Here is a 58,403-nt window from a genome sequence, read left to right as displayed (position 1 = left end):
TCCAGTCAGGTCGGCTAGCTCCGAAAAATCCATCTTCATCTGCCATTCTTCTATCATTGGGTTTTCCACTTTTTAAGGTCCTTAAGGTATTGCGGTCCTGAGCCATTTAAGGCTTTATAGGTCAAAACCAGCACCTTGAATTGAGCCCAGAAACTAATCGGTAGCCAGTGTGGTTGGACCAGGATTGGCGTGTTATGCTCAGACCGTCTTGGTGCTTGTTGATACTTCTGCATCAGCAGAAGTATAGCATTCAAATCAAGGGAAGTAATTGTACCATTCTATTCTGCCTTGGAAAGAACACACCTGCACTCCTGTGTCCAGTTCTGGGCGCCAGAATATCATTTTTCCTATTTCTACCTTCTCTGTATGGAAGGAGTATTTTCAGGAGAGTAGCAATAAAGGCATGGACCACAGGAACTGGCCGTTTACCTTTCTCTCTCACACACCCACCCATTTATTTAATTGATGTATACATTCCCATCGATTCATCTATCTACCTACCTGTATTTAATGTATACACCTTGAAACAATATGAAGCAATACAGATTAAAGGTGCTATTCCAGAAATGAAGGGAACTGTACAGGCAACACGTGATGACGAATGTGAGCAGATGTTGCAATCACACTGTGTTTCTTTCTTCTCTCTATCCAGGCAACTTTTCAAGACGAATGTAAATTCAAAGAAACTCTTCTTCCCAACAACTACAATGCCTACGAATCAGCCATGTACAAAAGCTTTTACATAGCACTCAGCAAACATGGGAGAGCCAAAAGAGGAAGCAAAGTCTCGCTTGTTCAGACTGTCACACACTTTTTACCCAGATTATGAAGACCAGCGTAAAATGCATTTAAACTGTCCTATTTCAATTTGCACATGAGAATCATCTCCCAGGTAAAGAATATATATTCCCTCATTTGTTACTATATATATATGCATATATAGGTGAAATCATTTGTACAGGATCCATTACACTATTTTTTCTACACTGATTTTAAAACAACTCCTTTCGAGATAGGAATTATTTATCCAAAAGTTACTACTTTGTCTAACTTTGTCAATGGTGAAATTTTTGCATTTACATAAAGCAAAAAAAGCAAATCAGTGGTGTAGCTGCAGAACTGGGGTCTAGCTGAGTTTGGATACTTGCCACAACTACTCCTCTTTCAGTGTAACTTCAGCAGAAAACAAACATATATCTGAGATTTTTAGTAGTGTGATGAATCATTTTTCAGTTACTTCCCACTTCCATCATTCACATACAATCTTCTCATAGATCAAGCTCATTATATTAGGTTTCCAAATTGTGTTATCAGGAGCCCTGGAGTTTATTGGACCTTTATGAGGGATTTCGTAAAGGGAAGACTTGCTATGTTTGCAACCCTAGAGGTTTGCTGGGTGTAGGGCACAGGCAGTTCACACAAGGCAGTGGTGAGGATCAGTGTGGTGCTCAGAGACCCGGGACTCTTAGAAATAAGAACTTGACTTAGGCTGAACTTTGCAGAAGAACTGATTTATTGTTAGGGTTGCCATATTTCAAAAAGTAAAAAACAAGGACACCTCGAAAGTTGTTGAGCTTATTTTAGGAAAACCCAAATGCTGTTGAGCTTTTTTCAGACAAGATCTTGACTTGCCTAAGATCCAGGGCAAAGCACCACCTTTCAGAAATCCACCCACACCCCACACCCCACCCCAGACGTCAATTCCACCTTTGAAATCCCGGACGTATGGCAGCCCTGTTTATTATAGAGTTCAGCTGCCTGCAGGCTGGTGTTCTTCCTTGTAAAATTCCCCTTGCTGTGTCCATCTATTGTATACCATATTTTTCGCCCTATAGGATGCACCGTCCCATAAGGCGCACCTAGTTTTTTTGGGGGGGAAATAAAGGGGAAAAAATTATTTCCCCCCCAGGCGCGGGGCTGGGGCGGGGGAGGCCCGAGCTTCCCCCGACCCCAGCCCCCAAACAGGCAGCTCCCTGCAAGCCGTGGGAGCCCAGCGCTGGCTCCCGCTGCTTGCGGAGAGGTCCGCGAAGCCTGGACATGGTGATCTCAGTGCGCGCAGGCTTCGGGATGCCGGCAACTCTCCGCAAGCAGCAGGAGCGCTCCCGCTGCTTGCGGAGAGGTCCGTGAAGCCTGGAGAGGGAGAGGGGTCGGTGCGCACCGACCCCTCTCGCTCTCCAGGCTTCAGCGAAAGCCTGCATTCGTCCCATAGGACGCACACACATTTCCCCTTCATTTTTGGAAAAATACGGTATACATCAAGGCTGTGTTCGTACTCAGTTTTCTTTCACTCAGTGTTTCCAGTGTCAAGTTTTTAATCTGTGCTTAGCGTAAGCCTTCTGAAATCGTGGTGTGGGTCTACCATAATGGCCCTTCTGTGGTGCAATGGGTGAGTGTGCCTGGCTGTTAACCAGAAGGTTGGTGGTTCGAGCCCCCAGGGATGGCTGTAGGCAGGATTGCAGACTGGATGACGGTTGGACTCCCCTTGAACTCTACAGTTTTAGGATTCTATAAACATAACATTAAATAACTTAGTTTTCTGCAGGGCTGCCAACTTGAATGAACTATTGTGGGGGCCCAGGTAAGCCCCACCCTGCTCAACGGATCACATGACGCAATGCACAAACACCATTTGAATGGAAACACCCAGTGTGGTGTAGTGGTTAAGAGCGGTAGTCTCGTAATCTGGGGAACCGGGTTTGCTTCCCCGCTCCTCTACATGCAGCTGCTGGGTGACCTTGGGCCAGTCACACTTCTTTGAAGTCTCTCAGCCCCACTCACCTCACAGAGTATTTGTTGTGGGGGAGGAAGGGAAAGGAGAATGTTAGCCGCTTTGAGACTCCTTCGGGTAGTGATAAAGTGGGATATCAAATCCAAACTCTTCTTCTTCTTCAACTTTGTGCTCAAATATTTTATTGTGGAGGCCGAAGCCCCCACAACCCCTAGGAATTGCTTCTATGATTCTCCGTAATAACTGAGTTGGACACGCCCTGTCCTATGGCTTAATGGTGGATTTCAGGAATCGCTTGTAATGTGGATCCATTTGGATCTGTGCCTTGGATCTATGCTTTTGCACCATGGCAGTGCCAAAAAACATTGAACCTGTCCGGGGTTGTTGTTTTTTACAATCTGTCCATGGAGACAGAGGAGAGATGTGATTTGATGGTGGGCGAACATGTGAAAATATTGAGCGGTATCAAGAGGATTTATTCTACGAGATCGGATATGTGTGCATGAGTGCACATGCAGTAATACATGCCCCTTTTCCTCCTGACTCTTCCCCCCTGCCCCAGTCTCCCAGATCCCTCCCGGTCCTCCCTTCCCTCTTGGTCACTCCAGGTTAAATCCAGCTTCTGTGGTCCCAATCGGAGTCTTGAAAGGCACTTTGATGGGGTAGCCTTCAATCGTGCCATCAAACAAGCATTTCCACATGCTCGGCGATAAAGTCTCCCCTCTCCTCCATCCATCTGTTGTTCTGGGGGGGGGTGTGTCTCTAGACCCCTGGAGCCAGCTGGGGGGGGGAGCAAGGGAGGAAGAGGGCGATCCTGTTTGGACTTGTGGGGCACTGGCTCCCACCTGCTTAGTTGAATCCAGCCCACGGAGCTGAAACACAAAGTTGGGAAGAACCTAAGTCTTCCAGCTTCCTCCTTCTCAAGTGGTGGTAAGCTACTCTCATCACCTCTTAACAAAGGGGACATTGAGCAGGGAGTGGGGACTCTCAGAGGCTTCACGGGCACCAGAGGAGGTCGTCAAGGGCAGCAATGCACCCACATGTGCCACCTGGCTGCCCCGGATCTAGTCCTTGGTCCGGGGGACAATTTTGGGAGGCCGGCTGACATACTCTAGTTATGCATGCCGCCATACATGCTTACGAGTGAGTAAGTCCCACGGAAGCCAGTGAAGCTTATTTCTAATTAGATATACATATGATTGCACTGCTAGAACATTGTTTGTGCTATGATACCGTGCTGTGACACATTATTGACAAAATTTGCCAACTTTTGGATATTTGTTGGAACACATACTGACAGAAGCAGATAAATGATGTATCGTGCCACTCGCACTGTTCATTCCTTTAAGCATCAGAATATTAGCCTGCAGTATATAATTGATGACATGTATAAAATTAATATACACAGACAAGTGTTTTTCAGACTTCCTACTTAGCATACATTATTAGCCACTGCCTTTCCTGCTGTGGAATCAGTGCATCTTGCAGAAGATTCTGGGGGCATATTCTAGCTTGTTAAAAATCCCAGAGGCAGTCATCTTATTTTAAGTCATTGAGTGAAATACGTTTTACTTTGAAGACCTGTAGAGGCCACTCAACTTTACTCATCTGTTTATATAACCTTTCTCCAGAATGCCAGTCATGCCACATCCTTTAAAAAAGTATTTTAAGATACCCTAAGTCAATAGACACTATAAATATCTATGACCAGAAGCCTTGAGATACCTGAGTAGAGGGGGGCATTCCTAAATTTGAAACATCATTTACAGTCCACTCCTAACTGTGTCCACTCAGAAGTAAGTCCTACTGAATTCAAGGGGTCTTACTCTCAGATATACAGAATGTGAAGTTATAATCTGTTATCAGAACACGAGGAACTGAATCATATGCCCAAGGGAGAGGTTTGTTCCGTCTCATCTGCAACCAAGAGCAAAACTAGACTTTTCTTTTTAAACTGTTTTTATTGTCATTTTAAAAAACCATAATGAAGAAGCGACAAGAAGAGTCACTCTATAAAATTCAGAAAGAGAAACTGATAAAAGACTCACTATAGAAACACCAGAAGTTACAGACTATCAAGAAATATCAAAATGAGAAGGAAGCTGAGGGTGGTCTCCTGTCAAAATCCGTCTTTATTAACAAAGCAGAGAAACAGGTGCCAGATCACCACTGAGTTGACAGAGTTGGTCCCCCACCACTAGTGGAAGTTTCCCTGCATTCTTGTGCCAATTTCTTGCCAAAGGCCAATTGCCATCGCCCATTATACCAGTGTTTCAGCAAAAGGTATCCAGTTATTCCCACATTTATGGCGTTGGCACAGTTTTGCCACTGGGGGGTTGTAACATCTGGGATTCGCCAGCCCTGCTCAGAAAATGGAAAGGAGTGCCAATGTCAGTTCTGGGATAATCACTTGCTTAGTTACTTACCCAAATATCTTATGCCAGATCACCTACTCTTTTTTGCAATCTCACCATAGGTTTCACATCCAGCAAAGTGAGCAAGGTGAACGCTTAGCTCTATGAATCACGCGTACAAAAGAGGCGACCTGAGCTACATGGAAGCAGCTGAAGCATAGGATGGATTAGCGCTATCTCACTTTAGTAGTCGCTTGTATGTGTAGCCTTCTATCAGTCTCCAAGGTGTCCATGCAGAAGCTGCAAGCTTGCCAAGTATACATAGATTTTCTTATTTTTTAAAAAACCCCTTTGTTACATTTGTATATCCTGAAAGGAATTCAGACATTTACGGTCGTATCTTGGCTTTCGAACAGCTTAGTTCTTGAACGTTTTGGCTCCTGAACGTCACAAACCTGGAAGTGATTGTTCCGGTTTGTGAACTATTTTTGGAAGCCGAACGTCGGTCGGGGCTTCCATGGCTTCTGATTGGCTGCAGGACCTTCAGAAGCCGCGCTTTGGTTTTCGAACATTTTGGAAGTTGAACTTCCAGAATGGATTCTGTTTGACTTCCAAGGTCTGACTGTATTTATTTTAACCCAGGCATGTCCAAAGTCCGGCCCAGGGGCCTAATCCGGCCCACAGGTTGGGTTAATCTAGGGTTACCTGATGTCCCCGGTTCCCTGGGACAGTCCCTGGATTTGCAAATCTGTCCCCGGACAAATTCTGTCCCCGGAATGTCCCCAGATTTGCAAATCTGTCCCGGGAAACGTGGCAACGGCAGCCTCAGCAGCCTGTTAGTGCAGTTGGTTCTGGCTTCTTTCAGGAACTGCTCGCTGCCGTGGTGTCTGCCATTTTTCCTGCGCCACGGCAGTGAGCAGCTCCTGAAGCCAGCCAGAGCCAACTGCGCTACCAGACTGGCCCCTGGGCAATGGCCACCCGCCTGTGACTCCAGAGCCTCCCCTGCTCTGTCAAAACAAAGGGAGAAGGGGCAAGGAGATCAGGGAAGGCTTGGGAGTCTTCACAGGGTACGAAATAAGGGCTGTGCACCTTTATACAATGTGCATGTGTGCTTGGGCCCAGGGTCTTTTGCCTTACCATCCCCACTACTGACTCCCTGTTGCTACTCAGCTTCAAAAGAACAAAAAAAGTGTCCCTGGATTCATTGAAAATAATCTGGTAACCTTAGTTAATCTGGCCCCTGTGACAATTTATTTCAATCCTTAGCTCAACAACTTTGGGGGGAAATCCAAAAAGAAGCTCAACAACCTCAATCCCCCCAAAAAGCTCAAGAAATTCAACCCTAAAAAAAGGTCAACACGCAAGTTCACTTCATCAAATCTGACCCTCTTTGAAAAAAATTTGGACACCCCTGTTTTAACCTCCTATCCCTGTAAAGCTGTCAACACTGGGATAAAGTGACTTGAATTATAGCTACCTATCACACACCAACTGGGCTGGGTACAGTGGTACCTCCGGATAAGTACTTAATTTGTTCTGGAGGTCCGTACTTACCCTGAAACTGTTCTTAACCTGAAGCACCACTTTAGCTAATGGGGCCTCCTGCTGCCGCCGCGCTGCCGGAGCCCGATTTCTGTTCTTATCCTGAAGCAAGGTTCTTAACCTGAAGCACTATTTCTGGGTTAGCGGAGTCTGTAACCTGAAGTGTATTTAACCTGAAGCGTATGTAACCTGAGGTACCACTGTATACTCTTCATAAAATCATTGAGGGGGCACTTCCTGCTTAGTGCAGGAAATCCAGAGCTGGAATATCTCCAACAGGTGGCTGTCTTGAAGACTTCTAGGGAGCGAAAAATCCTTCTTTTTTTGGATGGTTCTTACCGTTAAGAAGTTTCCTCTAAGGCTCAACCAAAACTATCCTCTAGCTTAAGCCAGCTCAGCACAGTCATGCCTTTGCCCTCTGCAAGAGTCCTCCTCAGCCTTCTCTTCTCCAGACATCCCAAGCTCCTTCCATCTTTCTTCACAGGACTTGTTTTCCACACCACTGACCATCTTTGTTTGCCTTCTCCGATCCCATTCCAATCTCACCTTCTTAAAACGTGGTGCTCAGAACTGAATACAGCGCCCCAGATGAGTTTTTACTGCTACAGAATAAAGCGGAACTGCCAAATATACCTCATATCCTGATTCAACATGAACTTAACAATGGAAACTGTACATTTGTCGGAAACAAACATTTGTTCAACCACACGTCTGTCAAGTATATGCTTTTATTTCTCATATGTATGTGCTGTGCACAAGTGTCATTTTAATGTGTTGTTAAATAAGTTACATTTTATGTTCCTTGTCGCATTTGGAGTCCAGCTTCCTATAAAGTTTGCTTCTTCCTTACTCCAGAGATGCTGTATTGAGTAAGGCAAATGTCTGTGTTGACTTTATTACCACACTGTGGTCATTTTTTTGGTTTTGGGAAACTGCATTGCCAGTAGGTCAAAGCAACAGTCCCATCTTGCTAAGCACATGCAAGTGTCTTGTCTGGTCAATACATGCACCCATATCTTCACACATTCAAGCACAAACAGGCATCTCCATTACTCAATCTGCTATCCTTGAACAATGGTTTAACAGGCATGGCTGTCTACATTTGAAGATCATTAAGGGAAAGTTTTGTTAAAATAGATACATGGAAAAGAGTTAAATTGGCTTTTGGTGGGGGGGCGGATAACCTACTTCTAGGGCTGCTGGAGATAGTGGTGGCATGATGTTAGCAAGCCTTCTTTGTAAATACTCCTTTCCCATACATGTATTCCCATACATAGGTGCTCGGAATCTTGTGAAACTGGATTTTTAAGCAGTGACGGTAGTGCATATTGGTAGATTTACGCAGTACAGTGGTGCCTCGCAAGACGAAATTAATCCATTCTGCAAGCCTCTTCGTCTAGCGGTTTTTTCGTCTTGCGAAGCAACCCTATTAGCGGCTTAGCGGATTAGCGCTATTAGCGGTTTAGCGGCTATTAAAGGCTTAGCGGCTATTAAAGGCTTAGTGGATTAGCGGCTAAAAGGCTATTAGCAGCTTAGCGGCTTAGAAAAAGGGGGGGAGCAAAAAAAAATCGGAACACTTGCAAGACGTTTACGTCTTGCAAAGCAAGCCCATAGGGAAAATCGTCTTGCGAAGCAGCTCAAAAATGGAAAACCCTTTCGTCTAGCGGGTTTTCCGTCTTGTGAGGCATTCGTATTGCGGGGCACCACTGTAGTATATATTTGCACAAGGGATGCAGGTGGCGCTGTGGGTTAAACCACAGAGCCTAGAACATGCCAATCAGAAGGTTGGTGGTTCGAATCCCCGCAACGGGGTGAGCTCCCGTTGCTCGGTCCCTGCTCCTGCCAACCTAGCAGTTCGAAAGCACGTCAAAGTGCAAGTAGATAAATAGGTACTGCTGCAGCGGGAAGGTAAACGATGTTTTCGTGCGCTGCTCTGGTTCACCAGAAGTGGCTTAGTCATGCTGGCCACATGACCCAGAAGCTGTACGCCGGCTCCCTCGGCCAGTAAAGCGAGATGAGCGTCGCAACCCCAGAATTGGCCACAACTGAACCTAATGGTCAGGGGTCCCTTTACCTTTACCTATATATTTGCACATGTCTTAAATTGGGGTTTTTTTTATCGCAGAGAGAGAAAAAAAAATACACATTTTCAATGGGGAAGAGCTCAGCAACAATACATAGATATTTACTTATTTTCAAAGAGGGAATTTGATAATTAATTTTAACCATGAGTAAGCTAACACACACACACACACACACACACACACACACGAATGGATTGTTTTGTTTATCTGGAAAAGAAGCCCAAAGGAGAATCAGAAGACTTAGATGGGTGTGTGGAACCTGTAGGTGTGGAGGCAACAATTTGTAGGGAAAGCACCAGACAAGACAGAGAACAATGAGCAAGATTCTCAGCACTCTGGGCAATAAAAATGGAAAAAGGAGAGCTAGGACACATTGAAAGTCCCAAGTCAGGCAAGAAAACAGTCCGCAAGAGGGAGCCCTTAGAAGGACTTCTTGGCAGCTGCGGCCAGGATATCTGCTTCAGCAAGCAGGGGTCCAGAGAAGTGGGGTTAGGGAGCAGAGCTCTGGAAGGGACCTTTGTAGCAGCTGCAGGAAGTGGGGTGGTCCAGAGGAACAGGAAGCCATGAAGGAAAAGCAGGTGAGGAGGACTGAGTCAGTCCACAGGTTTTACCTGGTGTAAGAGATGTGGGTGGCGCTTTGGTCTAAACCACTGAGCCTCTTGGGCTTGCTGATCAGAAGGTTGGTGGTTTGAATCCGCACAACAGGGTGAGTTCCCACTGTTCTGTCCCAGCTCCTGCCTACCTAGCAGTTTGAAAGCAAACCAGTGAAAGTAGATAAATAGGTACCGCTGTGGCGGGAAGGTAAACTGCGTTTCCGTGCACTGTTCTGGTTTTGGTGTTCCGTTGCACCAGAAGGGGCTTAGTCATGCTGGCCACATGACCCGGAAAGCTGTCTGTGGACAAATGCCGGCTCCCTCGGCCTGAAAGCGAGATGAGCACCGCAACCTCAGTCGCCTTTGACTGGACTTAACCGTCCTGGGGTCCTTTACCTTTACCTTTTTACCTCTATCTGGTGTGATGGGATCCAGCAGGAGTGATTTCAGGCAGCAAGTGAAATGGTGCAATAAAACTATTCCATACCCACCAACATTTTTCTGACGAAAATAGGGATGTCCTAAGGAAAAGTGAGGGACGCAGGTGGCGCTGTGGGTTAAACCACAGAGTCTAGGACTTGATCAGAAGGTTGACAGTTCGAATCCCCGTGACGGGGTGAGCTCCCGTTGCTCGGTCCCTGCTCCTGCCAACCTAGCAGTTCAAAAGCACGTCAAAGTGCAAGTAGATAAATAGGTACCGCTCTGGCGGGAAGGTAAATGGCGTTTCCATGCGCTGCTCTGGTTTGCCAGAAGCAGCTCAGTCATGCTGGCCACATGACCCGGAAGCTGTACGTTGGCTCCCTCGGCCAATAAAGTGAGATGAGCGCCGCAACCCCAGAGTTGGCCACGACTGGACCTAACGGTCAGGGGTCCCTTTACCTAAAGAAAAGTGAGACATATTGCAGGATCTAACCAGAAACCAGAACAGTTTCTGAAAATCTGGGACTCTCCTTGGAAAATAGGGACACTAGAAGGGTCTGCGTATTTTTGCTGTGAAGCCTGGGGTTTATATAGCCTCTAACAAATGCTTCAAAGCAAATTCCAAATATGATTGGACAAAAGAAGGCATCATTTCCAATGTCTTGTATGGTTCTGTGGTTCATGGCAGGGATGGAGCAGGTCTCCACCCTGAGAGTATTCCCTTTTATTTCTTCCTTCCCTGGTTAGCACAACTGGATTTGGATTCAAACACTGGCTGCATCTCCTATTGTCATGGCAGCTAATTGGATGGCATCAAAAAGGTCAGGTTGTAGGCATATGACTTGCAACACCATCTCTGTCCGAGACCAGGGAGGGTGGGAGGCTGCTGCCTGGAAGACACCCATGGAGAAGGGAGGAGGCTGAGGGAATATTCCCCAAGGGAGGGCGTTCGAAAAGGGGCAATGGGCTGCCAGCTCTGCAGGAAGAGGTGACATAACTAGGCTCCTGAGCCCCACAGGGGACTTGCAGAAAGTATGTACTAGGTCAAGGGAGCCGTGGACTCAACAAGGATGAAAACCTCTGCATTAAGTATTGGTAATGTAGCTCACAAAATGCATTGTGTTGTCTTACACACACACACACACACACACACACACACACACACCGATTCAGCTAAGCAGTCTTCCCCAACGATTTGTTGGACTTTCTGTCTTACTAGAGTATCCCCTCTTCTTATTTTTCAAAGCCGCAAATAGCATTCCATTAATTTTTCTAAGGTAACAATTCCACAGATGGAGGAAAACATGCAAAAAGACCGCAGATTATGCATTTGGCATTGCATATATTGTGGATTTAAGCCTCAGTGGATTGTGTTGACTTGATTTGTTTCATGTAGTTAAGCCGAACCAGGATGTTTTCGGTGTGTGGGTTGCATGACAAAGACAGGCTGTCCCAAATACAGCCACTGCAGGATGTGCGATTTAACAACTTTTGGACTAAGATCTGTGGTGAGAAATGCACGCGTAATCCACAGTACATGTTGTTGACTTGGTCTGTAATTATTCCTGGAATATAACTGCTATAGAATAAACAGCCCACCTTCGTATTTCCACTCACACACTCATGTACTTCCTAGATCCCATGATTATAATGATGCTAAAAAGGAACAGTGGTGACTTTTGTTTTCTGTTAAAAATGCTCACCCTTCAAAATCTTTCTGAGCATCCAGAAACATTTCTTCATCTTGGAAATTATACAAACCAATTTCTTAGCTTTGTTAATAATCCAGGATGTGTGCTTGGCATGAAGTCTCTTTGCTCTCCCCTATATGAGCAGAGAAACAAACAAGGAAGCCCATTATCTCCAAACCAGAAAACTATTGTGAATGGCTTCCAAAGGAGCGGAAATATGAAGGGATCATTTAAAGTTGGCTTTTGAATCCTGGCTTTGGAATGCTGTTAACTGGTTTGAAAGTAAGAGGAGGCTTCCTGGTTTTCCTTGAGGAAGGAAATGAGGCATGATGTGAGAGCCACAGGGCCTGTGGGTTGATGCACAAACCTCATGCGTATCTGGGCTTTTTAAGCCAGGATTTGATCGTCCTAATGCAGACATCCCAAGTGTAAAACTGCCCTGCTTATCCTTAGAATACTTATGTAAATTTATGTTCAGTAACCTTAATTTTATTCTATGAAAATGTCCCTTTTTGACTGTTTCTTCATCAGTTCCTTCCCGTTTTAAAGAACAGTATTCCTGACTGATGAGAACCTGTTGTCCAATTAGTTGTTACTGCATCGGTGACTGAAGACAGTAGATACTAGCTTATGCATTAATAGGGAGAATAGCACTTCTTCTTCATCTTCTTCATCATCTTCTTTGGCAAACCCTCACCACGATCAACTCCTGCCCAGAAACCTATGTCCCCACTGTGGAAGGACGTCTGGATCCAGAATTGGCCTCCACAGTCACTTATGGACTCAATGTTAAGACCGTGTTCATGGAAGACAATCTTACTAGGCTACAAGTGATTGCCAAGGAAGATTAGGGTCAATGGCACAAACTCTTTATGTAGAAAATTACAACATCAATCCCTCGTTTCTCCATTTAAAAAGTATGAAGGCGCAGAAGATGTCAAAGACCTCGGTCAGACATGCTGAAGAGCTGTTGCTGCTGCTTAAGCAGACAACACAGGGTCAACTGGGTGAGCAGTTTGACCTGCTGTAACCCTGCTGCTGCCGGGTTTCGGCAGGTGGTGTTTCCTTCGCAAGGAAGGACGCGGGTGGCGCTGTGGGTTAAACCACACAGCCTAGGACTTGCTGATCAGAAGGTCAGCGGTTCGAATCCCCGCGATGGGGTGAGCTCTCGTTGTGCGGTCCCTGCTCCTGCCAACCTAGCAGTTCGAAAGCACGTCAAAGTGCAAGTAGGTACTGCTCAGGTGGGAAGGTAAATGGCTTTTCCGTGCGCTGCTCTGGTTCGCCAGAAGCGGCTTAGTCATGCTGGCCACATGACCCGGAAGCTGTACGCCGGCTCCCTTGGCCAATAAAGCGAGATGAGCACCGCAACCCCAGAGTCGGCCACAACTGGACCTAATGGTCAGGGGTCCCTTTACCTTTACCTTTAAGGCAGGTAAGGTTCCTACACTGCCTACAACAGGAGTTAGAAACCCTTTTAGGCTCTTTGAGAGAATGCCAAGGGCACGGCTGCCATGGGTCCCTTCTGCTGCTCCCTTAAGACCTGAGACATTAAGTGAATCTCTACACACTTCACTTTTCCAAGGGATCTGTGCAAATTCTAGAAGAATTGGATCTGTGCTTTGAAAAGCATATAGAGCTGCAAAGGAAAGTGGAAGACAGTATCATTCTTCCAATGTCTCCTTCAGCTCCATGTAAGACTTCCCATAGTCTTAGAAGCGCAAAGGTTACGTGGTTGTCAAGGAAAGACCACCCCAGGGCAGCACTGATCCTCGCTAGCACATCAGATTCAGCTGAATTGTGTTGCTTTTCCTCTGTCTCACCCATGTATTTTACATCAAAAGGAATAACTTGTTTCCCCGCCTCTTCTTTTGACAAGAATTTAAATACTAATAAATATAATTTTATTCCCAACACGTAATTTAGGCTGTGATCCTGCCTCTTACGTGGTTTGTAAGCACCATTGGGATTCACTGTTGAGAAAACATGCATAGGATTATACTGTTAGTCACCTTATTCTTTTAGAGATTATATACGGAGGCAGGATTCTCCTGTGTGGATTGTGAAAAGATCAATTGCGAGAGGGCAATATATTCTGCTTCATCCTGGATATTATATATATATATATATATATATATATATATATATATATATATATATATATGCAATTTGTGCTTTTATGAGAGACCTCCGTTGAACCCAGCGAGTCCTCAGAAATAAATGCCTGAGAAGTAATGGACTCGAGTCAAGGGAGTTCTTGTGTTTTTATGCCAGTGTAAATAAATCCAAATTTGTATGGATGTTTTGCGTCGTACCAATTGTTTACATCCGCCCCACTGTGCCAGTTTACGCTCCCAGATAAGCACATACACCTGTGTACAAGTCTGTTGCGTTCCAACACCCATGGTTCAGTTCCAAAAAGGACACCTGTGTAAATGACAGCACCTCTCTTTGCCCTCAAAGGTGAGAACATGGGGTACAAACCCAGACTGCAATCTTACGTAAGCCTACTGGGAAGGTTTTCCAACTTTTCCCCTTCAGGGAGCGGTTCTTCAACAGAGGCAGAAATTCCACAGGTCCAGCCTTCGCTATGGCATGGAGAAGCAATGTAACAACTGAATTTCTGCCCAGCGCACAGCTTTTAAAAGCACTGAATTACAGCAAGAAAAAAAAGGTAGCCAGAGGATACACAAAAAACAGAGAGATTGGTGGCTGAGTCTAACTTCTCCATGCTATGAAGATCAAGCTTACAGACTTTAGATAAGATTAAGGAGATGGGACGCAGGTGGCACTGTGGGTTAAACCACAGAGCCTAGGACTTGCCGATCAGAAAGTCGGCGGTTCGAATCCCCACGACGGTGTGAGCTCCCGTTTCTCGGTCCCTGCTCCTGCCAACCTAGCAGTTTGAAATCACGTCAGTGCAAGCAGATAAATAGGTACCGCTCCGGCGGGAAGGTAAACGGTGTTTCCGTAAGCTGCTCTGGTTCGCCAGAAGCAGCTTAGTCATGCTGGCCACATGACCCAGAAGCTGTACGCCGGCTCCCTCGGCCAATAAAGCGAGATGAGCACCACAACCCCAGAGTCAGCCACGACTGGACCTAATGGTCAGGGGTCCCTTTACCTTTACCTTTAAGGAGATTTCAGGATAGTAGGAGAAGGTCAGCCTCTACTGTACGTTGTTACAACTAAACAACAGGTGAAATCTTAAATGTTTCTGTATATCAGTAAGAAGCAAAGTTCTAATTCATAAAGGACTGGAATTTGTCTGCAAGTACAACTCCTAACCAGTCCCCCAAGATTCCTCCTGGCACAGAAGCCAAGTATTTTCTCCCCCATCCAAACAGGGATCTTTCATGGCAGGGGTCAGCAAACTTTTTCAGCAGGGGGCCGGTCCACTATCCCTCAGACCTTGTGGTGGGACGGACTATATTTTGAAAAAAATAAAAATGAACGAATTCCTATGCCCCACAAACAACCCAGAGATGCATTTTACATAAAAGGACACATTCTACTCATGTAAAAATACGCTGATTCCCAGACCATCTGCGGGTCGGATTTAGAAGGCGATTGGGCCGGATCCGGCCCCCGGGCCTTCGTTTGCCTACCCATGTTTCACGACATGCATTTTGGGAAATGTTCCTAGGGTCAGTGCTGCCTGTCCTAACTTTGCTAAGCTGTGTTTGCTTAAGTTACAAGGCCAAAGTAAATTTGTTTAAAGACTCCACTGCCATATGGTGACTTTGAAGGTCTTACTCGCTATCAAACTTTCCCCCTTTTAAAATCAGAGTGTGTGTTGTCTGGGATTGTTAACACTTTCCCACCAATTCTGTGAGAAAGTGATTTCTTGCTTTAGCGATTTGAAAACTTTACTACATGCAAAGCTTTACAGAATAAAACCAGCTTTTTCCGTTAAGGTGGACTCATCCATCCGCAGGTTGGAATCAGACCTGGTCCAACTCCTGGCATCACCAGTCTGTGGCCGGGCAACCCTAAACTGAGCTTTCTTTCTGCCAATACTACCAGGAATTCTGGTGTACACTCCCTGCCTTTCCAGAAGCGAGCTACATGGTAGGGCTCTTCCTGGATCCAATCTCTGCTTTTAATGTTTTATTTTTAGTGAGAGAGCATGTGGCTCATTTGGAGAGTGCAATATCCTCACCCCTTTAGCTCCTGTTACAACCTTGATTACTGGTGCGGGTGGCGCTGTGGTCTAAGCCACTGAGCCTCTTGGGCTTGCCGATCAGAAGGTCGGCGGTTTGAATCCCCATGACGGCGTGAGTTGCCGTTGCTCTGTCCCAGCTCCTGCCAACCAAGCAGTTCGAAAGCACACCAGTGCAAGTAGATAAATAGGTACCGCTGCGGCAGGAAGGTAAACGGTGTTTCCGTGCACTCTGTCACGGTGTCCCATTGCGCCAGAAGCAGTTTAGTCCTGCTGGCCACATGACCCGGAAAGCTGTCTTTGGACAAATGCCGGCTCCCTCGGCCTGAAAGTGAGATGAGCGCCGCAACCCCATAGTCACCTTTGACTGGATTTAACCGCCCAGGGGTCCTTTACCGTTTTACCTTTCCTGGTGTTCTGCAGCCCTGTAGAATCAGGATCTATCACTGGTGTGTGTTTGGTGTGTTAAACTTCACTGGTTTGCAGTGCAAAACTCTTCAGCCATCAGATAGCCAGGAAATGTATCAGAACTTTACGTCAAACACGCCAATTCTGCCTGGAAAAGCATGTTTGGGGGGAAATGACCTTCTTCCATGGTCTGCCATGTTTTCTGTTACAATATTAACAATTTACAACATTCCATTTTTCTATTTCATGGGTGGGTATAATGGGAAGCAATGGCAGAACTCATACAATTTGCAGCACATCAGTAAGAGTTTCTGATTCACAATGGTTTAACAAAAACAACATGAGAATCTGAAAATCTGAATTAGGTTGCTGAAATGAAAGAAAGCCAGGTAGAGCAGACCAGGAGGGGTTTTGTGGGGGAAGGGATTGTGAGCTCTGCTGTTTTCAGTTAATAATTATATTAAATTTCATCAAACTGGTAAATTAAAACTGGTCAAGTTCACCATCTAAAAATTTAAGAATATACAGACACAGCCAGAAAAATGAAAATGACATCTCAGAAAGTAAAGTAAATAAATCCCACTCAAGAAAAGAAGAAAGTAATATTTCTAGCTAAACATCATGTAAATAAATTTCCCATAATATGGAAATAAAAGGTGCAACAGTTCTTCAAACAATCATTAACCAAAGAAAATCTATATCACTGAAAAAGATGTAGAGGGAACTAGATGGGAGAAAGTAACACTTTTGAAGTGAAAAATGCCAGAAAATGAGAGAAAATGAGAGGACCATAAGGCATGATTTCTTACCTTCTCTGCTGTTGAAGATTTCCAGAGCCTGTTACTTTCTCTAAACTTATGTGTTTCTCATGTACAAAACTGAGCATTGCTGCTGTGCATGTTTGCTTACCTGAGGATCGTTTGCTTTCCAAACATTCAGGTGTAAATGTTTAGTAATAGTGACATGTGATAGGCAGCTTCCTGTAGCTTTGCTAGAGCCCATGCAGCTGAAACCTATCTAGTTATTACAGTTACAAAATTCAGCAAACAAACAGGAGTCTGAGGGAATGTTCCCAGTCGCCTCAACCCCAAAACATCTAAAAGTGCTTTTATTTGTTTAAATTCCCATCCTGCCCTTTCCTCCCAATGGAGACCACGGCAGAAAGCGACACAGTAATAAAACAATACAATTAAAAACCAAACCAAAACACATTTAAAAACAATTGAGGGTGTCTAGGAACTTTTGAAAACAACCACACACAGAGAAAGCTATAATTTCAAGGTTACAGGTGCCAACTAGGCAGCACTCAGCTTAGGTCATCAAATTGCACCCCTATTTTCCCTGTGCTATTCTTAAAATAAATTTAAAAAGCAAATCTGAATGGAACAGAAGTGTGGTCTCCACAAGTCTGGATCTAATTGGCACCGTTCTTGTGTCTTTTCAAGAAGTGTAGTTTTGATGTGTGCAGTAGCATATCGGGCATGCACCTTTAACTTTCCACACCTTCACTATTCTCTTTCCACCTCACTATTGACGTTTAGCTTTTTTAATGGCCTCCTTGAGCGCTGTCCTTCAACTGTGATACTGTCTCTTACTTGCCTTGTTAGAGAACGGAGAGGTGTGTGAGTGGAAAGCAGCCAAGTGTACCAAGGTAAAAACAGCATCGTTTGCCACACTCCTTTTTGCTTCTTGCCCTGCCTGCTTTTGCCTCTAACCTTAGTCACCTGCAGGCAGTTCCTAGACATTTGCCTGTGCAGGGATGCAATCCTCAGCTGAACAGAAGATTCCTTATTCCTGCAAGAGAGGACCAAAGAATGGGCAAGAGGGTTTTCTCTTCATCCATCTAAAGTCCTCTTCAGGTGAGGGCCAACAGATGATCAGAAGTGGGATGGCAGGCCTAGTGCGCATGGGGACATTTCAGGCAGGGCTGATGAGAGCATCTCGCCACACTTTTGTCCTCTTGTGTCCAGAACAGCTGAAGAGGACAAGTTGCAGGCGAAGCAAGGTCTTAGGGTGTTGAAAACTCCAATGTACACGTTCCAATTGCTCATCCGGATTCTTCGCCTCATTTCCATCTCATCAGAGTCTAGACACCCACAGGGGTAGGAGTGGGAAATCTTGTTGGCACCAAGGGCCCTACTTGGTAGTGGATGGTGAGTGAGAAGTTGCACATGCTTAGATACACACACATCTCAAAGATAGGAAAGCAGTAGGATCTCAGCAATCACACTGTGTAATACCCCCTTCTCAGCTGCCCAACTGATTGGCTCTGGGAATTGCTGAGAAGCATGATTATCTGGTGCCTGCTTCTGCTCCAGAGGAAGGGGGAGACTGAGGGGACCACAGTGAATCCACCAGCAGTGGGGAGGTGGGATGGGTAGCTCACTCATCTCTGATTTAGAGGATATAGAGAGGCCAATACCCATATGTCTAGCCCCTTTGAGGACATCAGCTTCCTAGCTCATAAATGGTTCAAATGATGGTTTGCTGGAAGTGCCTTGGGCCATAAAGGTAAAGGGACCCCTGACCATTAGGTCCAGTCGTGGCTGATTCTGGGGTTGCGGTGCTCATCTCGCTTTACTGGCCGAGGGAGCTGGCATACAACTTCCAGGTCATGTGGCCAGCATGACTAAGCCGCTTCTGGCGAACCAGAACAGCTCACGGAAATGCCATTTACCTTCCCGCTGGAGCGGTACCTATTTATCTACTTGCACTTTGACGTGCTTTCAAACTGCTAGGTTGGCAGGAGCTAGGACTGAGCAACGGGAGCTCACCCCGTCATGGGGATTTGAACCGCCAACCTTCTGATCGGCAAGTCCTAGGCTCTGTGGTTTAACCCACAGTGCCACCTGCGTCCTGCCTTGGGCCATAGTGGGGAGTCAAAAAGGGTCCAACAAGATATTCAGATTTTGTGTCTGACACCACATATTTACAGAATCAGCTGCACAGAAAGGTGGGGAGAAATGAAAATATCCTTCCCTTACAAAGGAATGGGTTGATCCCACCAGTGGGAAGCGTTGTGATGTCAGAGGCTTTTTCCAGATAACATTTGAACATGTCATTAGTGCCCAAAAGCTTACTTTGGAAGCGGCGTAACCTCCCCTAAGAAACCTACATGCATTCCTTTTTTTGCCCCCGCCTGGATTTGTTGAGGTCTCAGGACACTCCCAAAATATTGCTATTACAAAACAAAAGGGATCCCATGTCACTCCGCTGCCCTTTATAAAGCTGCTGCAAAAATTGTAGGGAGCCTATCTGAGGATTCACTCTAAAGGAGAGGGAGACACAGGCGAAGGGAGGAACAGATTAACGGATCGAGTTTCAGGTTTCAGCCACTCAGAAAGAAGAGCCATGTGCCCGGTCACTCGCTGCAGCTTCCTGAGGTTCATCCTGCTGGCTGCCTGTGGCTGCAAGGCAGCTACTGCTTTTCCCAACGCCTCGCCGCTACTCAACCAGAACTGGGGAAACACAGACAGACTCCTGCACTTGTACACGTCCACAGCAAGAAACAGCTTCCACCTGCAAATCAACTCCAATGGCCATGTGGATGGAAGTCTTCACCAAACCGTTTACAGTAAGTACCACTGAAAGGTTGAGGGGAGGGGGAGATGTTTCTCTCGGTTTCTCATTTTTCCAGTAATAAATCCAGTTCACCACATCACAACGTTGCTTGCTTTTTTTTAAAAAAAAGTCCTCGTGAAAATTTGTCAGCATTTCTCCCCATCAACATATTTTCCCAAGCAATTATGCCAAACATGATTCATTTCTGTATGTTGTTTTCATTTCATCTATGCATTCTTACGGAAACTAAGCCCCTAACCTTTTGTGAACTGCTTTGGGGTTTTGTTCTTTGTTTCTTTTACAATCAAAAGGCGTATAAACTTTACGAAATAAATCGATGGCAACATAAGCATTTCCGTGCACGTTATTTGCTTGGAGAACTGTGTGGCAAAGTTTGGAGAAGTGCGGATTGTGAAGGGCAGATTTCTTTGAGTTTGCATATAGTTTGGTAAGGTGTGAACTGCGGAGGTTTGCAATAAAAATGTGACCTAAAACGACATTCCCTCCATCCTGCCCCTCCAGAGGAAGAATGCTGGGAATTAACAAGGGAAAATGGGCTGCCTTCATTTGCTGTTAGTGGCTTCCTAGAAGTATTATTATAACAGCTGCATTACCCAGTCCACTATTAATCCCATTTTAGGTGGAGAAACATGAAGCCCAGAGCTGCTCTCTAGTCCTAATGTTTAATATGGAGATTTAATATTTCAAAATCTGTAAAAGTGGCAGACTTATTAGAAAGAGAGCGTGCCCATGGTTTGTTTCCATTAAGAAAAACCAGAAACTGAGCTCTAATTAAAAGCACGATTCAGTCAAAAAATAAACGTCAGCTGCATCGTGCCTTAAATTTCAAATATATACAGAAATGGATTTATTCATTCCTTTCACTGCAGATAAACTGAAGCACAGCTTTGCATAGAGGACAGGGAGCGTTTCCTGGACACGTCTGCATTTTCCAAATTTTAGGGGGAATTAGAACCTATATTTTGTAAGTGGAAATATTCATTCCACAAGCGGGGACCCACTATAGAAAAGGGCTGTTCTCGTGTTGTCTCTGGACCAGGAGCCTTGGAGGAAATTGGTTTTCTAGATCCATTTCAATCAGGGTTTAGGCCTGGTTTGTCAGGAGGAGGCACACAAAGAAAGTCCCCAAGGGATGAGTGCAGGGTCATATCACGAGAGGTTTGGGTATTATGGTCCTGAGCTATTTATGGCTTTATAGCTCAAAACCAGCACTTTGAATTGGGCCCGGAAACTATCGGTCGCCAGTGCAATCGGGCCAGGATTGGTGTAATAAGCTCAAACAATCGGTCCGGAAAGATATCATGGTCGATGGTATCAAAAGCCGCTGAGAGGCTGAGGAGAATTAACAAGGAGACGTTTCCCATGTCTCTCCAGACAGAGGTTCTCATACAGGTGACCAAAGCAGTTTCTGTGCCAAAGCCAGACCTAAACCCCAATTGATATCGATCTAAAAGACCAGTTTCCTGCAAGACATCTGGATCGGGTCCACAACCACCTGCTCAGAAACCTTGCCCAAGAAGGGGATATTGGCAACTGGCCAGTAGTTACTTAGATTTTCCAAATCTAGGGAGGGCTTCTTGAAGAATGGTTTTACCATTTCAAGCAGGCAGGGGCAGCCAAATCTTGCAAGGAAGCATGCATACAAACAAACAAACATACACAGATTGCAGCAGAGGTATTGTTTAGGGGTCTTTGTTGGGGGTGGGAGTTGTTAATTATTATATCTTTCTTTTGGATCTTATGATTTATGTGAAAAATTTTCAATTTGGTTGTGTACTCAATATTTTGTTCATGACTACTTCTGTTACATTTATAGTTACATAATTTTGCATGTGTTGTATGCCGTCTTGAGCATGGTTTGAACTTTGGAAAGGAGGCATACAAATAAATGATTGATTCTTTGCTTTTCCACGGGGTCTAGCAAAAAGGGAGGTGTGGTGTGATGCCTCAAGATCAATGAATTGCTTGCCAGAGCAGGTGAAAAGTTTTTAATCAGCCAATCACTTTTTGCCTTAGCACTCCTTCGCTCGATATGTACGTTCATACTTAACTTTGGATAAGTGAATAATAATAATAATAATAACAACAACAACAATAATAATAATTTATTATTTATACCCCGCCCATCTGGCTGAGTTTCCCCAGCCACTCTGGGCGGCTCCCAATCAAGTGCTAAAAACAGTACAGCGTTAAATATTAAAAACTTCCCTAAACAGGGCTGCCCTCAGATGTCTTTTAAAGAGAAGATAGCTGCTTATTTCCTTCACATCTGAAGGGAGTGTGTTCCACAGGGTGGGTGCCACTACCGAGAAGGCCCTCTGCCTGGTTCCCTGTAACCTCACTTCTCGCAGGGAGGGAACCGCCAGAAGGCCCTTGGCGCTGGATCTCAATGTCCGGGCTAAACGATGGGGGTGGAGACGCTCCTTCAGGTATACAGGACCGAGGCCATTTAGGGCTTTAAAGGTCAGCACCAACACTTTGAATTGTGCTCGGAAATGTACTGGGAGCCAATGCAGATCTCTCAGGACCAGTGTTATGTGGTCTTGGCGGCCACTCCCAGTCACCAGTCTAGCTGCCACATTCTGGATTAATTGCAGTTTCCAGGTCCCCTTCAAAGGTAGCCTCACGTAGAGCGCGTTGCAGTAGTCCAAGCGGGAGATAACTAGAGCATGCGCCACTCTGGTGAGACAGTCCATGGGCAGGTAGGGTCTCAGCCTGCGTACCAGGTGGAGTTGGTAGGCAGCCGCCCTGGACACAGAATTGACCTGCGCCTCCATGGACAGCTGTGAGTCCAAAATGACTCCCAGGCTGCGCACCTGGTCCTTCAGGGGCACAGTTACCCCATTCAAGACCGACATCCATCCTCCAACTGCACTTATATGCTATATGCACTTATATGCTATATGGGAGGCTTAAAATCCATAGAATTGTAGAGTTGGGAGGGACCATCAGGGTCATCTAGTACAACCCCCTGCAATGCAAGAATCTTCTTGCGCAACGTGGGGCTCAAACCCACAACCCTGAGATTACAAATCTCCTGCTCTACCGACTGAGCTATCTGCAGAGCATCAGTCAGGACCAGACATTGCAATGCTTGCCCTGCACCTGCAACACGTATAGCTTCCCAGTCATCAAAATACAACAGTTACAACCAAGCTGGTACACCGGTGGCTACATGAATCTATCCACCCAATTTATTCAAGCTATCCAAGTGTGTAACCAGGAACAGCTCATCCAGGGGCGTCTTACCCATAGAGGCTAGTGGCGCGGGGTGCCAGGGAAGAGGCGGAGGCTGGATGCGGTGCCTCCTGGCATCAGCTCGCCATGCCGCGCCGATGCAGCGCCATGTCTGGAGCCTCCATCTGCCGTGGCCACCGCTGCACAAAGTGGCTAGCTGAGCCGGGAGGTGCCGCGTCCAGTCCTCGCCGGTTTCCCGCTGGTGGAGCCACCCTCCAGCCGCTGCCCGCCTCCTCCAGCCCCATCCTCCCTAAAAAAAGGTGGACAACTCTGGGAAACGTGTGTGTGTGGGTGGGTGGGTGGGTGTGCACGCGCGCCGGAGGGAGCTTTGCACCACAGTGCCGGATATGCTTAAGACGGCCTTGAGCTTACCTAAGCTCCCACAAGAGTGGCTGCTCTCCTCAGCACTCCCTTCTCACCAGGCAGCTAACACACTGCCTTAGACTTTGTCGTCAGTGGAGACCCATCGTCTCCAGAAGAGCAGGAGGTGGTGCTGGGGCCCTCATTGCTCCCTGCAGGGAATGACACCAAAGGAAGTTGGCTGGATCATACCCATTTCAAAAAAAAATTACTGTATTTTTCGCTCTATAGGACACACTTTTTCCCCTTCAAAAATGAAGGGGAAATGTGTGTGCGTCCTATGGAGCGAAGACACCATAGCCCCGCAACCCTCTCCCGGCTGGAGAGGTGACGCGCGGCTATGACAGGAGCCTCTCCGCTGCGCCTTTCCGCTGCTCCCTGACCTGCTCTTTGGGGCTGGTGGTGGGCTTCCCCTGCCCCAAAGAGCAGGTCGAAAGGAACCTAAAGCCTGGAGAGCAAGAGGGGTCGGTGCACACCGACCCCTCTCGCTCTCCAGGCTTCCAAGGTAGTTCTCCCCCTCTCTGTGCAGCGCCTCCTGCCGCTTCACTGAAGGGGCACTGGGCAGAGAGGGGGAGAATTTTTTTTTCTTGTTCTCCCCCCTCTAAAACAAAGTGCGTCCTATTGTCCGGTGCGTCCTGTGGTGCGAAAAATATGGTATATTGGAGGCTTATAAAAGGAGAAAGCTTGCAAAACATGTAGCCAATGCAGACAACACTGCCTGTTTATTCCAACACAAAGAGTATTTAAGGGCATAACTAGACAAGGCAACAGAGATCTGTGACTGGAGGGGGGCGATGTTGGGGCATTTCTCATACTGCAGGGGACCTGCATGAAATGAGTGGATGTTCAATCAGCTATCTGATCTGAACCTTCCATGTTCTTCCTTATTTATTTACTTTAGTCAAAATATTTCTAGAACACACTTTCTTATAAATATTGCAAGAAGACACACAACCCAAGAATGCAATACGGTGGTACTTTGCGTGTTGAACGGCTTGGCTCCCGAACAAATCGGCTCCTGAACGTTGCAAACTTGGAAGTGTTCCAGTTTTCAAACGTTTTTTGGAAGCTGAACGTCCAACGCGCCTTCTGCTTGAGTGCAGGAAGCTCCTGCAGCCAACTGGAAGTCGCGCCTTGGCTTTCAGACAGACTCCCAGAACAGATTAAGTTCGACAACCAAGGTACCACTGTACTAAAAGCAACATAAACGCCAAACAGACCCTTAAAAGCAGGCTGAGTGTTTTATTTATTTCTTCTCAGGTGGAAGAAGCCGCCCTTTGTGGGCCATTTTTTTCATTCATTCATTCATTCATTCATTCATACATTCAATTTGTATACCGCTTTTCATCTGAAGAACACAGGGCAGTTCATAACATATACCATCAACCCTATTATGGGGAATGTTTTGTTGAGATGTCATTGGTGTGAATTGCTAAGGCTTTTTTTTGACAGTTAGGTGAGACCCTCCTCTCCGATCTTAGCACTTAAGAGACCTAGACTGACAATAGGTTTGGTTTGCTCAAAATGTCCTTATGGGCCAAATTCAGAGGCCTGCCAGGACTAATTAGGGTGGAGGTACAGAAGCTCCACTGGGACGCGGGTGGCACTGTGGGTTAAACCACAGAGCCTAGGACTTGCTGATCAGAAGGTTGGCAGTTGAATCCCTGCGATGGGGTGACCTCCAGTGGTTTGGTCCCTGCTCCTGCCAACCTAGCAGTTCGAAAGCACGTCAATGTGCAAATAGATAAATAGGTACTGCTCCAGCGGGAAGTTAAACGGCGTTTTCGTGCGCTGCTCTGGTTCGCCAGAAGCGGCTTAGTCATGCAGGCCACATGACCCGGAAGCTGTATGCCGGCTCCCTCGGCCAATAAAGCGAGGTGAGCGCCGCAACCCCAGAGTCGGTCACAACTGGACCTAATGGGCAGGGGTCCCTTTACCCTTTACCTTTACAGAAGCTCCACATTGCTGTCCTATAGCCTTGGGGGCTGTTCTGTTCTTCAGACAGTCTAGAGCTGGTTGCTGGTTAGGGGGTACATACTGAGTGCTCCGACTCCATAACCAAGTTGACTGGTTGGCATCCAACTGTCTCAGGAGACAATGAAGGAGTGTGCCTTTGGGAATGAGGTCAAACTGTTGGCGGGTTACGGTGCCTGCTGTGGCTGTAGAGATGGGATGTAGGCGAGACATGTTTTGTTGCAGCCGGTGCAGAGGAAGGTGCCTGGCAGATGCACCATGGCGCTTATTCTCTCTGCGCTCTTCCCAGTGGTCATTTCTCTGCTGGTCACTGCTGTGGATGCACTGCCCGTCGCCAGGCACTGTGGCCATCTGCAAGGGATTCCCACATGGCAGGGTTAATGCTGCCAGCCTTAATCTCACATTTGCAGTCAATTGGCCAGCTCCTCACACGGCACATTTCAGCATGTACAGAAGTATAGCATTACATATAAATATTAGAATACATATTGTAAACCAAATTCGAAATGAAGTGATAGCATAACAGAATACACTATCTTTTCTTAGAACTTTCGTGTTCCGATTAAAATTGTGGGCAAGCTTTTTTGCCATACCTCAACTAAAAAATGGAAGGGTTAGCTAGATAACTCTTAATACTTTGGGACTGGGTCTTGCCCTATGGCCACCAGATGGTCATCTTTGGTTTACGGCATTAAATTATCTCCTAATGTTTAACCATTTAAATTTCAGGTGCCCTGATGATCAAATCTGAAGGTGCAGGCTATGTGGTGATAAATGGCGTAAAAACTGGGCGCTTCCTCTGTATGGATATTAATGGCAATATCTTTGGATCGGTGAGTTCTCATATGAATTTTTCTGGCATCTTTCAAGTGGTGCCACGTGCCACAACAGCCAAAGTGTGATTCTTTAACTTGGAAATGCAATAAGCCAGTTCGGCTGCACTTCTAAGGAAACCATTGTCTTTTACCCTTTCACTTATGCCTGGGATATCGTTTTCCTTCAGGCCCCTGCAGTTCTTATGAGACACAATGATTTATGAAGGATGTCCCACATTTCTTTCTACCTGCACAACACCACCGGCATGCCACACCTGTGCTACAGACAACACAGAGGGCTGCACAATTTGCCCTCTTCAGTTTGATATTGTGAAACCCAGGGCTTTACATAACTGTGAGGCTGTTAACCTAAGAATAGGTAAAGGTAACGGGACCCCTGACCATTAGGTCCAGTCGTGACCGACTCTGGGGCTGCGGCACTCATCTCGCTTTATTGGCCGAGGAAGCCGGCGTACAGCTTCTGGATCATGTGGCCAGCATGACTAATGCTGGCGAACTAGAGCAGCGCACGGAAACGCCGTGAAACGCACGGAAACGCCGTTTACCTTCCTGCTGGAGTGGTACCCATTTATCTACTTGCACTTTGAGGTGCTTTCGAACTGCTAGGTTGGCAGGAGCAGGGACCAAGCAACAGGAGCTCACCCCGTCGTGGGGATTCGAACCGCTGACCTTCTGATCGGCAAGCCCTAGGCTCTGTGGTTTAACCCACAGGACCACCCGAGTCTCTTTTTAACTAAGAATACAGGTGGCCAAACCTGGAAGATGTGAACTCTCCTTCCACCCACAAATATGCACACAATCTTGGCAATCACTCAAACAACTGCCAGTCTGCATGTTCCTCAACAAGTATTTCAGATCAAAGTATGCTGCTTTATATCAGGGATGGAGAAGCTTTGGGGCAGGCATCTTTGTCTCTTCCCCTGCAGACCAACAGCTTAGTCATGACCCGGAAGCTGTACGCCGGCTCCCTTGGCCAACAAAGCAAGATGAGCACCGCAACCCCAGAGTCGGTCACGACTGGACCGAAGGGTCAGGGGTCCCTTTACCTTTACCTAAGACAACCCATCTGCCCATCACCTTAGGACATAATGACATCAGATAATTGTCCAGTGGGTGGTCTAGTCCACTGGTCGATGTTTTATTAAAACTGCTGCTAAAAAGGAGCTTTTCCTTTCCATTTTAGCAGTGGTTTAAATGCAAACCACTCTGTGCTCCTGGAACAAAGCCCACTCCCACTACACCAGCAAGAAGATGCCAGGGCAGCTGGGCACTGTTTGGAAGGAATAGTTCTATGGGCCAAAGTGGTACCCCTGCCAAGCCACATTTGGCTCATGAGATGGAGGTTCTCACCCCTGCTTTATATCTTTATTCACTGCAAAAAAAGTTCAGGTGTCCATTTATTAAATGGTAGCTTATCACGGGACATATAACCATTTGATAAAGCTTAGTTATCACACTTTTAAAAAAGGATTTCATCACTTTTCTGCTTCTGTGGATTTCTGATCCCCTCCCCCCAGCATTATTTGTTTTGAATGTGGTATTTTTCTGCGCAGAATCTGGATCTATTTTTTATTTTGTGTTATTTTTGGTAAAGGTAGAAGGGTTATCACTTGGAGAAAGAAAATAAGTAAAAACAAAGAACCATTGACAATGCAATGGGAAAGACTAATAACTCATGAGCTCAAATGTTTTAGATGTGAATGGTTTGGAAGGTACCAAACATCTCACAAGCTGTAATCTGTCAAACCGTAACACTGTTATCTATAAAATACTGCCAATGCTAATTCCATTGCACATGCAATTAAAAATACTAAAATATAAAAAGTTGAAATCAAATATCGTAAAGACATTTAGACATACCAAATATGTGGTAAGAACCAGGACACCATCTGTAGCAGAGAATTTTGATGAGCATTTTCCACTCGAATTTTAATGCTGTTCTGATTGTGGTTCTTGTTTCTTCCTTCAGCACTTCTTCAGTTATGAAGACTGCACTTTCAGACATTGGACCCTGGAAAATGGCTATGATGTCTACCAGTCTCCCAAGTACAACTATCTCGTCAGCCTAGGAAAAGCTAAGCAACCTTTATTCCCCGGTATGAATCCACCACCGTACTCCCAATTCTTGGCCAGAAGGAACGAAATTCCTTTAGTCCAATTCAACACACCAAAACCTAGCAGACATACGAGAAATGCGAGTGCCGATCCCTGTGGCAGTATCCTATCAGCCGGAAACCTCTCTGACAACCCAAAGGCGCAATCATCCACATATCATGATGTAGATGATTCACATGCCGAAAATGGAGACCCCAACGGTGCAACGTTCAGCAGGTGGTTTTCAAGCCCTAGGACTGATATCAAAACCTGAACCAATCTGTAACAGTAACCTGTTTTCTGTCCTGACGAGGACATAATCTGAACAATTATTTTAAAGTATTTGAAAAAATGCTTTAGGACTCTGATACAGTTCACAGTATCAGTTTAGAATAAGGGTTTAAGAAATAATTTTTATATATTTTTAAAATTCTGGAATGTTTAGGCATTTTTGTCTATATAAAAAAAAGAAAACTCAGCAACTTTTGGGGTGCCCTGGTTTTTACATTTTGAAATATGGCAACTTGAGGCTAAACAGTACTGAATCAGAATAACCCATGGTCTGACAATATAAGGCAGCTTCATGTTGAGAACTTGTCTTGGAAGCAGCCATAACTCACAGAAGGGATAATTTTGTAATGTCCAGTATCCCCAAGAGTTTTTGCCTGACAGGTAGATAGATATAGCATGGGGTAAGATGGACCAATGGTCTGATCCTGTGTAAAATACATCACTGTTTTCCTCCCTTCTCTCCTTCGCTGCAACTTTTACTACCAATTGTCCACTGTGTTTAACCATCACTTATTAAGAGCAGAATAGGTAAAGGTAAAGGGACCCCTGACCATTAGGTCCAGTTGCGGCCGACTCTGGGGTTGCGGTGCTCATCTCGCTTTATTGGCCGAGGGAGCCGGCGTACAGCTTCCGGGTCATGTGGCCAGCATGACTAAGCCGCTTCTGGTGAACCAGAGCAGCGCACGGAAACACCATTTACCTTCCTGCTGGAGCGGTACCTATTTATCTACTTAACGTGCTTTTGAACTGCTAGGTTGGCAGGAGCAGGGACCGAGCAACAGGAGCTCACCCTGTCACGGGGATTCGAACTGCCGACCTTCAGATCGGCAAGTCCTAGGCTCTGTGGTTTAACCCACAGCGCCACCCGCGTCCCTTGATTAAGCGCAGAATTCAGTATAACAAATATGAATATGCTTCTCTCCTGCGCAAATCATTGCCATAATGTAAGGGATTATTTGAATATTCTCACATGAAATGAAGCAGTGTAAGCGTGACAGATTGGCTACTAAACCATTATAGTCTGAAACAGAGCAAAACTTGGAACAACTTCAGCTACAGCTGAATTGGAACCAGGAAACGTAGCAAATAGACTGCCTGGTTCTGTTTGCAAGGACCAAATTTTTCTTGACTGAAGCTGTGGGTGAATATATAAGCCATATAAGCCATGGATGAGGAAAATAGAAATAAACATCTGTCTGGGGTTTTAATAATACTTGGCATGTGTATGGGAGGGTGGAGGGGCAAAGATACTAAGCAAATACATTTGTTTCAGCCCTAATGTTTTCGTAGCCTTTCAAGCTCTGAATTTTTGGTGTAGCGTGAAGAGATGGCAAGTTATTCATACTACCACAATGGAACATATTTCCTTCAACTTACATAATCCTGCTGAGCTCTAAGAAACAAGCCAAACTACATGATCAGCAGAATTATATGCCAGAGCTCTTAGTGGAGACAGTATCACTTCAGACTGCCAGTTAAAAATTACATGTTTGAATGCTTTTAAAATCTGTTAACATATCCCTTGCTCTTTGACTTATAGCCAACTGTCATACTCAAAGCAGAAACACTGAAATCTGTAGACTTTAGTTAAGTCCACACATTTCTGTGGGCAGACTCCTGAGTATGACTTAAATGGATGCCACCCTTTATGTAAGTGAAACAAACCTAGATCCTCCACATTTGATGTACACATTTTGTTCATCTCTGCAAAAGCCGGTCCAGGAGCTCCCATGGGGTGCTTCAAGACTTCAAGCTGGTATACTTCCTTTCTTCAAATCTCTTGAAAGTCCAAGTAGGAAAATAAACCTACAACGCGCTGGAGAGATTTCACACTTTTCCTTAGCACACTATAATAACCTATAGTGCTTTTCAGAACGGCTTTTTGTTTGCACTGAACTATGAACTCTTCAAGATAGAATCATAGAATCATAGAATTGGAAGAGACCACAAGGGCCATCGAGTCCAACCCAAGATACTAGACCTTATTAATAACGAGACAATTTTGCTGACCTGTTCTTAGGATAAGGGTGCCAGACAATCATGGTCATATTTACTCAGAAGTAGGTCCCACCGTAGTCACTGGAATTTACTCCCACAGAAGTATGCGCGATTGTGGCCCCAATGCTCAGTTCTAAGGAAACATTGATATTATACTGTCAATTAACCAAGCCGCAGGACTGGCTCCCTGCCTAGAACTATTAAGATGGTATACAGAAGAGGTTTCAATGTATGCTTTCCCTGTTATGAATGATTATTTCCCACACTATTAAAACTACAGGACTCTTACATCACTGGAAAATGTAAAATGGCTTTCTCCATTGTTGGATATTCCTAATCTCAAACAACAAGGGAATTGTTGAAAAAAGAGCCCCTGGATGTTTCCTAGCTAATAGGGAAAATGTGGTTTAATGCATTTTATGTTGTTCTATTTATTTATTTATTTATTTGAATTCTTTACCGCATTTAAGAGTATTTATTAATATTTATAATGATTATGTATACCCACCATTTCCAATTTGTAATGAAAATACAAATAAACTTTCTGAGAAATAAATCATGCCTTGTTTTCTTCCTCCTGTGTTTTAAAAATGCCCCTTTCCAAGCCTATCCAATGTAATGATTCCTAAGCTGTGAGCCAGGACATCCAACTGGACCACGAGAATTAAGTAACTGAAAGGTCCTGGGGTCACGGTCACACCACACGTTTAAAGCATTGAAAGTACATCATGGGTACGTAAAGTGGTATCTTAGTGGTGCACTGGCTCCCGGTGGAGTACAACTCTGTCTTGCAGGCCCTGCAGAAAGATGTCAAGTCCCGCAGGGCCCATGTCTCTTGTGCCAGAGCGTTCCACCAGATCGGAGCCACAGCCGAAAAAGCTCTGGCTCTGGTTGAGACCAGCCTAACCTCTCTGTGGCCCGGGACCTCCAAGATGTTTTTGTTTGAAGACCGTAGGTTCCTCTGTGGGGCATACCAGGAGAGGCGGTCCCGTAGGTACGAGGGTCCTAGGCCGTATAGGGCGTTAAAGGTTAAAACCAGCACCTTAAACCTGATCCTGTACTCCACCGGGAGCCAGTTCAGCTGGTGTAGCTCTGGGTGAATGTGATCCCGCAGCGAGGACCCCGTAAGGAGTCTCGCCGCGGCATTCTGCACCCGCTGGAGTTTCTGGGTCAGTCTCAAGAGCAGCCCCACGTAGAGCGAGTTACAATAATCCAGTCTGGAGGTGACCGTCGCGTGGATCACAGTGGCTAGGTCAGGACGAGAGAGGTAAGGAGCCAACTGCTTAGCTTGGCGGAGATGAAAAAATGCCGCCTTTGTCATAGCTGCAATCTGCGCCTCCATGGAAAGGGAGGTGTCGAAGATTACACCCAAACTCTTAACGGACGGTGCTGGCACTAATTGCACCCCCGCAAGAGACGGGAGGTTAGTACTAGAGATGAGAAGGCCAGGGGGGGAACCCAGAAAAATTGGGAAAACCCAAGCTTTTCCCCAGTTTTTCCCAAAGCCTTTTTTTTCTGGGGAAAAAAAGTTTGATATAGTTGGAATATTTTACACCCTTTTTTTCAAATTTTCCGGGGGGAAATGGCTTTGGGGGGAAAACGGGGACGGGACGGGTCCCCCCCCATTCCCCCCCCAGGCCTTCCCATCTCTAGTTAGTATTGATCCTACAACAGCAGCCTATAACTAGTCCTAATGATTTTCCATCCTATATACATAAAAAATGTAATGCTGTCATCAGGCAGCCCCCATTGGAGGATTTGTGGCACTGCATCACAATCCCGGATTTGCACGAAGTCAGGGTGACATAAGGGAGTAAAAGAGAACGCAACCTGTGAGCATGGCATGGGAATGAGAAGGGAGAGACAGTGATGTGGGGGGGGGGATAGCGGTTTTAAATAACAGCAGAGGTTTGAATAAGTGGGAACCGAGAAAACTGGGAGGGAAAAAGTGATAATCTTAAACAGTGGCAGAGGTCTGAGTAGAGTGAGCAAGGGGTGATGGCAGTTTAAAGCAAGGTTTGAGGACCCTGAGAAGAGAGCTGGGTTCTGTTGTATTAACTTTCTGTGTTGTGCCCATCTCAGCTATTTCTCCTTTTTAAAACTGGTTGATCTCTTTACTCAAACGTCTGTTGCTGGGTGAACAGTGAAAAATGAGAAACACTGAAGGGGGGGAGCAGACCAATGAGGAATTTATCAGCAAATGGCAGAAAACCATGGCTAAAAAAGCCACCTCTATTGGTCTGTCACCCCCCCCCAACTGTATTACCTGGGTTATGAAGGCACCCAAAAGATGTTAAAGCAAAGATTATGGGATAATACACACAGTGACTTGCGATCTCAATCACACGCAGTCTGTAGTCCGCTGGCAGTAGGGCATGTCTTTAAGTTAACATCTTACATTAAAAACCTGACAGTACCAAACTATTGAAGGCTTTTCACCAACGTCTTTCCTTCTGCAGTGTTGGATGGCAGGTTGAGAAGAGTTCCCTACCAGGACAGACTTTGCTCGTGTGCTCAAGACATCGATTCTATAAAACATATTTTGTTGCACTGTGCAAAATACGAGCAAGCCAGGGCTGAACTGATACTACCCTTGCTGGTACCTTTCCCGGGAAAATCAGAGGCTCACTATGTCAGGTTCCTATTGGAAGACCGGACAAATGCTAGAACATTAGCAGTGGCAAAGTTTTTATCGGTGGTTGTAAGAACCAATGATCCCTATATTCTGAACAAAATGCTTGTTTAACCTGGAGGTAGGCTGTATGAATTGTGTATTGCTTTGTAACAATTTTTTGGGTCTCTGGACCGTAATAAAGATTGTTGTTGTTGTTTAAACTTCTCCCTCCTCCATGGCTCAGCGGCATCATGTGAGAGAGATAAAGAATGCACAGCTCTCAAATATTCCATAATACCTTCCCACAACCATGGATTTCACTCTTGGTACCGTGTGTCGCCTACAACAGGAAGTTCCAGATTCAATGTAGAACAGATACTTTATTAACAAGCAAACATCCAAACATGTACAATATTCATCAGTTGAACTTAACATTCTCTGCTTGAGCTGACAGCCTTAAGAGTCTATTCAACTTAAAGATACAGTAACACACATCAGCTTGGAGTGCATGCGCCAAGGGGACTGCAGAACAGAGGAGAGGGGGAGGCACAGAACTGGAGGTGGTCTGTGTGCAAGGGAGAGCAAGGAGGAGGGAGGGGAAAGGGAGTGCAGGTGCCAATGGTGTGTGAAAAGGAGGCTGCACACTAGAGGAGTGGATGTGTGTAAAAGAGTTGAGAAATGCAAGGAAAAAGGCAGTGCAAAGGGGGTTACAAAAAAGGGGAAAGTGGGGCTGAAGGGAGGGATGTAGGCTTCATATTTGGGTGGAAGGTGAAAAAGGCGCTTAGCATTGTTTGTGTGCAGGGGGGCTGCACAAAAGGGGCAGGGAAGGTGCAAAGTAGGATTGTAGAAGAGAAGAATTGGCTTCAGAAGGCGAATGGCTGGGTGAATAATGAGCTTCCTAGTTGCATGGGGTGGGAAGGGTAATCTCTAGGGAGTTGATATGGGGGGGTGGCAGGGGGTGGTTGACGAGCAATGTGTGTGTGCATGTAAAGTTCCTTAGACTTGATTACTATTTCTGTGGGTCTCATCCATGGAGATATTGAAATTATGGTATTTCCATGTGAGTGGGAGCACTGAAATTTGGTACACATGTAGTCCAAAAGCGGAACACTTTTCGGACCTCTCCCGAAAAGCGGACCTGCTGTGTAAACCAGGATGTGCAGCCCTCACGGCAATAGGAAATTTAACACACACATCTCCTGAAACACACTGGTTATATCAAAAAAGACTGAAAGAGGACATTTCTACATCTCCCTTAAAATGAGAAGCATGATTTTTATCTCCCAGTATGGGGCAAAATGCATGCTCCTTTACTAGGAAGGGGATATCTGAGACATGCCAATTTTAAGTCAGATAAATCTAATTCAGATTTTCATTTGCTCTTTGAGGTGGGGGCATGCCATGCAGTTGGAACGATGCCCTCTCAATGAGGCATTACTGACTGCTGTCAATCAATGGGACAGCGCTATTTTGATTTAATTAACAAAAATCTTTGGGTTGAACATGTTGTGTTAAATGCTTCCCATGTCAACTGAGCACTTAACAGGTGAATCATTTAGACAACACTGATATGTTTTGGTATTGTATAATGCGCTGTGGTTAGTTGCAACCCTAATTCATAACTTCTTCCATCTTTTTTCAAAAACGCATTCGTTGCTACAGCTAGAAAAGCAGTGGTAGCCAGCAGAAGTTGGTAAACCCCTAAAGGATGGAGAAACCTGCTTCGGGAAAGGAGGTGGCAACTCTTATTTCAAACCTTATTTCGCTTAATAAATGAGCTGTTTGTATCTGGGCCACTGGAAGAGCAATGAAATGCTTCACTAAACTTCTCCCGCCCACCTCCCCCTCACTCATAGGAGGTAGTCATGTAAATACCTTTACTATCATCTGAAAAAGCAGAAATACAGAAAAGGGGCCTAAAGGATATAACATTATGTGTCAGGTGCTCTACGCTAAGATGCAACATTGGGGAAAATTTGCTGGGTCCACTGGTGTGAACTATCCAGGACAACTGCTTGGAGAGGAAAGAGGATGTGTGCTCTCCACTGTGTGGAGGCCCAGGTGGCTGGTGTCGATTGGGGCGGGTGGGGTAGACAGGAGGTGGCATAGGGGGCACTGTGGCAGAGCACACTTGAGCTTCTCTGTGCTGTGCTGAGAGAAAGGATGTCCTTTTCGCCCAGCCCAGCCTCCAAAAGGTCTTCTCATGGCTCCCTGCCCCTGCTTTAAACCAAAGCAAGCAACAAACCTGCTTTCTGCTCACCTACTCCTTCCACTGTTTACCACCTTGGATCTGAGTTAGCCTAAATTTCTCCCAGCTTCTCTGTCTCAGAACAGAACTTCGGAGGCCTAAACTTCTCCCAGCTTCTCTGTCTCAGAACAGAACTTCGGAGGCCTAAACTTCTCCCAGCTTCTCTGTCTCAGAACAGAACTTCGGAGGCAGCAGTGACTGGTTGGAAGCACCCAGAATGAACCACGACTGGTCCTGGGACACTAAATTGGGGGGGGGGGGGATTGAAGCGCTTGCAGCGGATTGGGTGTGGCACTGGTCTGTTTTCAAAAAGTGCACTAATGCTCTTTTGCTCTTGGGTTGGCAACTGACGCTAGAGGTCTCCAGTTAATCCTTTGTATATAATACACCCACCTAATCTCTGCAGCCTGCAACTTCACCTAATGTTAGTTGTGACAAGCAACATGTCAAGATTACATTACATAACCATCAGATTCCAAAAACACATGAGGACACTATGCATTGTCAGCAACTCTGTTCCTGGATCTGCTCCTGGAAGAAAGCAATTTGGGGCGGGGGAGCAGCTCTTTATCAAAGGCAAGGCAACCAGAACGTCTCCGACGCTGGGCAGGAGTTGCTGTTCTTCTGCCAACACGGGGCAGGAGTTGCTGTTCTGCCAACACTGGGCAGGAGTTGTTGTTCTTCCAGACAAGAGGAACTTGTGCTGGAGCTTTCTTTTCCCTCTTCCCTCCCCTTACTTTTTCCTCGTGTATCATGTCTTTTTAGATTCTGAGCCTGATTCTGAGACTGTCTCAATACTGATTTTTGCCATTGTGAGAGCCTTTTTGACAAAAGGCCAGGGCGTGAACATCTTAAAGTGAGTTAGTACAAAATAAAATGAAATCCAATCATGTACTTATTAATTTATACAAATTAAATGTTCACACAGCAGAGGAAAAATGCATGCTCAAGGGCATCAGAATGGCAGGGCTCTCTGTAGAACTGGGCTACGCACCTGAGTGCTACAGTGAACAAGTTGCTGTAAACCACACGCATCCAGGTTTAGCCATTTTAAGTCTTCATGCAGCAGAAATAAGCGCAGGGCGGTGGGAGGAAATACGAGGCCCCCGCTCCATGTTTGCTCATGCTCCTTCATGCATATCGAAACAAGCAGCCAGGTTTAGAATGGGGTGGTCAAAATGGCTCCAGAGGGTGAAATCTTGCTTTGGAGAAGAGCCACCACTGAAAAATAATCCTCCGGTAAATACATGGGGTAACCGTATAGAGTTCTCTGTGCACAAATAGAACGTTTTCAGTTAATACTGCAGCGCTTGCTAAAACGTTAAGGTAATTTCAGCCGTGTATATGAGTAAACAAGTGCTGCTTTCCATTTATGCAATACTGGGCTGCATGGCATGCTACCAATAAGCAGTTGCTACAAACTTTCCAAACTGAATCAACTCCATTTTTTTCCTCCTGAGTAAGAAGACCTTTGCCTTCCAACAGGCTAGTCCACTAAAATACTTCCAAAGAAAATATGCTTTTACAGACTGCATACATAAGCTTTGTGATTTTGATGTTTCAGAGCTCCATGTTCCCAGCCATCATCTTCTCACCTAAATGATCATCTCTATTAAGAAAGACGCAGTGGATTTTAGGTTTACTGTCCTCTCTCATCTCTAGTGTTATATTGAACCGACTAATTCCAGTATTGGGACTCACAGAAGACAGCTCAGTCTTTGACAAAGCGCTTGGTAAAGTGCACGCCAGGTCTGAAATGAAATAGCCCACCCAGCTTCTCATGAATGCCCCATGACTCACAACCAGTATGTTGGCATCCAGTATTTCGGCACCTCGGTCGGAATTAAATTCCAGTCTGCTATGGTGGTTGGTCAATGAGCTGGTAGAACTTCCACCTGCCATTTCTGTGCTACTTCCTTCTGTCTCTTCTTCAGCTTTATTTTCTGGACGTGCTTCTTGGGCAACAAGACAGCAAAGGTGTTCAAAAAAATCCTTGCCACGTGCTTTTACCTAAAGCAAGGGGGAAGGACAGAGTAAAGTGATTGCAAATTATTTCAAAAACGCTTTACCCTGTTAAGGGGCACTGTTTGCTTCTTTTGTGCCAGGCCCTGTATCACCTGTCCCTCCTTCCTTCTTTTTAAAAGTTAACTTAAAAAACAAACAAACTTTTCTTTCAGGGTGGCTGGTTGCACTGCAACACACAGTGCCAGCCACATGCAATCTTAAGTTGCTTTCTAGTTGTGGCACATGTTGTATTGCTCTGTGGTTACTTCCTGCAGCCAATCAGAAGCTGTGCTTTGGTTTCCGAACGTTTATGGAAGTCAAACGGACTTCCGAAACAAATTCTGTTCAATTTCCAAGGTACGACTGTATCGACTTGCATACAAAAGAGTTAAAAACATGCACACAAACCATAAAAGGGACTTTGTGGGGTGACTTTCTGTATATGATAGAGCTCATCTTCCTAAGCATTTTGGTATATGTTATATTTATGCCACATTCTTTGAGGCTAAGTACTATCTGAACCAGGCCAACTTCTCTGAATGGCAACTAGAGACCCTTCAGAGATGCTACCGCTCTGCGGCATTAGGCAAATTCCACTAAATAATAGTTCTAGAGAGATAAAGGCTGGACTTGCAGTATGAAGATATATACTACTGATATTGTATAGAAAAGTTTTTGCATGACAGCCAGGTGTACTGAACAACAAATCACTACGAAAAGTACTGCTCACTTCTTCAAGTGTTTCTCCTCCAGGAGGTGTAAAAGACGGACACTGCTCCCCTGCAGCTTTTGCCATTGTCCTGAGATCACTCAGAGGCCTCCCTTCTGCCGCTCCATATTTCTGTAAAAAATAGTAATAGGGCTGTATTAGGTGATGGTGATGGAAATCAAGTGTTGAGGATGCTAAAAGGCATCCCATGGGGAGAGAGCGGAGCCCTGCCAAGGTGATTTACAATAAAAGTCTTCTGGCTAGGAAAACTCTTCTGCCAAGCATCCAATATGCCTGAAAATTCAGTAAATGCCAGTTTCTACCAGGTTCTTCCCATGCCCATAAAGATATAAAAGGTAAAGGTAAAGGGATCCCTGACCATTAGGTCCAGTCGTGACCGACTCTGGGGTTGCGGCGCTCATCTCACATTATTGGCTGAGGGAGCTGGCGTACAGCTTCCAGTCATGTGGCCAGCATGACTAAGCCGCATCTGGCAAACCAGAGCTGCGCACGGAAATGCCATTTACCTTCCCGCCGGAGCGGTACCTATTTATCTACCTGCACTTTGACGTGCTTTCGAACTGCTAGGTTGGCAGGAGCAGGGACTGAACAACGGGAGCTCACCCCGTCGCGGGGATTGGAACCGCCGACCTTCTGATCGGCAAGCCTAGGCTCTGTGGTTTAACCCACAGTGCCATCCGCATCCCTATCATAAAGATATGCAAGGCTTCTTTAAATACACACACACACACACACCAGGTTCTGTCCTGCAGAGACCAGCACTTAGGGAATCACTGCACAAAGGCGCATGCTGCGGAAACGGTTCTATCCCCTGCTATCATCTTCTGCATGCCCCGCTAACTCCCCTTAAAAACAGAGAAGTGGTAAGCAATGTAGGAACTGCCAACAGAGCTGCCCAGCAGGGGAAATATGAATCAGGCCTATGCTGCATAACAGAGAAGACACAAGCAGACTTAATTCATATCGCTTGGCGACTCGGCTTCCTCCTCTTCTGCTTTCAAGGGGGCTTTTGCTCTTGAATCCTTCTTGTTCTTCCCATCCTTCCTTTGCTTTTCTCAGGGCATGAAGGTCCTTAGTTTGATTTTAGTGGTCTCTGTGCTGTGGAGTGTTGGCATGCTACCTAATTACTGACTGCATACGGGTTCCTTCATTTTGACATTATTGGGGGTTACTTCTGGCACTTAACTGACATAAATTTGGTGGATGTGGATTACCTAATTGTGGGGAGGGGGGAGGTACTGCCTTAGGTTGTTTTTTTGGGTGGGCCTTTAGATCAAATAGAAGTAAACACAAATAATAAATAGAAATACATTTCATGGCATTTTTTTAGTTTATCATAGTTTTTTTAGTTGCAGAAAACAATTCAAAGGCTATTGAAACTACCTCCAAATTATATTCGCCCAAGAATTGGTACACTGCCATAGATATTCTCATCCTATCTAAAGCCACTTTGCGCACATGAATTCTGACATGGACAGACATACATTACAGAATCACAAATGCTGAAAGAAATGTAACAGTAGAAATAATAATTTCTGTTCTTACCCGCTCTCTGAGTCTTGCATCATATTTTACAGCAACATCTTTGCAGAACTTACTCTTCTTTAGAATTGCGTCTGTTGTCTGAAACATTAAGCAGGCAAGTCATGCTTAAAAAACACACAAATACTATGAAAGATAAAGGGCTTAAAACTTGAAGTTCAAACCAGGCAAGACAGATATCACAGAATCATAGAGTTGGAAGGGACCGCAAGAGTCATCTAGTCCAACTTCCTGAAATGCAGGAATCTTTTGCCTAAAGTGGAGCTCAAACCCCATGACCTTGAGATTAAGAGTCTCTGATGCCCAACTGAGAGATATGATCCCTTCTGTTTGCCACTGGTGGCTGCAATGATTTCAGCAGATCTTGGACGGACTGCGCAAGCAGTGGAAGCATCACAACCAGATACAGTGGTGCCCTGCAAGACGAATGCCTCGCAAGACGAAAAACCCGCTAGAGGAAAGGGTTTTCCATTTTTCGATGCGCTTCACAAGACGAATTTCCCTATGGGCTTGCTTCGCAAGACGAAAACGCCTTGCGATTTTTTTCGCTCCCCCCCCTTTTTCTAAGCCGCTAATAGTCATTTAGCCGCTAAGCCTTTAATAGCCGCTAAACCGCTAATAGCGCTAATCTGCTAAGCCGCTAATAGGGTTGCTTTGCAAGACGAAAAAACCGCTAGACGAAGAGACTCGCGGAACGGATTATTTTCGTCTTGCAAGGCACCACTGTACTTAAAAGCAGTGGTGGTGGCACTGTAGAAATTGCAAGTAACAAGCAGGCAAAATTTTCAGAGTTCCCATACAGCCCTGAACAGCTACAGCAGAAGTTTCTGCATAAACATGTTGATGCGCAAGTAGGGAGACTGGGTCCATAAGCACCTGAAACTATCTCTGGCAGAATTTCGGGATGTACGCCAACCTCCCCTTACTGATCAGGTGGCGGTGGTTACGGAATGGCAGACTCATCTAGAATCATTCATTATTTGATGAGAGAGAATAGGCTTGCTGCAGGCGTACTGCCCATGATGCAACCCAACAGTGACCCTGACTAAGCTAGTGGCGACTGCCTCTGATATGGTGTTGGAGGCTTCCTCTTCTGTGGTGCTGGGGAACTTCAACATTCATGCTGAGACCTCCTCTAGTGTGCCAACATGGGACTTCAGTGCCCTCCCTCCATGAGAACCAGGGATGTCTCAATAGAGTCACAGCATATACAGTGGTGCCTCGCAAGACGAAAAGAATCCGTTCTGTGATTCTCTTCGTCTAGCGGTTTTTTTGTCTTGCGAAGCAAGCCCATTGACGGATTAGAGGATTAGCGCTATTAGCGGCTTTTAGCGGCTTATCAGCTTATCGGATCAGCTGATAAGCGGCTTAGCGGTTTAGAAAAAGGGGAGGAAAAGGGAAAAACCCCCGCAGGAACTCGCAAGACCTTTTCGTCTTGCGAAGCAAGCCCATAGGAGATTCGTTTTGCGAAGCACCTCCAAAACGGAAAACTCTTTCGTCTAGTGAGTTTTCCATCTTGCGAGGCATTCGTCTTGCGGGGCACCACTGTATGATTGAACCTGCTTTTTTTGCCATGGAGTGGGCTAGTGGGAATCAATATATGATTAGGGAGGTGGATGGCAAGCCCGTTGTCATAGACTGTTAATTCTCTAGGGAGAGTGAGACTGTCAGCGGCAGCGCCCCCTCAGACTGCCCAGAAACATGTGGCATGGCTGGGGCTCCTTGTTGGAATACTCTAGAAGAAACTTGTAAATGGTCTTGAACAAGTTGCTAGGCAATTGGAAATTTTCTCAGCAACAGGTGTCCTTAGCAGGGCATGTGATTAACTAAGTCTGGGTCAGTGTAAATGAGTATGTGAATGAGTCAGCATTAGGTCTCTGGCCGGATGGCTAGAAAGAGAAAAAGATTGTGTTGCTTTATTGTTTTCTTTCTTAATGGCCAGTGTAAAGTTTCTGTAAATAATAAAGACTCTGAGAGACAGAACCAAATGGTGTTTATTCCTGTAATGGGAATTTCACCAAGAGATAGCTGGAATACTGCTGATGCTATAAAGAAGTAAAAGATTCAGGAAAGCTTTTATGTAAAAGGAACTCTGCTGTAGAAAGAAATGAAAACCAAAGAGTGGATGCTTATGCACCAACACTCCTACAGAGACTTTTCTTGCTTTGCAGAGCCAACTATAAAGCTGCTCTCATGTGCCCTCATCAATGTTCTGGAGACCATGGAAAATCAATGGGACTGACCACTGGGATCACTGTGCATCTGATCAGACACAGGTGAGAACATAATATTGTGCCTACCATCACCACTGCATCTTTGTTGAGTGGCAAGTCAGTGAGTAGCATCTGGACTGAAGGAGAAGATAAGGGTACCTGGACGCCTGCTGTGATAAATTTGAGAGGCACTTGGGCGATAAAATCTCTCATATTCACACAGAATTACCGTATATATTCAAGTGTAAGCCGACATTTTCAGCACGTTTTTTATGCTGAAAAAGCCCCCCTCGACTTATACTCAAGTGAGGCGGGCGGCGGAGGGACAAGCAGCCTGAAAGCAGCGCAGCTTATACTCGAGTCAATAAGTTTTCCCAGTTTTTTGTGCTAAAATTCGGCTTATATTTGGGTCGGCTTATACTCGAGTATATACGGTAGGTGCCTCACAAAAACAAATTAAACTGAAATTACAGAACGTCTGATCTTGCATAATCCCAATTGCATCCTATACAAGCTTACCTGCTTTGCCCGAAGCAGATCACTTGTGAAGACATGAGTAAATTTTATGTTACTGAGATACAGGCCAGCTGCATTGGCTTGTCTGAAGCCAGTCTCTGAGAGGGGCTCATCTATACCTTGGCCTATAGGAGTCAAAATAAAAATAGGCCAAATTATTAAGGAAAGCCTGTTTACCAATCATCAACTTATATACAGACAATTTGTGCATGTATCAGGTCCCTCCACTGAAATTACTGAGAAGCCTTTAATGTGCAAAAACCCCACCCATGAAATATTTGGCTTGACCCCTTAGTTTGTAGACAGAGAAAAATCAAAATTGTACTAGATTCATTCCATAGCCCCTGTCTTTTCCCAATCCCAATTCACATGTTCCAAACTCAGAGGAAATCTTGTTGGAGCAGAGACCTTGCTTTTGCTTTTGTTACATTCCTCTCAATAGTACCATATATATGAATGGCATGGTAGAATTCATGTATGCTTCTGAAAATTCCATAAATGTCTGCCTCTTCCCCCTCCCACTGCTTTTCTGAATTCCACAGAGGGGGAAATTCTTATGTTTGCCTACTCTGCTAATTTGAAAGGGTTCAATTGCTTTAAAATAGCTCTACACAGAATGAACACATCTGTCTGCTTGCCCAGGTAGAACTGCAATTCTCCCAGGAAGGCTAGTTATTAAATTTCTGGTTTTGAAAACTTGAAATTGGGTCACCCCAAGCTAGTCTTTCTTGTGCTCTAACCACTGACCCACAGCAGTTACACAGCTGGAGATATCCAATAGTTATTAAATTCGTTCCTATGAAGCCTTGACTGATAATGAAGTTGTCACACAGAAAAATGACCAGATTTCAAGGTACTACTGAGCCATGTCAGCAGAACAGAGTCTAGAGAGAAGATAAATCCTGTTAACAATTTACTGAGGATACTAAACAAAAACAGTGTATAATTTAAGAAGGAACAGAAGTTTTTATCTTTCTTGCACAGCAGGGAGACATTCAACCAAACATACAGAAGAAAACTCCCTCAGAACTGCACAGCCAATCAGAGCATGTCATGTGCTATCTCAACAAACACCATGCCACTTAGGTTTTAAGCAACACTTCTACCCCTTCAGTTGACTTTAACATTAACAGAATTAACCGTTTAGCTGCACACAGAATAACATTGCAACTCCAACATTTACTACAAATGAAAGATCTTCACTGGCTCCCAGTATGTTTCTGAGCACAATTCAAAGTGTTGGTGCTGACCTGTAAAGCCCTCAACGGCCTCGGTCCTGTATACCTGAAGGAGAGTCTCCACCTCCATCGTTCTGCCCGGACACTGAGGTCCAGCGCCAAGGGCCTTCTGGCGGTTCCCTCGCTGCGAGAAGTGAGGTTGCAGGGAACCAGGCAGAGGGCCTTCTTGGTAGTGGCGCCTGCCCTGTGGAACGCCCTCCCAGCAGATGTCAAGGCAATAAACAACTATTGTATTTTACTTTTAAAAGACAACTGAAGAGAAGTTTTTAATATCTGATGCTGTGTTGTTTTTAATATTCAGCTGGAAGCTGCCCAGAGTGGCTGGGGAAACCCAGCCAGATGGGTGGGGTATAAATAATAAGTTATTATTATTATTATTATTATTCATCTTGCAAATCTTCACCTGATGTTTGAAAAAATGCAGGGCGACACACAGAGAAATGATATCTGAGACCACTCGGTGATGGACTTAGTGTGTTCTCAGGATACTGAACGGAAAAATGTTTCTGCCCTGCTTTTTCAAAAAACCATGCCCAATCTAATTAGGGCTCTGTTTGCACCGAAGCAAGCTTCTATGGGCGTTTATCAGCTGTTTAAGAAAGTGTATGTACCAACGGGTGCCTCTGGGTTTCTCCAAGCTGAAAAGGCTTGGGAGTCAGAATTGTCTGGATCCAGCCACCCACCCGACCTGGCAAGGTACTGCATGCTGCTTGAGTTCTTTAATAGCTTTTCAGCCCAAGGAGCTGCTGGGCAGAGGCTTGAGGTATTATTTTAATACACTCAACATAAATAATCATTTGACTACACAAGACAAAGCCAAAAATATTTGCCAAAATATTTCAGCATTTAATGAGAGTGCAGAACTGAAGCTAAAGGCAATTGTGACTTGTTATGAAGCATGACTTATTACTCTGGCTGCAACAGAAGAGACACACACCTTGCAGAATCTTCTCTTTGTTGTATCTTGTTTCCCCACTGAAAGAGACAAAATATTTTCAAAAAAAGAACTCTAATTTATGGAGACAACTTACATAACACAGAGGAGGAGGGTAGAGAGAAAGGGAAGGGGTAGAGCCATGCTGGAAGTGGCCTCACCATAAAATTCAGGTGTTTATTTTCCTTACTGGTCAAATTGAAAAAAAATATGGTTCAGCAGATTGTGGCTGAAGCGGACTGCGCATACCATCTATTGCCAACCCCAGACACCAGTCAACACACAAACACATGTACATGCATGCACTCCCCAAAGCACTTTTTTTTTAAAAAAAGAAAACAAATGAATTTATAAATGCATGAACATTCATATAATAGCAGACAACCCACCTGAAGCAAGGGAATAAGGGCAAGGCTGATAACCAAGTCAATACTTAATCTGCTGCTTGCACATTTCAACAGGGAACCTGGGAGGAAGCCAGACTCATTCCTCGGCTGAGGAACATACTGCAAGCTATTTTTAGATTTATTCTGCCTCTCTTTAACAGATCTCAAAGCAGCATATGAATTATTTCCCTGGGGAGGTCACTTTGGTGCAGCTAGCACAATCCATTGTCTCTTAAGACAGATGGTTGCCAACAAATGTCTGTTTTTTTTTGTATTTATTGATATTATTATTTCCAATTGTTTCTAGTACGTTTTTTGAATTACTGTTTATATATAGTTTTTCATTTTACATGATGTGAGCCACTTAGGGCACCATTTTGTGGGAAAGTGGCATATAAATAAACAGATTATGATGATCCTCCATGCTTAAAAAGAACTGCAGCTAAAAATACGATTAGTAACTAAAACCAACATTTTCCTGTATATCACAATGACTGCATTTTTTATTTTTGGAAAACCTGCAAGTACTTCTGTGGAGCATTTGGATATAAACATTACATGATCATTGCAAAGCCATGTATGTATTCTATCTTTTTATGGATTTTGTATAGACCCTCATACTAGGTTTCCATTAAAACTTATTTAAAATCTGGAATAGGCCTCATCAGGCCTCCTTGTGCAGAAATATATTCTCTGTGTGTGTGTGAGTGTATGTGTTAATATCAGGTTTTACGGTATGCAAGTTACCATAAAGATGGCTTTCAAACCTGTTCATAAATTAATTAAAAGGTAGCAAATTAATAAATTTAATTAATTAAGTAAAGGTAGTAAGAATCCTATTTAAAATGAAATAAAAAAGATTCTTGTTTTTGTTATTTGGCATCCACAACATGAGTTTAAACCAGTAGGACATCTATAGTAAAATTTATACCTGGGTTTGGAAATCGGAAATCTCATGTCATCGTTAGTAGTAATCAGGGTTTGATGATTTAGGTTTGATGAGGCCCTAAGCTACTGAAGGTAATGGGGCCCTTTATATGTCCAGGTGTCCTTCGTCAACAACAAATTGCTGCTGTTTTTTGTCTTGAATATATACTATATAGTAATTAATAATAATAGCAATAATAATAATTTTTATTTATAACCCGCACTCCCCAGCCAAGGCTAACAAGCAATAATAAAAACAAATTGAATGTATACAACTTAAAAACAAGATTAAAATGCAACATTAAAATATTAATTTATGGACCTCATAGGTATCTAAAGCCATTTGCACATGCAGAATGGGAGCCTACACAACACAAAACACTGTTGCTGCATGTAGGTTTTATTTGTTTTTTAGCTTATATTTTGGAAATTTACATCCAGTTTTCCCCCCACCCCGTAATTAGCATGTTTAGCATATATGTAAATCCGCCCCTCCCTCAGGTTCCCGAGAGGCTCTCTCCCTCCCCCCCCCCACCCGAGCCAAGGGCAAAGGGCGGCCGCGTGACGGGGGGGGCCGTACTCACTGCCGGACGACGGTTAAGCCGAACGCGGCCGGCCTCATCCTGGCCATTCGCCCGCTCCGGACCCGCCCCTCCCCCCAACCCAACTGCCGGCCGGCTTCTTCCTCCGCCGCCGCGCGCGGAGATGACGTCACGCGGCGCGCCAGCCAAGGGGCGGGGGGAGTTAATGCTTCCGGACCTGAGCCGGGCGGGGGGGGGGGAGGCGCGGGGTCAATACCTCAGGCCGCCCGCCGGTCACCTTCGTTGAAAGTAAAAAGTTCTGATTTGGGCAGAATAAAGGCCCGCGCTTGCTCAAGGCTAGCCCTTAATGGGTGAACAAAATCCCCGCTTTGGTTTCCCACGTGCCTCGTCCCCCCCTCCGGGCGGGAGCTCCCTTTGGCAGGGCCGGATTGAGGTTTGATGAGGCCCTCGGCTACTGAAGGTAACGGGGCCCTTGATATGTCCAGCTGTCCTTCGTCAACAACAAATGGCCGCTGTTTTGTGTGTTGAATATATGCTATATATGGAATATATGGTAATTTATGGTATCTAAAGCCTTTTGCACATGCGGAATGTAGGCACCCTATATATAAGGTAAAGGTAAAGGGATCCCTGATCATTAAGTCCAGTCGTGGCCGACTCTGGGGTTGCGGTGCTCATCTCGCTTTATTGGCTGAGGGAGCCGGCGTACAGCTTCCGGGTCATGTGGCCAGCATGACTAAGCCGCTTCTGGCGAACCAGAGCAGCACACGGAAACGCTGTTTACCTTCCCGCAGGAGTGGTACCTATTTATCTACTTGCACTCTGATGTGCTTTCGAACTGCTAGGTTGGCAGGAGCAGGGACCAAGCAATGGGAGCTCACCCCGTCACGGGGATTCAAACTGCCGACCTTCTGAACAGCAAGTCCTAGGCTCTGTGGTTTAACCCACAGCTCCACCCGCGTCCCTATATATATAAATGAGCAAATCAGTGATATGGTAATTTATGGACCTAATAAGTATCTAAAGCCATTTGCACATGCAGAATGTAGGCACCCTATATATAGAAATGAGCAAATCGGTGATATTTTGGGGAGCAGGCTAGCAGGCGGGGCAAATGACTTACATCATAGGAGCCTACGCAACACAAAACACTGCTGCTGTATGTAGGTTTTGTTTTATTTGTTTTCTATCTTATATTTTGGAAATGTACATCCAGTTTTTCCCCCCTTTGGATTTTTTTTGGGGGGGCCCCTAAGTTATAGCTTGTTCAGCTTATACGTAAACCTGGCACTGCCTGCTTCATTCACAGACCTGTTGCACATGGTGCGACGGAGTGGCGGCCCGAGAAAGTGCTTTCTGCTCCCCTGTGCCTGCAGCATTCTTGGGATCGCAGCCTTTCCCGCTCTCCCACTGGCACCAGGTCTGCCCTTCACCTCCGCTGGCGGCAGGGGCCGCTTCGCGCGGCAAATGACCGACCAGAAGCTGCCGGGGGGGAGAGAGAGAGAGAGAAGCGCATAAAACGCAACGCGGCATCTTCGCAACCGTGACTGGCACGGGAAGCGGTCCAGCCGCCTGGGCCTTAGGCAGCAGCAGCACACGACGGACCTGGCGTGTGGAGCGGAGACAGCAGCACGCAGGCGGTGGTGCCCTTCAAAGGCACAGCAGGGAAAGCAACGGGCGGTGGCTCCAGAGCACCCGAAAAAGCGCGAAAGCGAGCTCGCATTTCCTCGCAGGCGAATCACTCTACCACTGTCCGGTGTTGTGGCTTCGCGGGCTCTAACCATAGATGTCAAGCATCCGTTATATAGCGGGAAACTCCCTTATCCCAGCACTGTGTCCTTTATTGATGATGTCCCTTAAATTTCCCAGGTTTCATGCTCGCCCGGCTTGGGAGTGAAGCAGCGGCTCGGGGTCCTCCGCCTCGAGAGTGTGTGCACGAGCTGCCATGTCTCTGTCTCTCCCTTTTCCCTCTCAGGGGCGCGTCGTGAGGAGATGGGTGGCGGCGGGCAGGCAGACAACCCCTCTCTTGCGAGACCTCCGCTGCGCTGCTGGGGGAAGCCGGAGGCTGCACCGGTGGCTGAGGAGGCGACCTGAGGGAGGAGGGGATGGGGAGGGACGCAGAAGGGTGGCACATCAGCGGCCGCCGTGGCACCGCAACCGCCTCATGCCGGGCTTGTGGGCGGCGTGGGCAGAGTCTCTCTCCCTCCCTCTCTCGGTCGGGGAAGGGCTGATGGAACTCCTTGCACCAGGACAGCAGCCCCGACGTGCTGCTTAGCATCCCCTCCAACCAGTGCAGCATCTTAATGTAGCGATTTCCCCCTCTGCATCCCTTTCATAACTCTATTTTTATAAATCATTTGTCCATCCATGGTTCAAATTTCTACTACAAGTTTTCTGTCAATCCTACCAACGTATGTAACTCTTGACAATAGCTTTTCCACTAAATGATAAACTTTCCCCATTCGTTATCAAAGAGGTCCTCTTCCTGGTTTCTAATTCTGCCTGTAAGCTTTGCCATCTCCACATCGTTCATCAGTTTTGTCTTTGGTGGGAGCTGTAGACCCTTAGGATCATCTAGTCCAACCCCCTGCAAAACACAGTCAGTGGCAGCAGCCAAAGCAGCCTGGCTCCATCAGTGCATAAACTAAGCCCAAATCCCTTATTTTGGCTGCTGATCCCTTCTTTTCCAGGCTTCTGGTCCCTTCTTTTCAAATCTTGTAAATTGACAGCTATGGCTCTGACAGCTGAGAGGCGGCGGAAGGGGCGGGCACGAGAGGGCGGAAGCGGCGGGGAAGAGGGGGCGGGGCGTGCGTCCGTCAGGCGGGGCAGGCCACGCCCCCTCCCCGAAGAAGGGAAGCTCCGCCTGAGGGGGCGAAGCAGGAGCTGCCGCCAGGTGGCTCTTCGTTACATGTAAACAAACGGCCCCGGAGCTGCCGGTTCGGCATGAGGAGAAGCCGGTGGGGATCCCGTTCTCCCCGCCCGCCCGCCCGCCGCCGCGGCCTCTTTCCTCCAGGCGCCTCCCTGGGCGCGAGGGAGAAACCCGCGCTCTGCACATGCTCTGGGGCACCGCCGCCGCCGCCGCTGAAAAGGCCAGAGCAGCGGGGCGCCCCCGGATAGCGCTGGGGAGGCTGGCTGCGCTTCCGCCCAGCGGAGCCCTCCCCGGGGGGCTCGGGGTTTAGCGCCGAAGAGGCGCCTTCCGAGCAGGGGGGGGGGCAACTTGAAGTATTGAGGGGGCAGGTAAGCCTGATCGATCACCAGACGTGGCACACACCTCAACTTTTGGAAGGGAATCCGGCCCCCCTTCAAATATTTTATTTGGGGTGGGGGGAGGCAAAGGGACCACGCCCCCCCCCCAGAGCTGGCTCCGATTCTTCCCTGTTGACTTGGGGACCACTTGTTCCTCCCAGGATGCGCCCCCGTGGATGTTTGCAGGTGAAATTGCAGAACAAGGTGTTCTGCAATTAACTTTTACAATGAATGATTTTAGAATGTTGTTTATGTTGTACTTTTGTACTGTTTTATTGTTGTTAGCCGCCCTGAGCCCGGCTTCGGCTGGGGAGGGCGGGATATAAATAAAATTTATTATTATTATTATTATTATTGGGATTAGGAGGCAGAGGTTGACAGGACACCACCCGGAGTGTCCTTAAAGGGCTTTCCCCTGTGATTTGAGTCCTCTATGAGGATCTGTAAGAACTCTGCATCGGTTTTAAACTCTGGAATTGTTTCTCTCCCCCACCCCTCAAGAATTGCAAGCCAGCGAAACCAGAATTTCATTCCTGCAACTGCTCTGATTCTTTCAGGAAATGTCTGGACCGTTTCAAGAGATGTCTCAGGGAGCAGATGAGCTCTCTCACGATATGGCAGACCACCTCGAAGAAATGGACACGTCGGATACCCAATGGGGTTGGTTTTACTTGGCTGAATGTGGCAAGTGGCATATGTTTGAGGTAGTCATTTCTGTAGATAGCCCACCCTATTCAACATTCTGTTTTCCTGTCCTCGCACTCTGCAAAGTAGGTTGTGGTTTTCATTTCACAGATGGAAAAGTGAGGCTAAGAATCTCTTGCAAGTCGTCGTATATTTTATAAATTTTATATTAAAATACATGAATGAACAACAACGTGCTCTGCTGGAAGTATCAGAGGGATCAACTTTTATACAAATACAAATATATGCACAATTGGAAAACAGTTTTAGGTGTTAGTTTCAATACCATATTTTGGTTTACAAAAATCCGATAACTGATTGCCAGTTCTTCACGTCTCTGCTGGGTGACCTTGGGCCAGTCACACTTCTCTGAAGTCTCTCAGCCCCACTCACCTCACAGAGTGTTTGTTGTGGGGGAGAAAGGGACAGGAGTATGTTAGTTGCTTTGAGACTCCTTCTAGTAGTGATAAAGCGGGATATCAAATCCAAACTCTTCTTCTTCTTCTTCTTAGCAACCTTTTGCATTATATTGTTTACTCTTGCCTTCACTTAATTTAGATAGCTTTGCTTATTGCCATGCTTTCTTTATCAATTATTTTGTTGTAGGAAATTTTGCAGAATGCCAGTTACTTGCAATAACTGATTTTGTGATAGTGGATAAATCAATTCCTTTGACTTCAGTGGTGCTTACTCACATCCAGTTGTGTGTAGTATTGCAGTTCAAAACAAGGACATTGTTCCGATTAATAATAAAGGTTGAAGGAGACCCCAGCCTACAGCTTTTGCAGAATTATGCTGGGTTTATTAGGTGTAAGATGCCATGAATGCAAAATCTCAAACAAGGAATGTTCTAAAATTTAAATGAGAACTTTGACAGTTCTTCTGTACTTCCGACATTTACCATAATCTTGTAGCTGAAAGTATTAAAACTACTGAGGCACCTCTGCATCTATTCTCCTAAATTCTTCTAAAATTCACTCTAAAATGTTGTTTATGTGCTAATAATTATTGGGTCACTTTTTTATAACCTTTAAAAGTGTGCTTTTCATTTGTTTTGAAGACTGATTCTACTAGCCAGTGTTCACTTAGCAGTGAAGACATTGAAGGAATGTTCAAAATTAATCCACAAGGTTCCATTTCTTTTACAACTGCGAAATTCGACTATGTGCTGGACTTTTCAGGTATGTATATCTATTTACTGAGAAGGTATAAGACATTTATAAGCCAGGGGAAATACCCTATGTTGTAATTGGGAAGTTTTCTGATTGCGTGAGTGAATAATTAACAGAGAACTTTTACTTGTAGTAAGGCATATGATGCAGTGACTATGTTGAAGAGAAGCACATTTGTATGGGTTACTGCCTGGGAGACTTACTTGATTGATTTTTATCACATTATCAGTGGCTTACGACATTTTTAAAACACAAGTTTTAACTTATTCTTACACCCTTATTAAGTTCACAGTACCTTAGCATTTAGTATGGCTTATTCTGTGAGCTGCCCTATGTGTCCTGCCTAGAGGCCTTGAAGACAAGATAGGATAGAATTCAGTAACTCCGTATAAATGTAGTGCGAATCAGGAGGGAGAGCAGGATACAGTGGTGCCTCGCAAGACGAAAAGAATCCGTTCTGTGATTCTCTTCGTCTAGCGGTTTTTTCGTCTTGCGAAGCAAGCCCATTGAAGGATTAGCGGATTAGCGCTATTAGCGGCTTTTAGCGGCTTATCTGCTGATCGGATCAGCTGATAAGCGGCTTAGCGGCTTAGGAAAAGGGGGGGGGGAGGAAAAGAAACCAGCAGGAACTTGCAAGACATTGTCGTCTTGCGAAGCAAGCCCATAGGAGATTCGTTTTGCGAAGCACCTCCAAAACGGAAAACTATTTCGTCTAGCGAGTTTTCCGTCTTGCGAGGCATTCGTCCTGCGGGGCACCACTGTACTAGCAAAAGGGAAAGTCGCCCCCCCCCCCGCCCCCAGTGTGCGTTTCCTTAAGCTTGTAAGAAAGGGCAAGAACTACATTTGAACAGATCAAATCGATTTACCTACAATAGATTTTGATTGGCTCGTGAACTGATCATTGGTTTATGTGCTGTTAACTAAAATTCCCATGAAAGAACACTGAAAAAAGTGCTCGGCAAAATTCTGTCTGTCCATTTTCTAGACCAGCTTTTCCCAACCTCCAAAAACTGGGACTAAAACTCTCTCATTACTCCTGATCTGGAGGGCACCAGCGTGTGGCAGGCTGATTTAGATTTTGGCTAACTCTGGTTTTTTACACAGGGATGAAACAAACTAACCAAACAACTGGAAAAGAACGTCCCATAAAAAGAGCTCCATTTTCTATCACTGCCTTCAGGTAACAGTCACTCACATTTTCCTTGTGACATAGTTATTTTTTTCTTTAAATGTTTTAGTGTTAGGTCAGGCTTCCTCAACCTTGGCCCTCCAGACGTTTTTGGCCTACAACTCCCATAATCCCTAGCTAGCAGGACCAGTGGTCAGAGATGATGGGAATTGTAATCTCAACATTTGGAGGGCCGAGGTTGAGGAAGCCTGTTTTAGGTTAATTCTGATAGTCTTCCCCCCACCTTGAGTATATTAAAATGCAAAAGACAGATGAAACTATATTCACAGTTCATCACTTGGTGCACCTCAGACATTGTGGAAACAAATTATCGTAGCCATTTTGCAATGTCTGATGCAATTTATACACCAGCCCTATATTTACTTCATTTCTCTTTTTTTCTTTTTAACTTTGCATCCCTGAAAACATTCAGTTTTGAATGAACTCTCTTGCATTCCGCCGAGCAAAAGTTATTTTGTTCAAGCCTCATTGAATAGAAGCTGTGCAAAGTACATTATTTATTTCCTTGTTTTCATCTCTCTTCCTCCTTTGATTAACTTCTTGATCATCTAAACGAGTAAGATATTCAGTAAGGAAAAAGGAATGGGTAGGTGAATCAGACTTAATTACTTCAAGGGAAAGAGCTGCAAGTCTTTTGGGAAACCCATTCCTTCAGTCTCTGGTTTCTGGCCATAAATCTCTGCTTTGCATGCAAAAGGTGCCACGACCAAAGCCTGACGTCTGCAGGCAAGAGACCCCAGTCTGAAATCCTGGAGAACCACTAGCAGTCAGCATCATCAGCACTGAACTAGATAGGCCAGTGGTATCACTAGGTTTAAGGCAGCTTCCTGTGTTCCTAACCTTTCCAGAACTGATTTTTAAAAATAATCTAAGATCATTTCCTCTTCAGGTGACCTCTTACATTTACTTAGTGCTCTGGGTTCTTCCTAGGACAAAGAAGTGGGAATAAGTTAAGTAACCTCTGCCCCTTGTAGGAAAATTGGAGAAAACATAACTAAATAGGCACATCTAAAACCTTAGGTTCTAATTCATCAAATCATTAAAGCACCCGATTGACTGATTATTTTCTTTTTATTCTGCCCTTATTGTTCAAAAACAAAATCCAAAGAGGAAACTAAGACTCTTTCCAATCCTCTACATTTTTGTAAATGTACATTTTGCATTTTGTGTACTATTTCTGTCTTGAGTGGGGGATGTGACAGCATACTGACTACTCCTTTTGTGCTTAAAGTTTCATCTGTGAAAATCAGTCTATCCCCATGCCTTCACACTGGGAGAATGTAAATTCAGAAGAGCCATACCAGGTAAGACCTTAGTAGGTTATTTTGAAATCGTTAGAAGCAAAGGACTTAATGCATCTGGGTAAAGTTCTGTGTTTCTCTCTCCTTCAGCTAATTACTTTGCATAAGCTGACAAATGAATATAAGGAGGTTGCTAGCCAGTTTGGGAAAACAATGGATAGTAATCGGATTAGAAGAATTCAGAGAATTCAGAATCTAGACTTGTGGGAATTCTTTTGCAGGTGAGACTATTTTTAAAGTGGTTTTTGTGCTAAATAGCATCTCTTTTAAAGACAGATCATTTCAGTATTTACATTGACTTAATTTCAAGCTTAAAATTCATGTTTGCTTTCATTCATTCTTAATCAGACCTGTCTTTATCTGCCTTGCAGTGCATGTCTTTCATTCTTTTCTCTATTAAGACATTGTGCACTGAGCCTCAAACTACATAAATGGCCAGTGTCAACCCATATCTCCTACTAGCTCACCCTGGTAATGTTTTAATTAAAAGACAACATTGTTATTGTGGTCCTGACAGTTGACTCTACAAGTTTTGGTGGTTGTTGTTTTAAAAATTCTTTACCGCTCTTCATCTGAGGATCAGAGGGCAGTTTACTGTATAAAAACACAAAAATCCATTGCATAATAACAAACAAATTCAATTATTTAGGTTTAACTGACTTGAATTGGCCTGCTCAAATGTCACATTTCAATTCAAAGTCCCCAAATATTGTTGTTGAAAGGTTGCAGGAGTTGAAGGCAGTACAGTGGTGCCTCGCAAGACGAAAAGAATCCGTTCCGCGATTCTCTTCGTCTAGCGGTTTTTTCGTCTTGCGAAGCAAGCCCATTGACAGCCTAGTGGATTAGCGCTACAGCGGTCTAGCGGCTTTCCGTGATCAGCTGTTAAGCGGGTTTTCAGCGGAACAGCTGATAGGCGGCTTAGGAAAAGGGGGGGGAGCGAAAAAAACCCGCGGGGACGCGCAAGATTTTTTCGTCTTGCGAAGCAACCCCATAGGGAAATTCGTTTTGCGAAGCACCTCCAAAACGGAAAACCCTTTCGTCTAGCGGGTTTTCCGTCTTGTGAGGCGTTCGTCTTGCGGGGCACCACTGTATTTTAAAAAAACTGGACCAGTCTGCACGTTTTCTTCATCACAGAAATGCCACTTGAAATGTTCTTTGCATGATCTTTTTACATAACATTGACTCATCATGATTTTCCCTTGATCTGTTTTGTATTTCCATGCCAAAATATATCCATGTCATTAATGTGCTAATTCATAAAGTGCTCTGGCAGCAGAAACCTTGTCGAAACCAGTATGATTTACTCATCCTTTCAATTAGACCAGCATAACTTAAGTAGCCTACCTGCCAGAGGAAAACAACAACATCCCTGCCTGGTTAACTATAAACATGTCTTACCACAGGCAGCTGGGCAAGTGTCTGCTTACATGCCTGTAAAATGTTTTAGAAATTGCCATTTTGGGGCCTTTTTAATCAGCTTTTTTATAATTAGTTTCCTAGCTGTATGCAGATACTTACAGAAATACATTAAGCAAAGATCTGCTATTTGTTTTGCGTAATGATTTCTCAGCCAAGAACCCCACAAGAGGGAATTCATTGGTCTCCAATGGTTGCGCCGAAACTATTTTATAGGTTAGCACCAACAATATTTGCTAGCAGTAGATCCGTTAATGGTTTTTGCATGATGAATTATAGTGAAATCCCAGTGTTGTTTTTTGGAATTTATTTAGGGCTCTGAGCCAGTGTGGTGTAGTGGTTAAGAGCGGTAGTCACGTAATCTGGGGAACCGGGTTCGCGTCTCCGCTCCTCCACATGCAGCTGCTGGGTGACCTTGGGCCAGTCACACTTCTCTCAGCCCCACTCACCTCACAGAGTGTTTGTTGTGGGGGAGGAAGGGAAAGGAGAATGTTAGCCGCTTTGAGACTCCTGAAGGGAAGTGAAAGGCGGGATATCAAATCCAAACTCTTCTTCTTCTTCTTATAAAATATCAAATTTCTAATGTGTGCGATTGTGTGGTAGAAAGGACTGTATTAGTTCATACAGCTGGTGTATGGAGAATATTGTTTTTGAAATGTTACCTTGTGTGCAACTAAAAAAAGCCACAAAACATTTCTGCAAGTAGAAGACTAGTTTATCGGTGATCTGGCCCAGGCCTCTCCCTGTATTCACAAGTGCAGTCTCCTACCTGCAGTCTGCAGTCTATTTTTAAAAGGAATTTACTACCTCTTCAACTGTGAGATGGCAATGGCTTTCCGACCTTGGCTTTTGCTTTGCCCACATTTTTTATTCTAGTGCCGTATTTCCATTACAAATTGTTTGTTATTTTGTCCTTTTGACAGGAAAAAGGCTCAGCTAAAGAAGAAAAGAGGTGTCTCCTTCATTAATGAACATATGTTGTTTCATGGCACCAGCAGTGAATTCGTGGAAGCCATCTGCATTCATAACTTTGACTGGAGAATCAATGGCATGCATGCCGCTGTCTATGGAAAAGGCAAGGTTTTCATGCACATTATGTTCTTGCAGCTTTCTCCTAGTTAAATGTTTTACTACAAAGTAGTTTCATGCTGCCCTTGTGAGCATCCCTTAATCTGAAAAAAAAGTCTTGCTAAGGGTCAGAATTGAGAGCCATAAATTAGAGCTAATCCCAGAAATTAGACCTGCGGCAAATCACCAAGTTCCCAAGCACACCCACTAGTCCTTGAGTGAGTGGTGTTCCAAGGAAAAGTAAGGAAGGACTGGAATTGGCGCACCATGATCTGGATTTCTCTGGAAGCTTTCCACATAGTCCCAGCAACCAATCGCAGAGCAGGTGGTGCATATACTGCTTCCACCTCCGGCTGCTATCCAGTGGTGCGGGTCAGGAAGTGCGTGACATCATTATATTTTATCGCGTGTTTCCATTGATGCATGTTTTAGGCCATGGGTAGGCAAACTAAGGGCCGCGGGCCGGATCAGGCCCAATTGCCTTCTGGATCCGGCCCATGGGCAGTCTGGGAATCACCGCGTGGCCCGCCAGTGTGCGCGTTCTTTCCCTCCCTTACACAGTGGCGGCGCCTCCTCCCTCCCTCCTCCTGGCTTTTTCCTGTCCTGCCTGGAGGAGGAAGGGGGCTGGGCTTTGTTGGTGCCAGCAGCAGCAGCACTCGAGCGGCTGCCATTTTAAGCAGCCCCTCTCCGGAGCCCTTTTGCTCACTGCTCATCATCCCTCAGCCGCTGCCGCCAGCCCCTGCTGCTCGCACGACACAGGTAAGCAGCCACCGGGGCTCGTGGTGCTCTTGCATCAATATTTTTTTTTCAAAATATAGTCCAGCCCCCCACAAGGTCTGAGGGACAGTGGACCGGCCCCCTGCTGAAAAAATTGGCTGACCCCTGTTTTAGGCGATAGGTAAAAGGTAAAGGGACCCCTGACCATTAGGTCCAGTCATGACCAACTCTGGGGTTGTGGCACTCATCTCGATTTATTGGCCGAGGGAGCCAGCGTACAGCTTCCGGGTCATGTGGCCAGCATGACTAAGCCGCTTCTGGCGAACCAGAGCAGCGCACGGAAACGCCGTTTACCTTCCCGCTGGAGTGGTACCTATTTATCTACTTGCACTTTGACGTGCTTTCAAACTGCTAGGTTGGCAGGAGCAGGACCGAGCAACGGGAGCTCATCCCGTTACGGCGATTTGAACCGCCGACCTGATTGGCAAGTCCTAGGCTTTGTGGTTTAACCTACAGCGCCACCCGCATCCCTAGAAGTGGGGATTTGACCCGGTTGCCATTTTTGGCAGCAATCCCATGCCTTTGATCATGTGTGGTTCCACCCTCAGGCTTCAGTAAGTAGGATGGCTGTACTTCTGGACTATGCTCAAGCACTTTTCTTTTTCTGTAGGGACGTATTTTGCAAGGGATGCTTTATATTCCAGCCGCTTCTGCAAAGATGACTTGAAGCATGGCAGCACATTACAGATTCATGGAGTTGACCTGCAACTTCAGATGTTTTGGAAGCATAAAGTGATGTTTCTCGCTCGTGTATTGACGGGGGACTATGTCAATGGGGACTCCAAATACGTGAGACCACCTTCAAAAGATGGGAGCTTTGTGAATTTATATGACAGCTGTGTAGACAGCACCTGGAACCCAAGGATTTTTGTCATCTTTGATGCCAACCAGATCTATCCAGAATATTTAATAGAGTTCAGCTGACTGAGCTGAGCGGCAGTATTTAATTTGTTTGCTAAAGAAAATAAAACTTACTTCGTGGATAAGTGTTTGGCAGAATGGAAGTATGAAGCTTGACTAACTTCAAATTTCAGATCATTTAAATTTCAAATCCTTCATAAGCACGGTTAGTGATCGTGCCACATTACATATGGCCATTAATCATGGAACTTGGGCCAAATAGGAATTGAAAATATCAGGGCAACAATTGGTTCAGCTTGCTTACTTCACAATCCGTCACCTGTCAAAACTGGCTGTATCATAAAATTCAAGTAATCGGCAGAGCTGGGTGGTTCTTCAGTAGGATTGAAACATCTAACTTAAATTTATCCCTGTGATAAGATGATCAGCCGTTGTGACTGAAAGTGA

General features: G+C 45.4%; 4 protein-coding genes across 8 annotated transcripts in view; 3 read left to right on the top strand and 1 right to left on the bottom strand.

Moving 5' to 3' along the window:
• Positions 1 to 7,965, top strand: part of FGF6 (fibroblast growth factor 6) — a 15,692-nt gene extending 7,727 nt beyond the window's left edge. Inside the window, exons 3-4 of the mRNA XM_082223321.1 lie at positions 653 to 892; positions 7,109 to 7,965. Coding sequence (XP_082079447.1) covers positions 653 to 829 — 177 coding nt within the window. The 3' untranslated portion in view covers positions 830 to 892; positions 7,109 to 7,965. The remainder of the gene's footprint in view (positions 1 to 652; positions 893 to 7,108) is intronic.
• A 9,784-nt stretch (positions 7,966 to 17,749) lies between these two features.
• On the bottom strand, positions 17,750 to 46,384 carry TIGAR (TP53 induced glycolysis regulatory phosphatase). Of its 4 annotated transcripts, none has more exons than XM_082223316.1 (7): positions 46,285 to 46,384; positions 44,391 to 44,428; positions 42,219 to 42,340; positions 39,490 to 39,567; positions 37,945 to 38,055; positions 37,011 to 37,220; positions 17,750 to 17,770 (listed from the first exon to the last, which is right to left on the bottom strand). In XM_082223316.1, exons 1-7 carry the CDS (start codon positions 46,329 to 46,331, stop codon positions 17,765 to 17,767), a joined length of 612 nt encoding a protein of 203 aa, XP_082079442.1. In that variant the 5' UTR covers positions 46,332 to 46,384; the 3' UTR covers positions 17,750 to 17,764. The 4 variants fall into 4 exon arrangements, with proteins under 4 accessions (XP_082079442.1, XP_082079441.1, XP_082079440.1 ...); XM_082223315.1 differs by lacking the exon at positions 17,750 to 17,770 and adding an exon at positions 23,234 to 23,307; XM_082223314.1 differs by lacking the exon at positions 17,750 to 17,770 and adding an exon at positions 35,458 to 36,480.
• FGF23 (fibroblast growth factor 23) lies at positions 18,879 to 51,796 on the top strand. 2 transcript variants are annotated; one of them, XR_014219951.1, is made up of 4 exons: positions 18,879 to 19,550; positions 25,859 to 25,962; positions 27,935 to 28,731; positions 51,762 to 51,796. XR_014219951.1 is itself a non-coding variant. In XM_082223325.1 (3 exons), the coding sequence occupies exons 1-3, from the start codon at positions 19,328 to 19,330 to the stop codon at positions 28,331 to 28,333; spliced, it is 726 nt and encodes a 241-aa protein (XP_082079451.1). In that variant the 5' UTR covers positions 18,879 to 19,327; the 3' UTR covers positions 28,334 to 28,877. The 2 variants fall into 2 exon arrangements, 1 of the variants encoding a protein (XP_082079451.1); XM_082223325.1 differs by lacking the exon at positions 51,762 to 51,796 and having other exon boundaries at positions 27,935 to 28,877.
• PARP11 (poly(ADP-ribose) polymerase family member 11) lies at positions 49,216 to 58,081 on the top strand. Its single transcript, XM_082223368.1, has 8 exons — positions 49,216 to 49,479; positions 50,046 to 50,192; positions 51,233 to 51,353; positions 52,449 to 52,524; positions 53,765 to 53,837; positions 53,925 to 54,055; positions 56,174 to 56,325; positions 57,706 to 58,081. The coding sequence occupies exons 2-8, from the start codon at positions 50,049 to 50,051 to the stop codon at positions 58,017 to 58,019; spliced, it is 1,011 nt and encodes a 336-aa protein (XP_082079494.1). The 5' UTR covers positions 49,216 to 49,479; positions 50,046 to 50,048; the 3' UTR covers positions 58,020 to 58,081.
• Positions 58,082 to 58,403: the final 322 nt, after the last annotated feature.

Source organism: Podarcis vaucheri (genome assembly GCF_965113315.1).
Source record: "Podarcis vaucheri genome assembly, chromosome: 5".
NCBI lineage: Eukaryota > Metazoa > Chordata > Lepidosauria > Squamata > Lacertidae > Podarcis > Podarcis vaucheri.
This window is presented reverse-complemented; position numbering and strand designations above follow the sequence as displayed.

Coding starts and splice junctions, on each gene's coding strand:
- PARP11 (XM_082223368.1), top strand. CDS start 50,049: ATGTCTGGACCGTTTCAAGAGATGTCTCAGGGAGCAGATGAGCTCTCT. Junction 52,525..53,764: donor TTTTCTATCACTGCCTTCAG/GTAACAGTCACT, acceptor TTGTGCTTAAAG/TTTCATCTGTGAAAATCAGT. Junction 53,838..53,924: donor ATTCAGAAGAGCCATACCAG/GTAAGACCTTAG, acceptor TCTCTCCTTCAG/CTAATTACTTTGCATAAGCT.
- TIGAR (XM_082223313.1), bottom strand. CDS start 46,331: ATGGCCAGGATGAGGCCGGCCGCGTTCGGCTTAACCGTCGTCCGGCA. Junction 38,056..39,489: donor ATGCAAGACTCAGAGAGCGG/GTAAGAACAGAA, acceptor TATTTTTTACAG/AAATATGGAGCGGCAGAAGG. Junction 37,221..37,944: donor GAGGAGAAACACTTGAAGAA/GTGAGCAGTACT, acceptor CCCTTGCTTTAG/GTAAAAGCACGTGGCAAGGA.
- FGF23 (XM_082223325.1), top strand. CDS start 19,328: ATGTGCCCGGTCACTCGCTGCAGCTTCCTGAGGTTCATCCTGCTGGCT. Junction 19,551..25,858: donor TCTTCACCAAACCGTTTACA/GTAAGTACCACT, acceptor TTTAAATTTCAG/GTGCCCTGATGATCAAATCT. Junction 25,963..27,934: donor ATGGCAATATCTTTGGATCG/GTGAGTTCTCAT, acceptor TTCTTCCTTCAG/CACTTCTTCAGTTATGAAGA.